This window comes from Dipodomys spectabilis, unplaced genomic scaffold (genome assembly GCF_019054845.1).
Source record: "Dipodomys spectabilis isolate Male_0828 unplaced genomic scaffold, ASM1905484v1 ptg000760l, whole genome shotgun sequence".
In the NCBI taxonomy this organism is placed as follows: Eukaryota; Metazoa; Chordata; class Mammalia; order Rodentia; family Heteromyidae; genus Dipodomys; species Dipodomys spectabilis.
This window is the reverse complement of record NW_024871437.1, coordinates 234555-302325: the sequence shown is the minus strand read 5'-3', so window position 1 is coordinate 302325 and position 67771 is coordinate 234555. Positions and strand designations below refer to the sequence as shown.

At 63.4% G+C, this 67771-nt stretch overlaps 2 protein-coding genes across 2 annotated transcripts in view; both read right to left on the bottom strand.

Moving 5' to 3' along the window:
• Nucleotides 1–18839, bottom strand: part of Htra3 (HtrA serine peptidase 3) — a 20444-nt gene extending 1605 nt beyond the window's left edge. The window contains exons 1-8 of the mRNA XM_042672698.1: nucleotides 18461–18839; nucleotides 11723–11822; nucleotides 9484–9706; nucleotides 8016–8210; nucleotides 7450–7482; nucleotides 6291–6405; nucleotides 1370–1418; nucleotides 153–248 (exon numbers count right to left, since the gene is read on the bottom strand). Of these exons, the coding sequence (XP_042528632.1) occupies nucleotides 153–248; nucleotides 1370–1418; nucleotides 6291–6405; nucleotides 7450–7482; nucleotides 8016–8210; nucleotides 9484–9706; nucleotides 11723–11822; nucleotides 18461–18839 (1190 nt within the window). The remainder of the gene's footprint in view (nucleotides 1–152; nucleotides 249–1369; nucleotides 1419–6290; nucleotides 6406–7449; nucleotides 7483–8015; nucleotides 8211–9483; nucleotides 9707–11722; nucleotides 11823–18460) is intronic.
• Nucleotides 18840–30219: 11380 nt separating this feature from the next.
• Nucleotides 30220–60076, bottom strand: Sh3tc1 (SH3 domain and tetratricopeptide repeats 1). The gene is made up of 18 exons (XM_042672693.1): nucleotides 60018–60076; nucleotides 55430–55616; nucleotides 53707–53808; nucleotides 51767–51894; nucleotides 50866–50971; nucleotides 49415–49564; nucleotides 49107–49281; nucleotides 47210–47286; nucleotides 46410–46605; nucleotides 45535–45668; nucleotides 45035–45073; nucleotides 42274–43959; nucleotides 38756–38936; nucleotides 36072–36222; nucleotides 33766–33888; nucleotides 33044–33194; nucleotides 31861–32057; nucleotides 30220–30507 (listed from the first exon to the last, which is right to left on the bottom strand). Exons 2-18 carry the CDS (start codon nucleotides 55578–55580, stop codon nucleotides 30220–30222), a joined length of 4035 nt encoding a protein of 1344 aa, XP_042528627.1. The 5' UTR covers nucleotides 55581–55616; nucleotides 60018–60076.
• Nucleotides 60077–67771: the final 7695 nt, after the last annotated feature.

Sequence of the window (67771 nt, the reverse complement as noted above, 5' to 3'; positions counted from 1 at the left end):
TCCACCTGCCCTATCCACATCTCTCTGCCAGGAGTCTCAAGACCGTGTAAGGTCAATGGGGGAGCCCCAGCTCAGCCCCCACCCCCACCCCGACACGCCCTCTAGAATGTCTGATCTACTGCCCCCCTGCCATGCCGGCCCCACCTGCTCACCTCTGAGAAGGTGAGTTTGGGGCCACCTCTTGCACATAAATGCCGCTGCTGACGGATGGGAAGTCGGGGTTGCTGGCCTTCAGCTCTTCCACCAAACTGAGGAGATACACTTGTGTAAGGCCTCTGAGCCTCCAAACCCGCTCTGGGCACACAGCCTCAATCTTCTGCCACCACCAGACAGGCCAGCAGCCGAGAGCAGGCTCCATGCCGCCCGCTCGCCTGGCTCTGAACAACCTGGCGCACTAGACAGGCAAAGGGTGGCGATGGCTGACCAGAGGGGGCGGGGATGGGAGGCGGCAGGAAGAGGGAAGGCAGGGAGGAAAGGTGGTGAATGCATGGACAAGTAAAGGCTAAGGAGGTAGATGGAGGAAAGCGGGGCGGACAGACAGACAACGGGCCAGGCAGGGATGAGGAGGAGCAGACATGGAGTGGAGGAAAGGAGGAGAACACAATGAGAAGACAGGCGGGTAGACTCTGCTTTAACTGCTCTCCAGTAGGGTCCTCGCTCCCAGGAGTCCTGGCCAAGCTGGCAGGCAGGGCCCGAGGCCCCACCGCCGGGCCAGGTCAGCCTCGGAGAGAGGCCAGTGCTGGGCAGAGATGGGGCAGCTCCTCCCACGTGGGGAGCCCAGAGGGGCAGGGCAGTGCCCGCCCAAGGTCACCGGGGCCTCCGAATGCTCGAGACTTGTCTGGAATTAACATCTTCATAGGCATCTTAAGAGAATCCAGACTTCAGGGTGAGCCCCGAATCCCATGCCAATGAGATTCTCTCCCATGAGAAGTGGGAGGGAGATAGACGCGGAGGAGGTCATGGGAGCTGGGCGGGGAGGAGGGATGGATGCACACGGTGGGAGGGGGGACTTGTGTACAGCCAGGAGGCTGCAGGCTCGGAGGCTGGAAGCGGGAAGGCTCCTCCCAGAGCCTCCACCACCGCGTGGCCCCAACAGCCCACGCTCAGTCTTCTGAACCCACAACCCTCAACCTATATGTCTGGGTTGTTTTCAGCCGCCAAGCTGTGGTAACTTGTGTGGCAGCCCCAGGAAATTAACCCAGAAGACTTCCTGGAGGAGGAGGTGGTGCATGAATGGACTCTGGAAGATGCCAGAGGACTCCATCAGACAGAGCAGACAGGGGCATCCGAGAGGAGGGTCCAGCACGGGAGGCGGGCAGGCCCAGCGGGGCCAGGAAGGAGGGGCTGTGGGGGGATGGGGGGCCCTCACCTCGGAGTGATGGTTCTCATCCGCAGGCCGATGAAGCGCTTCTTCCAGTCTGGAAAGGAAACCCACAGGACTCGGTTAAGGCAGCCTCGAGACCACAGCCAGTGCTGCCCTCTCCCACGAGCTGGGGGAGCCCTGCGGGAGCCGAGCACCTCACTCCCCCAGAGGCCTCACGTCTGTTCTGCCCTCAGCCCGTGGCTCAGCTTTGACACTCCGCACCCACCCAGGGGCCAGCAGGCTCTCCTCCGAGTCCCCAACGCCCTGGCTCAGAAATGAGCTCATACCCCTCCTGGCCCTCCCTGTAAATCACAGCAAGGCCAGAGCGCAGCAGCGGGCCAGAGTGCCATGTAACCACCTCACCCGAGGGCACAGCTCACCAGGTAACCACCCGAGGGCGCAGGCCCCCACGGAGCCCCACCCCACCCCACCCATGCACTCAGCAGGTGTCTGCAACCCAGAAATCACAGTCACGGATTCTGAGTCACTAAACAAGCCTCAGGAAAGTTAAAGTCATTCCCTTTCGCTTTGCTTTTCTCTCTCTTTTTTCTTTTCTTTGGTACAGGAGCAGTACTCAGCACTTGGTTTTTACAAGGTAAGATCTCTACACTTGAGCCATGCCCTCAGCTTAATTTTTTTCTCATTTCATGAAATTTTCTGATGACAATGGGATTAAAGTAGAAAGTAATAATAGAAAATTATCTAGAAAATTTCCAACTACTCAGAAACTAAAGAACACTCCTAAACAGCCTATCTTCAAACATGAAATCAAAGTGAGCGTTAGAAAGTATTTCAGCTGCTTAAAATATGACATGCCAAATTTTGTAGAACACAAAGGTAGCACTTAAGAGGAAAATCGATGCAATAACTAGAATATGCCTGAGACAAGCAGAAAAGGTCAGATAAGTTGATGTTAGGTGAAATGAACCCCAAGGTAAGTAAAGTTTTTTCTTTCATGCGATTGTTTCTAACATATTTATAAGATGATTTCTTTGTTGCTTTGTATGTCCCTCCCCCACGGTATAACCCCTGCTTTCACTGTATTTGATGTTGGTATAATTTGTGGAGGGGAAGGGAAAAAACAAATCGCTTAAATAGGGATACAGGTGGACCCACTGCAACAATGAGATGTACAAGTCGTTATGTCAAAACACGAACTTTACAACTTTGGCCGGGGGTAGGGAGTAGGAGATGGGAAGGGATGGGAAGGGGAAACAAAGGAGGAGGCAACAATGCTTGATAAGAATTGTACTCGTTATCTTGCCCATGTAACTGTAACCCCTCTATACGGTATTTTCACAATAAAATTAAATAAAAAGAAAAACAGGGAAATCAACAGCACTATAATGACTATTAGAAAAGCACCTGGTTTCAACCTTAAAAACAAAAAAAGAAGTAAATAAAAGGAAGATAGAACAACAAGGGTAAGAATGTAATTGATGAAATGGACAATAGAAACACAAGAGAAAATAAGTGAAAACTAAAAGCTGACGCTTTGAGATCAGTAACATTGCTAAATCTCTACCTAGCACATTCGTGAAAAAATAAAGACGCCAAGAATGAGAGCCATTCCCCCCACAGCCCCACACACCCAAAAACAGAAACATTGCCTGCTATTTCCACACTATTGAAAATCATTCAAGAGAAGTCAGCCACTCAAACAGCCCTGTATCTATTAAAGGAGTTTTATTTGCGTTAAAAATTGTCCTATGAGGGCTAGGAAGGTGGCTCAGTGGTAGAGCACTTGCCTTGCATGCATGAGGCCCTGGGTTCGATTCCTCAGCACCACATAAGCAAAGAGAAAAAAAAGCCGGAAGTGGCGCTGTGGCTCAAGTGGTAGAGCGCTAGCCTTGAGCTGAAGAGCTGAGGGACAGCGCCCAAGCCCAGAGTTCAGGCCCCACGACCAGACCAAAAAAAACTGTCCTATGATGAACATCTCAGACCCATTGACTAAGTCTATAATTTAAGATAGAACCAGCCCAGAGTCTGCTGACCCCTCTAGGTGCTGAAAATGAGTGACTAACTATCCAATCCATTTTCCCCAGACCAAAACCAGGAAAGAAAAGCAAACCAATGTATCTAATAGAGACGGAAAAGTCTTTAAATACTTTCAGCAAATCAAATCCAACAATCTACAAAAGGATAACACATTACAAGTGTGTGAGATCTACCCCAGGAATTCAAGGTTGGTTTAACACTTAAATCAATCAACGTGCAGTGGCCTGGTATGCACACCTGGAATCCTAGCTGTTTGTGTGGCAGAGATCGGGGGACCGAGATTCAAGGCAAGCCTAGGCAGAAGGCATTTGTAGGACCCTACTTCGACCAGTGGCTGGGTGTAGTGCTGGGTGAGGTGGGGAGGTCACCGAGTAGGACAGAAGTCCAGGCAGACTCAGGCATCATCAAGGACACCCCCTCCAAAACAACCAGTGCCAAAAGAGCTGGAGGAGTCACTCAAGTGATGGAGTGTCTACCAATAAGCACAAGCCCCTGACTTCAATCTGAGCACAGCAATCAATCAATGAGAACTCAACCAATGCAACTTATTATAATAGCAGGTGTTAAGATGCTGAGCACAGTGACAGGAGACCTAGATGAAGAGAGAGACACTGTGTGATCACCGCTCTGGAGATGGGACCTTAAAAATGCCCATTTTTCCCAAGTTCACCTATAGACCTAAAGCAATAACAATGTCAGCAGGATTTCCTTTCTGTAAATCCAATTGATAAGGATGTGCAAAAGGACCTAGAAGAGGCAGAACAGATGGAGAGTGGAAGAAGGAAGCTAGAGGGTTTACTCCACCTAATTAAGAACAATTGTCACCTAAGCATTCCGACATGCTACACCAACAGACATTGGACAATCTAGGGTGTCCTTGCAGACCCAAAATCAGAGAGGTTTTCTCCCACAACTTTTACTGCCTGAGGTTTTAGGAGCAGAGCTAGACTGCATGCTGTATTTCTTCAGTAAAGTACAGCTCAAAGGTTTTGTGTTGTGTTTGTGCTCATGCTATGCACTAAAAAGTCCACACCCTTTCTCCACCAAAGTGGCTTTTCAACTTAGTGAATAAGTAAGTAACTTTATAGCCAGGTGCTGGTAGCTCACGCCTGTCATCCTAGCTAGTCAAGCATAAGGAAGCCCTGCTCTCAATGGTGTGCTGGTGAGGAGGGGGGAGACAGGAGAAGACGGAAGGGCAGTAGGGTGGGGACAGCATGAGAGCAATGAAGGAAGGAAGATGCGCACTGAGAACAGAAGGCAGGCCCACCAGGGGGGCCCTGAGTCAGGGCCTCCTCTAAAAGAGGCCATGATCACCAACGAGCGGGGGCTGGCATGCCCTCTCCTGGGGAGTCACTGTGTCTCAGTGAGACCTCTGGGAGGGGGGAGGCTCGTGGCCTCTAGAATGGTCAGGGTGACCTCTCCCAGGGTGGGGGGGGGGCTCGTGGCCTCTAGGATGGTCAGGGTGACCTCTCCCAGGGTGGGGGAGGGGCTCATGGTCTCTAGAATGGTCAGGGTGACCTCTCCCAGGGTGGGGGAGGGGCTCATGGTCTCTAGAGCAGGCAGGGTGGACAGACACCCTCATCTGGATGGGAGTGAGGAGTGGAGGCTGGCAGGAGGGGTGCTCCCAAGGATCAGTCTTGGGGTCTGCTCCTCTGGAGGAAAGAATACCTGCCAAGTGGACCACGGGCTGAAAGGGTGAGTGGATGGTGGAAGGAGGGAGAAAAGGAAGGGTAGGAAGGAAGAAACATGGATAAGAGATGGCTGGGTAGACAGATGAGTGATGAATGGATGGATAGATGGATGAGGGAAAATGAGTGGACAGACGGATGCACACATGGGTGATGGAAAGGGTGGACAAACTGGATGGGTGGATGGATGAATGGATGGTGGATGGATGGATGAGAGGAGCAGAGGTGGATGGATATGTGGGTGGTGGAAGAGTTGGGTGGATGGTGGATGGATGGATGAGAGGAGCAGAGATGGATGGATATGTGGGTGGTGGAAGAGTTGGGTGGATGGTGGATGGATGGATGAAAGGAGCAGAGATGGATGGATATGTGGGTGGTGGAAGAGTTGGGTGGAAGAGGTGGATGGATGGATGAGAGGAGCAGAGGTGGATGGATATGTGGGTGATGGATGGGTTGGGTAGATGGTGCATGGATGGATGAGAGGAGCAGAGGTGGATGGATATGTGGGTGATGGATGGGTTGGGTGGATGGTGGATGGATGGATGAGAGGAGCAGAGGTGGATGGATATGTGGGTGATGGATGGGTTGGGTGAATGGCTGGCTGGCTGGCTGAATAGATGGTGGATGGATGGATGAGAGGAGCAGAGATGGATGGATATGTGGGTGGTGGATGAGTTGGGTGGATGGTGGATGGATGGATGAGAGGAGCAGAGATGGATGGATATGTGGGTGGTGGATGAGTTGGGTGGATGGTGGATGGATGGATGAGAGGAGCAGAGATGGATGGATATGTGGGTGATGGATGGGTTGGGTGAATGGCTGGCTGGCTGGCTGAATAGATGGTGGATGGATGGATGAGAGGAGCAGAGGTGGGTGGATATATGGGTGGTGGATGGGTGGATGAGTTGGGTGGGTAGATGGGTAGATGGATGACAGGTGCATGGGTGGATGGATGGATGGACGATGGCTGCATAGATGGAGATGTGGGTGTGCGGATGGAGACAGCTGAGCAGACAGACAGGAAGGTGGCAGGGAGAAGGGGGGCAGCATGAACCTCAGCTCGGAGAAAACAGCCTGGAGTGGGAGGGGTGAAGGCGGCCATGACCTAGGAGTGGGGAAGACGAAGGGTCAGGAGTGAGCACCTGGCATGGGCCCCGGCCCACCCTGGGAGCTGGGGGCGGCCTTGGCCAGGGAGCCTGCTTCCCTCAGCCGGGTGGGGGTGGGGGGGGGGAGCTCTGTACCTTTGGCGCTCTTGTCCTGGAACTCTTCAAGGAAGCGCGCGATGCGGTCGGAGGGGATGGCGAAGGAGATGCCGGCTGTGACCTTGAGCGTATTGATGCCGATGACCTCGCCGTCCTGGCACGGGGTGAGCAGAGTGGGGTGGTCACCCAGGGGACCCTGCACATGGCTGCCCTCAAAGCATGGTGTCCACAGCCCTTTCCTGGGCCTGCGCCTGGCGGGCGGTGACGGGAGACGGGGAGCAGGCCCCATCCTCCTGAGCAGACGCCTCTCAGGGTCTCCTCAAGCAGTGACTCCTTTCCCACTGTGCCTTCACAACCCTGGAGGCCTCCTGCTCCATTCTGGGTACACTCACGTACGCATCCTGGGGAGGACGCGACCAGCTCACAGGGGACTCCTGACCCCTGGAGCTCGTGAGTGGAGAGTTCCGGGAACTGTCGTCCGCCCCGCTCCCACCCTGCCCAGCCTTCCTCTGCCTGTCCTCACCACTGGATGGCCAGCGACACAGAGCTCTCCAGGCCAGGCTTCCTGGCCTCCAGCCTACACTCCACCCATAGGAGCTCCATCCAAGCTGAGGCCCATCTGGCCAGGGCCAAGCACTCTCCCTTAGCCCCATCCCTGACCCCCTCCATCCTGGCTTCTGTGGCCTCCTCCTGGGGTCCCTGTGTGCCCGACCCTGCTCTGTGCCCTCCTGTCCCCCCGAGCACAGGCCTGCAGCCCCTCTGGAGAGCTCATGTGCTTGTGTGGCACTCAGCGTGGCCATGCCTGGCCACCTCCTGTTCAGAGCCCCTCTTTGTTCTGGGGGCCTCCCAGCCCAGATGGGAGGAGCCTGACTTTAGGGCTCAGGACAGCAGCGAAAAAAGGACAGAAGGGAACAGGTCATCCTTCTGCCGCCCTGGTCACCGAGGACAGGGAGGCCCAGGGCAGTGGTGGCCCAGAGCTGTGCCTGCCGTGTCCAGTGACATCACAGGGCCCGGCTCCGGCCGCTGTCCTTGGGTGAGTCCTCATAATGAGGCTGGTGTCCATCATTCCCCAGGCCCAGGATGACACCCTGTGGAGCTGGGAGAGGAGCACTGGGGGCCTGGCCTGGCGGCTGTGCCAGGCCCCCCGCAATGTAAACAGAACCACTGAAAAGCAGAGACTCTGCTTGGGGACACTCACCAGGTTCACCAGCGGTCCCCCGGAGTTCCCGTACTGCAAGGGAGGAAAGAGAACGTTGGCCAGGCGGGGAACCCACAGCTCCACCACGTTTTCTCTGTAGCTGGCCGTGACGCAGGTACTGGGAACTGGGTGGGATTGTGCTGGGGGGGGGGGGGGGGGGGAACCTGGCCTGCCCTCTAGCGCCCTCTGCAGGCCTAAGGCCTCCGTGTGGCAGCTCTGCCCCCTACCCCCACCCCCTTTGCACCCACTGGGGCCAGCACCCGTCTCCACACTGCAGGTGCCAGCAGCTCCAGAAGACAGCAAAGGGCTTCATCCAAACCACCTCGACCCCAGTAAAGAGCCGTGCCGGCGGCTGGGGGGGGCAGGCATGCTGCCCGGCATGGCCAGGCTGCCATATCTGAAGGCCATCTCGATCTGGACAGCAGTGGAGCCCAGGCTGCCTGTGCGCCCGGGCAGCAGCCGCAGGGCTCCGCGCCTCTGAGATCTTACCAGCTAGCGATGTGAGTGGCCAGGCCCTGGGGACGGGAGGCAGCCGGGCGGAGGCAGAGCCACTCCCGGGGACTCACGTTGATGATGGCGTCCGTCTGGATGTAGTCCATGTCGGAGTGGTGGAGCCCCAGCTGCTTGCCGTCGCGCTGCGTGGTGCTCACGATGCCGGTGGTCACGGTGTTCTGCAGGGCGAAGGGGCTGCCGATGGCCACCACGAACTCTCCAGGCCGCAGGTCGGCCGAGCGCCCCAGCAGCAACACGGGCAGCTTTTTCTGGGGAGGAGGAGAGAGGGGCCCGGGGAGCAAGGCTCCGTTTGGGACGGCTCCAAACAGCGCAACCTCCCAGCGTAGACACAGACGATGACATGAGGCAAGGCGGTGGCCCCTCTGCTTCTGCACGGAGCCCGCGGAGCCCAGCTGGCTCTCAGCGCCCGGCTGCCGGGCACCTCTCCACGGTGGGACTCGCCCAGGGGTCGGGAGAGCGGCCCTGTCTAGCTTCCTGTGCGGTCCGGCTGCTGCGGAGGGCATGCTGGGAGCAGCAGTGCTCTGGAGAGGCATCCAAAGGCTCGGAGGTGCACACGGGTGCCTGTGGCCGGGGGAGCGGCCAGGCAAGCTCTGACCTCAGGGCTCAGGGACGTGGCCACTCCCAGTCACTCCCGGTCAGGTGACCTGAGGTGGTCTCTTGGAGCAGCAGAGTGATGTGGCCTTGACGCTAGCTCCTGTACTTCTACTTCTATCTGTCTTGCCCAGCCTTAGGTTCCCCGTCTGTAAAAATGAGGCCACGTGCCCAGACCCAGCCTCTGTGATGGGGCAGCAAAGCTACCTGGGCCCCTCAGGGCCCCTCGGCTGCGGCCAGGACCCCGCACAAGACACATCAGGTGTGCACACGCTCCGGAGATGGGCCAGATGCAAGTCCCACCTCCAGGAGGTGGCGGTGGTCCCAAGCACCCCCTCTGCCATACATTGTGAACCCCGACCCTGGACTCAACACAAACCAGCCCACTGCAGACCTGCATCCTGCCTGAGCAGCCCACCCTGCCCTGGCCGTGATCATGGGTGAACCCTGACTGCACACTGCGATTGCAGGCGATGGAGTATAGGGGGGCTTCCTCAGGGCTGTGGGGCATGGGGTGCAGAGGGGAATGCTGGGCGCTGGCTTCCAGGAGCCTCTGGGTCTGTGTGGGAGCTGGTGGGGGACCCGGCGCAGAGGTGACAGGATGGGGCACAGGTCCTAAGGGCTCTCCTACTTGTGTCTGCTGCCCAGTGGGGACATCCGCACATCTGCCAGTGGCCCGGGGGGGTCAGTGGAGACCCTCGCGAAGGGGGGGGCCCTCGTGGGGAGGGGGGCGGCCCGAGGCCTCCCCTACCGTGGCCCAGGCTTGCGGGGTCTCCCACCTGGTGCTTGGACACACAGGAGGTGTGTGCTCCCAGCCTCAGTTCCGGGACTGACTCGGTCGGTGTCGGTGGGCCAGCTTGGGTGGCCCTGGCCTCCCGGTGAGGAGGCAGGGCTGGAGTGGGCCGCTCGCCCGCCCGCCCACACCCCTACCTTGGGGTGGATCTGAATGGTGGCGATGTCAGACGTCGTATCGATGTCCTTGATGCTAGCCTCGTACGAGTCCCCGCTCTGCAGCTGCACCTTGAGCTGCTGCCGGCCCGAGACAGTGTTGGCGCTGGACACCACGTGGGCGTTGGTGACGATCAAGCCGGCCTCGGACATGATGAAGCCCGAGCCGCTGCTCAGTGGCGCGTTATTGCCAAACAGCGGGTGTCTGCCAAGCGGAAGGCAGCGGCATGGGGCCATCAGACAGCGAGGGGCGGGTGGGCGGCATGGGGCGGGCGGGCTGGGGAGCTGGGCGCAGTGGGGACAGTGGGGGGGAGAGACACGAGCAGGGGCCTGAGTGTGAACCGTGCCCTGCCACATGCTTCCTGGCCATAAAGAGATGTCTGTCTCTGAGCGCAGCCCCGTCCCACAGCAGGCCCCAACGGCCAGGGAGTCCAGACAGACAGACAGACCACATTCCAATCCAACCCCTCTGGGACCTGCCTGTGCTCTGGCCGCCCTCTGAGCCTGCTTCCCCTCCTGAGAAGGGCCACCAGGGCTTGGTGTGGCAGAAAGGCTGGTCAGCTCGAGCCCCTTGGCGGGGGCGCTGGGTCTCCAGCTCGGATGGGGGAATTAGGGAAAGACTTCTTGGGGTTCCCATGAATGTGCCTGGAGCCGGGGGACGGGGGTGGGAGGCCCAGGCCCCAGGCCAGGGAGCCACCAGTCATGCTGGGGTCCCACACAGCTTGGCCCCCCAGGAGGTAGACACCCTACTGACCTCCAGAGCTGCGCTGCAGGCTCGCTGCGGGCTCTGGAGGAGCCTGGCCGCCCCCCATCCCTGCCAGTCCAGGCCCCACCCACAGACACCCACCTCCGGGGCCCCAGCACCAGGAGCCAATGGACTTGCGTAAGAGCTCAGGACCGCTGGACTGGGGAAAGTAGCTCAGGGCCGGATGTGAGCGCCGGTGAGCACACCACACACATGTGCACACATCAGTGCACACACACCAGCCCTGGGAAGGGGGGTGAGCTCGGAGCAGGAGGGAGACAGGCCACACACCACAACTGCTTCCTCCCAGGGGGAGGGGGGGAGCCTTGGCAGCTCCCTGGTCCTTCCTTGGCCTCTCCCGGGTCTGCTCAGCCACCCATCTGGCTGCCTCCTTCCAGCCCCAGCCACGCAGCCTTGCCGGGCCAGGCCCTCCCCTTACCCCTGGCTCCCCGCACCCCAGCCCCCTGGTCCCCCCTGCCCCGTGCGGTCCTCTCCTGGGGTGTCCCCCCGTGCTGTCCTCTCCCGTGCTGTCCTCTCCTGGGGTGTCCTCTCCCGTGCTGTCCCCCCCCGTGCTGTCCTCTCCCGTGCTGTCCCCCCCCGTGCTGTCCCCCCCCGTGCTGTCCCCCCCCGTGCTGTCCTCTCCCGTGCTGTCCTCTCCCGTGCTGTCCCCCCCCGTGCTGTCCTCTCCCGTGCTGTCCTCTCCCGTGCTGTCCTCTCCCGTGCTGTCCCCCCCCGTGCTGTCCTCTCCCGTGCTGTCCCCCCCCCGTGCTGTCCTCTCCCGTGCTGTCCCCCCCCGTGCTGTCCTCTCCCGTGCTGTCCTCTCCCGTGCTGTCCCCCCCGTGCTGTCCTCTCCCGTGCTGTCCTCTCCCGTGCTGTCCTCTCCCGTGCTGTCCTCTCCCGTGCTGTCCCCCCCCCGTGCTGTCCTCTCCCGTGCTGTCCCCCCCGTGCTGTCCTCTCCCGTGCTGTCCTCTCCCGTGCTGTCCTCTCCCGTGCTGTCCCCCCCCGTGCTGTCCTCTCCCGTGCTGTCCCCCCCCGTGCTGTCCCCCCCCCGTGCTGTCCTCTCCCGTGCTGTCCCCCCCCGTGCTGTCCTCTCCCGTGCTGTCCCCCCCCGTGCTGTCCTCTCCCGGGGTGTCTCCCGTGCTGTCCTCTCCCGGGGTGTCCCCCGTGCTGTCCTCTCCCGGGGTGTCCCCCGTGCTGTCCTCTCCCGGGGTGTCCCCCCCGTGCTGTCCTCTCCCGGGGTGTCCCCCCCGTGCTGTCCTCTCCCGGGGTGTCCCCCCCGTGCTGTCCTCTCCCGGGGTGTCCCCCCCGTGCTGTCCTCAGCTTAGCCTTGGCGAGTGAGGTCTCTGGGTCCCACCGCCGCCCCCCACCCCCTGGCTGCCCTCTGCCTGGCCACTAACATTGAGGTGGGTCCCAGTGGTCTGTGGGTGCATGGGCAGGAGGGCACGTGGCGTGGGAAGCCGGGGGGCAGCCACGCACCTGAGGAAGAGGTCGATGTGGACCACGGCCGGGGCAATCTTCTCCACGACGTCGGCGATGAAGTTGAACTTGAACCTGGGGCTGGTCGGCTGGTGGAGTCCTACACTGGCAGGAAAAACGAAGGGCGTCAGAGACATGCTGGCTTCCAGAAGACTCTGCCCATGTGCATAGGGAAAGGCGCCCAGCTGGCATCGGAGTCAACAGGATTGCAAGCTGAGCTTCCCCTCCCCCGCCCACATCACCTCACGGAACCCCACGGAACTGGCTCAGAGAGGAGAGGGTCCTTGCCCTGGGCCACACAGCATCGATACCAGGGCTGGACCAGCAACCCTGGGCTCATGCCTGCCCTGCCTAACATCCAAGGCAGGGGGCTCCTGGGCCCTGGTCCTCTGTGTTCAAGTTTCATTCCCAAATGCTGCAGGCAGGCACGAGCCCAGGACACGGACTGCAACGTCCGCTGCTCGCAACGTCCGCTGCTCACAGACACTGCGTCCCCGCGGCGATCGGCCCTACGATTCCCATGAGCCGAATCCGGAGGACTGGCCTCCATTTGGAGAAAGAACCCCCTATGGTGCTGCGGGACACATGGGGGCCCGGGCTCCGGCGCAACACACGGGAAGAGGCGCCCCGAGTCGCCCAGCCTGGAGGCCAGCGTCACCCCTGCCCTGCCCAGCACCCCACGTCCACCACGGCCCCGGGGTGAGCCCCGCTCCTCCAGGCGGCCCTGGCGCCTGGTGTTCCTGCGGCCTTTGCCCTCCAGCTGTGTGGACAGCAGTGTGACCAGAGGTGGGCCCCAGGCGCTGACCGGGCCTGGAAGGGCACCCCAGGGGGCGGAATGGCCTGTGCAGGGCCACCTGCTGACCGCAGGCCCGGCAGAGGCGGGCACGAACACTGCGTCATGGCGCCACGAGGGCTGGGCCACACGAGAGGGGGAGCAGGGGGCTGCCTGCGGCTCCTTTCCGGACCCCAGGGCTCTGGCACAGGCTGCACCCTGCCCCGCTGTCCCGGCCAGGCGCACAGCAGGGCACAGCAGAGCCGGGGCCAAATCCAAGTCCCCTCCCACCCACCCCAACCTCGCCGAGGGCCACGTGGGTTCTGAGCCCGGCTGCCCGCCCCATCTGTGCCCAGGAGCGTGCCAGCTCGGTGGGGTGGCCTCGTGCGGGGGGGGGGGGGCTCCTCAGAACAGCCCCCTGCACTCGGGGTGATCATTAGAGACAGGTAAAGTGAGGACTGAGTGTTCTCTACTGCAGGCAAGTCCTCTTTAGAACTCTCTGGAAAGAATGAAAGGAGCCAGGGAAGAGCAGTGAGGCTTCTGAGAGGCCTGGGGGGGGGGGGCCAGGCCGGCCGGGGGGGGGGTGGTATCCAGGAGGCTGGGGTCCTGTTTCCCACCCCCCACCCCATTCCGTGCACAGGGCAACAGTCCTCACCCTGGCATGGGTGCCCGGAATGGAGCTGCTGAGCCCCACCTGCTTGTGTGACCCCTGACCCGCGCCCCGTGTGCTGGGCAGTGCGGGGTGGGGCGGAGGCAGGCGCGGGGAGGACAGGAGGCGGCCCGCTCCCCTCTGCCCCGCCGAGGAGCGTTCTCAGCCCGGCAGGCGCATTCTGGGAACGGAGCCCAGGGTCCTGGAAGCTGGCCTGGCCCTGGGGTGAGTCAGCCTGAGTCAGGAAGCCCTTCCTCCCTACCCCCCCCCCACCGCAGCCGGCCAGGAAGCAGCTGCTCATGTGAGGTTGACAACCCCACACTCACGGCCGCCTGGAGCCAGCGCCTGCAGGCCATGGCCGCTCCAGGCCACAGCTGCTCCAGGCCATGGCCACTCCACAGGCCACGGCCGCTCCAGGCCACGGCTGCGCCACAGTCCATGGCAGCTCCAGGCCACGGCTGCTCCACAGACCACGGCCGCTCCAGGCCATGGCCACTCCACAGGCCACGGCCGCTCCAGGCCACAGCCGCTCCACAGGCCACGGCTGCTCCAGGCTATGGCTGCTCCACAGTCCACGGCCACCGCAGACTCTGCAGCTGGCTCTTGAATTTATTTTCTTTCAGAATGAATTAAACTGACATGGGGAGGCTCCAGAGTCTCTGGTTTGCAGGATCTCGACACCGATAAAAGCAGCTACAGCCAGGTGTCTCCCCCTCCCCTGCCCGACACCCCAAGAGAGGAGAGGGCACGGCTGGGACACAGAAAGAGGACAGAGCCAGTAGGGACCTTTCCCGTCCAGCTGGACTTCCCGGAGCTCTGACCGGGGGCCGGGCACTGGCTCTGGGCGCTTTCCTCAAACTCAGGTCCGAGCGGGAGAGCGAGTGACCCCGAGCCGCGCTGGGCACCTCAGACTGCTACAGAGGGTGCAGACTGCCGAGTGCCGGGTCCCTCCTTGCCAAGAGCAGCCCACCACCCTTCGAGTCGTAGGGTGTGCACCGCAGGCACCTGGCTGCTCAGGGTCCCCAGGCCTCGCCGAGCTCCTGTCCTTTGGGCCTCAGTTTCCTTCTCAGGGCACAGGGACTCCAGCGGCACCCTCCTCGCCTGACGCCTGACCACTGGCGAGACAATGCACTTGCGCGCCTTGTAGGCTGGAGGAGGAGGGTGAGGACAAACATACGTGCCGGCTAGAGGTGGGCACTGCATGCGTGGACAGCAAGGGTTGCAGAGACAGACGGCAGTGCTCACAGAACGGCTGCCGCCTGCCAGCCCTCATAATGGCGTCTGTGGGTCCTGGTAGGTAGTCCATCCAGGAGGAACTGGCTGGAGGGTTCCTGCAGGAGGAGGGCAGGACTGTGGGGCCTGGGCGGCCTGTGGCTGCCACAAAGGCCCTGTGAGGGAACCTCACTGGGACGGGCACGGCAGGTGGGCCTCGGGCCGGGCCTGGAAGTTCAGAGCCAGAGGAGCCAGTGCGGCCCAGGCCAGGCTGAGCCTGAACCCTCCCGGAGCCTGCTGGCCAAGGACTGGCCCCAGTGCATGTTCCTAAGGCCCCAGGTGGAAGGGATCTGGCTGCACCGGGGTTGGGAATCTTGACCTCAGTCCTTCCTGCAAGACGGACGGGCAGTGCCTGCCTTAGAGGATCTATGGGAGACTCCAGCAGAAGCTCAGCATCCGGGAGTCGAAGCCGGCATCGGGGCTGGGCCTGGCCGCCTGCCCGCTGAGCTGCAGGGGTGACAGGGTCTCTGCCCCAGGCCTGGGGCGGGTCCCACCTTGAGCTTCCTGGCAGGGGCGGGGTGGGGGGGGGCACTGCAGCCAGCAGAAAGGGCGCTGCAGGAGCCACAGCTGGCTGGGAGGCTGGTGCTCTTGGCTAGGGGGACGGGGGTCACACGGGGACATGCAGGCTTAAGAGAGAAGGAAAAACAGGGAGCTGTCCCGGGGACGGAGCCTGGGAGGGACGCCTCTGGGGGCCCCGGGACAGTGGCGGGGACGCAGGGTGCCACCAGCTCTCCTGTCTGGGCAGTCCCTCACGCTCCCCGTGTGGTGGCAGGGCCAGTCCTTCCAGGCCAGGGGGGCGCGTGGGTTTAGAGGGGACAGAACGGTCCCAGGACGGGCCTGCAAAGCCGGGGTGGGCGGAGGATGAGGTAGGGAGGACGGCAGGTGAGGTGCGGGTGGTGGCATGTTCCTCTACTGGGGGCTCCTCCAAGGCCCCACAAATGCAGCTTCCTTCGTTTTTTTTTTTTTTGGTTGGTTGTGGGGCCTGAACTCTGGGCTTGGGCGCTGTCCCTCAGCTCTTCAGCTCAAGGCGAACGCTCTACCCCTTGAGCCACAGCGCCACTTCCAGCCTTTTCTGCTTATGTGGTGCTGAGGAGTCGTTCCCAGGGCCTCATGCATGTGAGGCGAGCGCTCCACCACTGAGCCCCTTCCCAGCCCCTCAATTTCATTCTTTGGCTGGTGTCACACTCCAAAATAGGAGAGGCCTCCTGGCTGCAAAGAGGGTAGTACCTGGAAGTGGCGCTGTAGCTCAAGTGGTAGAGCGCTCGCCTTGAGCTGAAGAGCTGAGGGACAGCGCCCAGGCCCAGAGTTCAAGCCCCACGACCGACAAAAAAAAAAAAAAAAAAAAAAAATCTCACTACTTTGGGGCTGGGAAGGTGGCTCAGTGGTAGAGCGCTTGCCTTGCATGCTTGAGGCCCTGGGTTTGATTCCCCAGCACCACATAAGCAAAAAGAAAAAAGCCGGAAGTGGCGCTGTGGCTCAGGTGGTAGAGCGCTAGCCTTGAGCTGAAGAGCTGAGGGACAGCGCTAAGGCCCAGAGTTCAGGCCCACTACCGGACCCAAAAACAAAAACAAAAACAAACAAAAAAAAAAGAGGGTAGTACCCGCATCAGGTTAAGGAAGATGGGTACAGGGCCCCTGTGTCAGGAGAGCTCCAGCAAGTCCACCTGGCTGCCAGGTGGAGAGCGATGGGGGATGGACACAGTGGAGGCCGGCAGTGGCCTGGCCTGCCGTAGCTAGCTGTCAGTGCTGACAGCTCAATACCAGTGAGGTGCCCTGTCTCAGCCACCACCCTCGCTGGGGGACCCATCAGCTGCCCAAAGGGGTGCAGGGACCCCTGTGTCCTGGGCTGAGCCGTGGCCACACTCGAGGTGGGCGGGCAGTGGACTGGAGGTGAGGGGAGGCGGGAAGGAGGATCAGAGGGGAGACGGGGGGGACGGGGTGAGAGAAGCCGGCCCGCCAGCCTCTGACACCCTGGCTCTAGGCCCTGGGTCACGGTGGGCGCAGCATGGAGCTGCTGGCAAAGGCAACAGTGACGGGTTGGACTGGATCCCGGGGCCTGTCCAGCCCCTCCCTCCCCCCCACCCCCCGCGTGCGGCAGCAGGTGTCCCCGGATCCCTGGCCTCGGCTCCGGCTGTGTACGGACCCCTCGGGGCTCTCCCCACTCACCTGGGATCTCTGTCCATGGTTCCCGCTCAGAACCAAGGCAGCCCCCTGCCTCGGCACCCTCCACCCCTTTCCCCCACCTCCGGGACATCACACACATGGCCAGGGTTTGCCCACGCAGACCCCTCTTCACAGACACCTTTCCCCATGGCACCCTGCATGCCTGGGTGGGTGCCAAGGGCGCCTCCCTGGAGCTGACCGCAGGCGGCCGGAGCCCAGGGCCGAGCTGGGTGCGGGGACAGCCATCCAGGCAGGAGCAGAGCAGAGCTCCAAACAAGGAAAGGGACGGCATTGCTTTCTAGCATCTTCCTCCAAGCCTGAGGGGGGGGGAGGCAAGAGCAGTCTAGAACCACCTCACCTGCAGATCAGGGGGAGGGCAGTCTAGAACCACCTCACCTGCAGGTGGGGGGGGGGGACAGAACAGTCTAGAACCACCTCGCCTGCAGACCAGGGGGAGGGCAGTCTAGAACCACTTCACATGCAGGTCAAGGGGAAGGGGCAGTCTGGAACCACATCACCTGCAGCTCAGAAGGGGGAGGACAGTCTAGAACCACCTCACCTGCAAGCGGGGGGGGGCAGAGCAGTATAGAACTACCTCAACCTGCAGGTCAGGAAGGGAAGAGCAGTCTAGAACCGCCTCAACCTGCAAGTTGGTAGGGGGAGCACGGTCTAGAACCACCTTGCCTGCAGGTCGGGGAGAGCAGAGCAGTCTAGAACCGCCTCACCTGCAGATCAGGAGGGGGCAGTCTAGAACCACCTTGCCTGCAGATTAGGGGGGAGACAGAGTAGTCTAGAATCACCTCACTTTAGGATCAGGAGAGGGAGAGCAGTCTAGCACCACCTCATCTGCAGGTCAGGGGAAGAACAGTCTAGAACCACCTTACCTTCAGCTCAGGAGAAGGGGGCAGAGCAGTCTAGAACTACCTCACCTGTAGATTAGGAGGGGGGAAAACAAAGCAGTCTAGAACCACCTTGCCTGCAGGTCGGGGAAGAACAGTCTAGAAGCACCTCACCTGAAAAGGTGGAGAGCAGTCTAGAACCAGCTCACCTGCAGATGGGGGGGGGGCAGAGCAGTCTAGAATCACCTCGCTTGAAGATCAGGAAGGGGGAGCAGTCTAGAACCACCTCACCTGCAGGTCAGGGAGAGCAGTCTAGAACCAGCTCGCCTGAAGACCAGGAGGGGGAGCAGTCTAGAACCAGCTCGCCTGCAGGTCAGGGAGAGCAGTCTAGAACCAGCTCGCCTGAAGATCAGGAGGGGGGAGCAGTCTAGAACCAGCTCGCCTGCAGATGGGGGGGGACAGAGCAGTCTAGAATCGCCTCGCCTGAAGATCAGGAGGAGGGAGCAGTCTAGAACCACCTCGCCTGCAGGTCAGGGAGAGCAGTCTAGAACCAGCTCGCCTGCAGGTCAGGGAGAACAGTCCAGAACCAGCTCGCCTTAAGATCAGGAAGGGGAGAGCAGTCTAGAACCACCACACCTGCAGGTCAGGGGAGAACAGTCTAGAACCATCTCGCCTGCAGGTTGGGGGGGGGGGGGACAGAGCAGTCTAGAAGCATCTCGCCTGCAGGTCGGGGCGGGGAAGAACAGTCTAGAAGCACCTCGCCTGCAGGTCGGGGGCCGGGTGCTGCCCGGGGACCGAGGGTTCCCGGCCCCAGACCTCACCGGGACCACGTCTCGCCCTCCGCCCCGGGGCCGGACGCTGGTGCTGCCCATGAGCCGCCCCCCCCGACCCCCCGTCCAGCAGCGCGCGGGGTGGGGACGCGGTGGGGACCGACCGGGGAGGTGGGCGCTCGGCCCAGGGCGCCCGTCCCTCCCCACCCACGCCCACGCGGCGCCCACGGTCAGCCTGTGCGCAGGCGCGGCCCCGCCCCCCGCCCCCGCTTACCCGCGGGGCAGACGCCCTCGTGCCGCAGGCGCACGGGCGCGGCCGGGGCGCGCGCGCGGCCGGCGGCCCTCAGCGCGCAGGCGCTGGCGTAGGTGCGGCCGTCGGCGCCGCACACGGGCCGCGCGCGGGGGCAGCGGCAGGCGCCGCGCACGCACTCCAGGCCGTCCCCGCACGGCGCGCGGCCGCACGGCTCGCCCTCGCCCGCCGCGCACACCAGGCAGCAGCCGCACGGGTCGGGCGCGTAGCCGCCGGGGCAGCGCGGGCGCGGGCAGCGCGAGGCGTCGCAGCGCGCGGGGCACGGCGCGGCCGGGGGCTCCGGGGCGAGCGCCAGCGCGGCCAGCGCGGCCAGCGCGGCGGGGAGCAGCGAGCGAGCCGGCATGGCGGTGCGGGGGCGCCGGGGGACGCGGCCGGGGCGTCAGGCGGGCGCACGCCCCGAGCGCGGGGACATGACGCGGAGCGGCGGCGGCAGCTCCCGGGCCTGGGGCCCGCGGCGGCGCCCGGCCACATTTATAGGCGCCCGCTGGACCCGCCCACAATGCGGACCCGCCCCCATAGGCCACGCCCTCCCCGGGAGGGGAGGCCACGCCCCTCCCTGATAGCCCCGCCCGTGACACGGCCATGCCCTCCTCCCGGGTAGCTCCGCCCACGAGCCGCCCCCTCCCCGCGGCCCCGCCCCCGCGGCCCCGCCCCCCGCGGCCCCGCCCGCTGCCCTGGCCGGGCCCCACCCCCAGGGCCAGGGGCTCTGGCCGGCCTGGTTTCTGGGAACCTGTGTGGTCAGCATGCAGGAATCCGAGGGCAGCGCCTCCAGGGAGCACCCCAGCCCAGGTCCCAGCACCTGCCTCTCCTCCCTCAGGAAGGTTTCCAGGGTCCCCACCCGGGGCCCCCTAGCCTGCTTCCAGCTCCAATCCAGAGCTTCTCCAATCCACGGCCACTCCTGGTGACAACCGTGAACTTCGGGAAGTTCAACTTTAGGGTTCCAGTCTTGGCTCCATGACTCCAGAGTTGTGCCTCAGTTTCCTCTCCAGGAAGGGAGACTTCACAGTGTCTTGACGGGCATGGCCAGCACACTGGGCTGGCCAACTGCAGTGGGGGACGGAAGCCCGTTCCTCCCACCGCCCCTCCTTCCCTCCCCAAAGAGCCGCTGGCACCCAAGGCCTGGTACCAGGGGCTCCCGCTGGTAAGAGGGACTTCAACCACCCAGAGGGGACCGCCACGAGTCGGGAGAGCAGGACCCCCTTCACAGGTCAACTTCTGGGTGCGTAGGGCTTGAACATGCAACCCTGGTGGCCCAGGGCAAACGGACCAGCCATGCCACACGACCCAGCCACCCAGCTCCGACTAGGGTGCAGGCGTGCCCCCAGGTGGCCCTCCGGGGAGATGCAGCCCTCTTAGTCCACAGATTGCAGGGCAGCCTCTGCACCCACCAGTGTGTGTGTGGGGGCATTGGTCTGGCCCAGTCCCCAGCGATGGTGGGCACTTGCTGACCATTGAAGACCACCCTTCTCCCCTGTCTACCTCCTCTCCTTCCCCTCCCAGCACCTGTGCCCTCTGCAGACCAGACCCAGCGGAGTCGCCCGCTACTGGTGGCCGCCATGGGTCCTATGCCTGGCGGGGTCCCCACCCGAGACCCCCGCCCAGCTTCACACTATGAAGTCACCGCTTACACGGCTCTGGGGACCTCAGACTGCCCTGGCCTTGCGTGGTCTGAGATAAGGCTCCTTGGCCCACGTTACTGGGTGATTCAGAGGGCGTCCCCTGCTCAGGGCTGCGACGCCATCGGCCACTGTCTGCAAGGCCTGCCTCATCACGCCCATGTTCCCTGGTGGAGCCGCTCCCAGCCCCCCCATCCTCCTCCCCTCCCCATGGCGTCTGGGCCTCTCATCCAGCAGTCTCTGATCATCCAGGCTGGGCCCACCAGGCCCCCCCCCCTTGGGGCAGCGGGGCTCAGGGCGCGGCCAGCCTTGGTCACTGCTCCAGGAACCCTGCGGCCACGGCTTGCAGGGGAGGCAGCCCAGACACAGAGAGGCAGAGTAATGTGCCAAAGGTCGCACAGCACTGTCTGCTCAGAAGCAGGATTCACACCTAAGAACCTGGCTCTGGCCACCTGCCCTGGGCCACCGCCAACCTGTCCCCATACTGAGCAGAAGGGAGCCGGGGCCTGAGGGGGGGCACTCAGGGCCACCAGGACAGCTGGGCTTCCCTCAGGAGGGGCAGTGGAGGGGAGTGCTGGCACCCTGGCCAGTTATATCGGGGGAACCCTTGAGGGGGGAGGAAGCCCACCACACCCCACATTCCCCCTGCCAGGACTCTCTTGGCTGCTTTGTCTCTGAGCCCGGATGGGGGCAGCCCCAGCACCCACCCTGTGCAGTATTGAGCTTCCAGATGTGTGGGTGCGGATCCTGGAGCCCCTCAGCACCTACCCTTCTCCCCTCCCCCAGACTCCACGGGACTCAGGTGGGCCTGAGCCAGTTCCAGCCAGGGCTAGCTCTGATTGGTTGAGCCGACAGCCTATCCCACCCACCTCCCGCAGCAATTGGCACAGGGATGGCTCCTTTAATAATGACAGCCAGCTCCACTAAGGCTTTGGTTAGACCCACCCACACACATACACCCCACCTCCCACCCCTACCCCTGCACCCCCAGCCTGAGAGCCAGGAGAAGCTGGGGCCCAGCCACAGCCTTCCATGACCTGGAAGAGAAAGGCTGTCTTGGAATGGAGCCCCTGGAGTCAGGAGAGGAGGGGAACACCAGTCCTGACAGCCCTGATCCTGGGTAGTGGACTCCCTGGAGGGGGGGGACGGCGGCTGGTCCTTCGGTGGCGGGCAGTACAGCCAGCAAGCCCCTGGTGAGTGAGAGTCTGCCGGAGCACTCCGGGTCCTGCGGTCGGTTGCGTCTTAGATGGTACAGAGGGGCATGCCCAGCCGGACCCTGACCACAAGCAGAGTCACAAGGGAGGACTCGGGCAGGAGTGGTAAGAGGAGCCCACTGTTCTTTGGGCTTGATCGGCCTTGTGCTGCTGCTACCTGGCAGGCTGTATAATTCATCGCAGAATTTACTTCTTGGAGGCTGGAGGCTGGGACTCCGGAGGGGGCTGCGGGTGAGAGGCTTCCTGCTGTGATGCTGTGGCAGAGGGTGATGATACTGGAGGGTGGGATCTCATGGCACCCAAACCGTCGAAGGAGATCGCGTCACAGCTTGTGGACAAGACTCCAGCTCAAGCCAAAGGTTGTAACAGTGGTGGGAGGCAGGGGGAAGCCTGGTTGCTCATTGAACAAAGGCAACAGCAGCTCTTACAGCCTTTCTGGCTGTGGACAGTGGAGGCAAATGCTGGTGCTTGTCCCTTCTCCGTGGGCCTGGCTTCAACCCACGGACACCCTGGGCTGCTCCCCGGTGGACCGGGGACAGACATGGTCACTCAGGAACTGCTCAGGAACTGCAGAGAAGACGGGACTGTGGACGTCCTCTGTGCACGCATCCTCCGTGGACATCTTCCGTGTGCATCCTCCGTGGACATCCTCCCTCCACCGGAAGCAGAGCCCTGAGCCCCTCACCAGCCCCGTGGGCCTCCTGTCTCTCCTCCTCCCGCACACCTCCACCAGGCCTTCTCAGGGCATGAGCCTGGCCAGCTTCCCGCTCTCCCAGACCACCCATGTCAGAGCTGTGGGAGAGGTCGACACAGAACGGGCCCCGCCCCACAGGCGCTTCCCCAGGGCACTCAGGCGGCGCTGTGCGCTGCCAACACAATACCCTCCTCGCCTGCACTGCCACCTGTGGACGGGGTGGGAGGAAGGAGGGGGCCTGGCGGGGGGGGGGGGGAGGAGAGCAGAAGGGGACTGCAGCCCATGCTGGGCCCCAGGCTGCCGAGCCTCCTCCTGCCCCTGACCCCGGGGGAGACTTGGCAGGGAAGGCACAGGTGGGAGCTGGGTGGGTGGAGGTGGAAGCAAGTCCTCCCCTGAGCTGTCTAGAGGCTGGACGGGCCCGGGGTCTTGAGAGGAAGGGCTTCTGGCTGGAGGTCCACAAGGGGCCCCACAAGACTCAGGATGGACGTGCCACTGGTCACCCCTGCTCTTGCCTGGGCCGGCCAAGCGTGCAGGCTGGGCCAGGCCTCCGCTGCCAGGGAGCTCGGGACCCAGGGAACCAAAGGTCACGGGGGGGGGGGGGGGGGAGGGAGGGGGGGGAGGAGGGCTGGGCCGAGGGCATCCGCGGCACCTCTTCAGACGCCTCCAGAAGTGAGCCTTCGTGCAGATGTGTCTTGACTGAGACGGCCTGTGCGTGGTGTGGGAGTGCGTGTACATGCGCGATGTGTGTGCCAGCATGTGTGTGTGCTGCAGGCGTGTGTCCACGTGTACATTGTATGTGGTGCATGCGTGCACGTGTGAGCATAAGTATGTTCACAAGCGGGCATGAGTGTGCCTGAGCGGTCATCTGTGTGTGTACTAGTGAATGTGCCTTTGCGTGTGCATTAGCGTATGTGTGCACACGAGAGCGTATAGTGCACCTGAGTGTGCATGCGCTTGTGTGTGCGTGCCTTGTGTGTGCATGCTTGAGTGTGCTGTGGCGGCCAGGGCCCCGGTCCCCGCAGCCCCTCTAGGCCACGTCCAGCCGGAGACCGGAGGGGGAGGGAAGGCGGCTGGGTCCGGGGCTCCCGCAGGGCACTGTGGCTGGTGAGTTCAGTCTTCTGAGAGCTCCACACAGACGCTGCCTAGAAAGTTCTCTCCTGTTTATTCTGCCCAGGCCAGGCTGTCTGCCCGCCTGTCTGCCGCGGGCAACGTGACCTTTAGAAGTGGTTTTTTGTGCCGCTGCACCGTGCCTGCGGTGCAGAAGCGTCTGGACAGCTAACTGAGGCCCAGCGCAGCCGCCTCAGCCCTCCCGCCGCGCCGCCCTGGCCTGGCACCGCCCCCAGCCCTCCCGCCGCACCGCCCTGGCCTGGCACGGGCTGCTCACACTCCCATCCACCCCTCCCTGCAGCCTGAGCACTGTCACACCTACACTCCTGACCCCCGAGAGGCTCACTTGAGCTGGCTCTGTCTGGATTCCCTTCACCGCCCCCCCCTTTGGTCTCAACACTCCGCCACCACCCCATCAATCCTGGGGATACGGTGACAATGCCTGAGGAGCCAAGGGGAGCTGGGGGTGTGAGCAGTGAAGAATCACTTTTTTTTTTCTTTAAACTCAGGGCCTGGGTGCTGTCCCTCACTCAGCTTTTGTGCGAAAGGCTAGAGCTGTACCCCCTGAGCCGCAGCTCCACTTTGGGCTTTTTGATGGTTCATTGGCCAGAAGAGTCCCATGGACTTCCCTGCCTGGGCTGGCTTCCAGTCGGGATCCCCAGATCTCAGCCTCCTGAGTAGCTGGGCGGACAGGCGTGAGCCTCCTCCCAGCCCAGGCTCTGCTGCGGTGTCGTGGAGCGGAAAGGGGCGCCAGGCGCCAGGCGCCCATTGCCACCGCTGGACACCCCTTGCGGTGGACAGCCGCTCCCGAGCGCTGTGTGCAGTTGTGCAGTGCACGCACACCTGCTGTGGTGCTGTGGGCACGGCGGAAGGGGGCACTGCCTGTGTCACAGTGGAGCTGTTGGGGCGCTGGAGTCTAAGCGACAAGCCTGGCGTCCGGTCTCTAGGTCCCCGGAGTCGTCTTTAGAGGGGCAGCGAGGGCGGGGCCCTCTTTCTTTCTCACGTTCAAGTTCTGTCCACGAGGCCTTGGAGAGCAGGGCCAGCCCGCGGTGGACCGAAGCCCACGGCAGCTGCCCCGGTCCAGGGTCAGGAACTTGAACTCGGGGTCTGTGAGTGGGGCTCGGAGCTGGCCCACGCTGGCGGGGAGCTCCCCCGCCCGCCCCCGCTGCCGGGGCTTCCCACACGCATTCAGAAGCAGCTCTGATCTTCCCGTACGTGCCGGTGCTGGGAAGGTGTTTCCTTGTTTACTGTTTCTGTTGTTGTCATACAGATGATGTGCAGCGGTGACAGTTACATGAGGATTAGAGAGTCCGTTTCTTTTTGGGCAGTGTCGCCCTTCCCCTCGCTCTCTGCCTGGGTGTTTATACGGCTCGAAGCTGCGCAGACTTGAGGGGGGCTGGCGTCTGCAGCAGCCCGAGGGTTCATGAGCACAATTGACATTCGGCACAGACACCTAGGCGTCCTGTAGATTTTCTGGACATTCTAAATTGTGTGATTTCTTTGTGTGTGTGTGTGTGGGGGGGGAGAGTGTTTGTGTGCTGGTACTGGATTTGAACTAAAGCCCTGAGCACTGTCTCTGAGTTTTTGTTGTGTTTTGTTCTGTTTGTGTCAGTCCTGGGCTTGAACTCAGGGCCTGGGCACTAGCCCTGAGCTTCTTTTGCTCAAAGCTAGCACTCTACCACTGGAGCCCACAGCACCACTTCTGGCTTTTTCTGTGTGTGTGGTGCTGAGGAATGGAACCCAGGGCTTCATGCATGCTAGGCAAGCACTCAACCACTGAGCCACCTTCCCAGCCTGTCCCTGAGGTGTTTTTTTTTTTTTTGGCCCTAAGCTGGTGCTCTACCTCTTGAGCCACAGCACCATTCTGGCCTTTTGGTAGTTAATTGGAGATAAGAGTCTCATGGGATTTCCTGCCTGGGCTGGCTTGGAACTGCGACGCCCCCATCTTAGCCTCTTGCGTTGCTAGGACTGCAGGTGTGAGCTGCGGGTCCCTGGCTACTTGGGTGAGTTTTAAGTACCTCCCAGCACCCTCGGCTTCTTGCGAACCCTGGGATTTGTTTGGCTTTCCCGTGTGCCGGCGGCATCTGTGCGCGGCCCTTCGCGTCTGTCGCAGACCTTCCGTTGGCCTCTTCTTCCTTCTGCTGCAGGGCCTGGGCGGGCGGCTGGGCAGCGGTCAGGGCGCGTGGGGCACCGATGCCCTCGGCTCTGGCGGGAGTGTGTGATGCCCATCCTTAAACACGTGTGGAGGAATCTCATCTGCTCAGGCTTGCGCACTGCCATTCCAGGCACAGCTGTGGTGGGTGCACGGGAGCCTGTCCACCCGGGGCCTGCCCACCCGGGGCCTGCACCGGGCTTTCCTCGCCTCTGTCCATGTGGCACTGGCTGGAACTGGGTAGCACTCACCAGGGGTGGCTGAGATGGTGGGGGCCAGGCCTCCGGCCTCTCCGGCTCTTCCCCAGGAGCAGGGCTGTCCCCAGAGGTCAGGGCAGACGTGGGGAGATCTCGGCCCTCCTCCCGGCCCTGAGTCCGTCCAGAGCTCTGGACACAGCTTCGGTCAGCCTCACGCGGCCTCCTTGGCAGGGATGTGGACGTGCCGGGAAGGGCGTGCCCGCCTCCCCGCTCCGTGACCCACTCTGCGGGGCCTCCCTGCTGGCCCTGACTGGAGGCAGCTGTCCAGCGTGAGGCAGTGGCTCATGGGGCCGTCCACAGACACAGATGCGATGGCAGGTGTGATGGCAGAGGTCCTGAGGCGGGGTGTGGGGGGGGAAGGGGGGGCCTCCCGAGTCCCTGAGGCTCTGGGGGCAGGCAAGGAGACTGCACCCCCTCCTCCTGCCCAGCAGCCCCTGGACGGATGGGTCCCGGTGACCTCAGCCTACAGGCGAGCTCACAGGAGAGGAGCCGCCTGCTGGCTGTGGGGACACTGACCCCGCACTGGCCTGCAGCCCCAGGTGGCAGAGGCTGTGAACTGTGGCGCCCGGCCAGGGACAGGACTCTCAGAGACACAGCAGCGCAGGCACAGGCCAGGCCAGGCCGGGGCCGGCAGCGCCTGAGGCCCACAGGCCCCGGCGCCCCTCACAGCAGCGCCCCAGGCCCACCCAGGCCCCGAGGCCAGGCTGGGTGATGCCTGGCCCCACACAGGGCAGCACACAGAGCCAGGCAGCTGAGCCCGTCCCCCCCAAAGCCCGCGCCGCAGGGAGGCGTCTCCCTGTGTCCTCCTCACTGCTAGACCAGCCCGCAGCCCGCAGCTCGCAGCCCGCAGCCCACAGCCCGCAGCCCGCAGCCCGCCACTGCTGCCGCCGCAGAGGGCACTGGGCGTGTGGTTGTGCTGCGTGCCCTGCCACAGCCTTCCCTCCACCCCCTCCGAGCCCAGGGATATGAGAGACCGGCTGACCATTTGTCCCTTGGATGAATCCAGGACAGAGAGTGACAAGGACTCCAGGGAGGGTGGAGAGACTGTGTCGGGTGCTGGGGGTGCTGGGGTGGAAGGGCCGTGTCGGGGTGCTGAGGTGGAGGGGGCCGCGTCGGGGTGCTGGGGTGGAGGGGGCCGCATCAGGGTGCTGGGGGTAGAGGGGCCGTGTCGGGGTGCTGGGGGTGCTGGGGTGGAGGGGGCCGTGTTGGGGTGCTGGGGTAGAGGGGGCCGTGTTGGGGTGCTGGGTTGGAGGGGGCTGCGTCGGGGTACTGGGGTGGAGGGGGCCGTGTTGGGGTGCTGGCGGTGGAGGGTTGGAGGGGGCCGTGTCGGGGTGCTGGGTGGAGGGGGCTGCGTCGGGGTACTAGGGTGGAGGGGGCCGTGTTGGGGTGCTGGGGGTGGAGGGGGCTGCGTCGGGGTGCTGGGGTGGACTGGGTTGCGTGCCTGGGTTCAGCAGGGAACCCCAGAGGAGTGGATTCACCCCAGGCGCCCTTGGCTGGGCCCGTGTCTGGTGCGGCAAGCCACGGGCACTGTGTGCTGCAGACCTGCTGCCCATGAGCGCAGGGGGGCGGCTGGATGGGCGTGGGGAGCCGGGCGCCTCCCTCTACAGCCCCTGCTCTGGGCTCTGGGCAGCCAGCCCGCTCGCCGCAGGGCTGCACCCCATCCATCACCCCACACCCGCCCCGCTGGAAGAGCCGAGCAGGACCCAGATCCCCGCTGCAGCCTGCCGGCCCCGCCCGCCCCTCGCGGGGCTGGTGGGAAGCCGCCCACCACAGCCTGCGTGACCCATGGGGGCAGCCTCAGCCCCTTCAAAGGCCTGGAGCTCAGAGCCATCCCTCCCCAGCGTCCTGCATTTCACGTTCCAATGCACCCCAAGCCAAGCCCAGGCTGAGAACCTCAGCATCGGAGCCCCCCTCCCCCCTCCCCGCCCCTGGCACCCCTTCCCCGCCCCTGGCGCCCCCCCCCCCCCAAACCCCACTGTGCAACACCAGGCCCATCCATTTGCAGACAGACTGCTTCCACACTCAGGCCAGGCTGCTTCTAGAAAACTCTCTGCTGCTCCCTGCTGGGGAGGCTGGCCCCCTCTGCATGGTCACAGGGCACTGAACCTCAGGGCAAGGCTCTCCACCCGGCCCCCTCTGTTAAAGGGGTGCAGAGGAGGAGACGAGGAGGAGTCTGGAGGCCCCCAGTGTGAACCCACCGACACCACGAGATGGCCTTTGTTTGTGTGCCTGGGCTGGAGCTTGAACTGGGGGCCAAGATGCTGTCCCTGAGCTTTTGTGCTCAAGGCTCAGGCTCTACCACTCGAGCCACAGCTCTGCTTGTGGCTATTTTGGTGCTTCGTTAGAAATGAGAGTCTCATGGCCTTTCCTGCCCAGGCTGGCTTTGAACTGTGATCCTCTGATCTCAGCCTCCTAGGATTCCAGGCGTGAGCTCCCGGCCGGCTCCCGGACAAGTGTGGTGCCCACTACATAGTTGTAGCTGCGGCGGGTCTCGCCGTATTTAACATGTCAGTCAGAGGAGCGGGGCAGCACAGTGGGCCCGAACCGTGTGCTGCAGCCTCCCTCCTCTCCCAGGGGCACGTCTGGCGGTTGGTAAGGAGACATGGGACCCAGCGTTCTAGGGCAGGACATGCTGGAAATGCTGGCTGGCGGGGTTGCAGGGGAATGATGGCTGGGCAGAGCAGGGCGAGGCTGGCCTTCACACCCCTGGGCAGCAGGCCACCCCTGGCTTCCTGCGGGCCGTCCCGGGTAGCAGGTGGACCAGCCAAGCCCTGCGCTGGAGGACAGAGCGGGCAGCTCTCGGTTCCCTGGCCAGCGGGCCGGAGGGTACAGAAGCTGAAGAAACTTTTTTTCTTTTTGCCAGTCCTGGGCTTGAACTCAGGGCCTGAGCACTGTCCATGAGCTTCTTTTGCTCAAGGTTAGCGCTCTACTACTTGAGCCACAGTGCCACTTCTGGCTTTTTCTGTGTACGTGGTACTGAGGAATTGAACCAGGGCTTTATGCATGCCAGGCAAGCACGCTACCACTCAGCCACCTTCCCAGCCCTGAAGATACACTCTTGAGGCCTTATGGTAACAGCTGACATGTCCCCCAGGACAGCTGTGGGGTTGGGGGTCCCCCAGGTGGGCGGTGGGGTTGGGGATCCCCCCAGGTGGGCGATGGGGTTGGAGGTCCCCCAGGTGGGCGGTGGGGTTGGGGGTCCCCCAGGTGGGCGGTGGGGTTGGGGGTCCCCCAGGTGGGCGATGGGGTTGGGGGTCCCCCAGGTGGGCGGTGGGGTTGGGGGTCCCCCAGGTGGGCGGTGGGGTTGGGGGCCCCCAGGTAGGCAATGGGGTTGGGGGTCCCCCAGGACAGCTGTGGGGTTAGGGGTCCCCCAGGTGGGCGGTGGGGTTGGGGTCTCCCCCCAGGTGGGCGATGGGGTTGGGGGTCCCCCAGGTGGGCAATGGGGTTGGGGGTCCCCCAGGTGGGCGATGGGGTTGGGTCCCTCCAGGGGGGCGGTGGGGTTGGGGGTCCCTCCAGGGGGGCGGTGGGGTTGGGGGTCCCCCAGGTGGGCAGTGGGGTTGGGGGCCCCCAGGTAGGCAATGGGGTTGGGGGTCCCCCAGGACAGCTGTGGGGTTGGGGGTCCCCCAGGTGGGCGGTGGGGTTGGGGGTCCCCCAGGTGGGCGGTGGGGTTGGGGGTCCCCCAGGCAGGCTGACGGGGGTGGAGGGGCCACTGCACTGGGTTTGGAGCTTCATCCCTGAGTGCCAGCCGTCAGGACACTGAGCTGTGACTGAGGCTGCTCTCTGGTCTTCTACTACAGATGGGCGCTAAGGGTCCCGGCCTCCTCTCACCAGGGTGTTCAAAGAGGAAAGGCAAGAACAGTGCTAGACAGGAGAGAGGGGTGAGGGGCCAAAGCCCCTGCAGACCTGCCCGGAGGCCACCTCCATCTCCCACGGCGGTGTGTCCAAGCGTACCCCAGAAATAAAAGGCCGGGGACAGGGACCTGGGCCAGGCCTGTGAGCTCAGTCCTCCCCTGAGTCCTCGGCAAGAGGCTGCTTCACCCAGGCAGGGGCTGGCCCTGGGCCCTGGGGTGCAGGGCTGGAGGGAGGGGGGCTGGCCCTGGGCCCTGGGGTGCAGGGCTGGAGGGAGGGGTGCTGGCCCTGAGGTACAGGGCTGGAGTGATGGGGTGCAGGCCCTGGGGTGCAGGGCTGGAGGGAGGGGTGCTGGCCCTGGGCCCTGGGGTGCAGGGCTGGAGGGAGGCGTGCTGGCCCTGGGCCCTGGGGTGCAGGGCTGGAGGGAGGCGTGCTGGCCCTGGGCCCTGGGGTGCAGGGCTGGAGGGAGGCGTGCTGGCCCTGGGCCCTGGGGTGCAGGGCTGGAGGGAGGGGGACTGGCCCTGGGCCCTGGGGTGTAGGGCTGGAGGGAGGGGTGCTGGCCCTGGGCCCTGGGGTGCAGAGCTAGGAAGGGTGCCTTGGAGACCCCCGCAGGTTGCTGAAACAAAACACTCTATTGCTCTCAGATGCTTCTTTTGTGCTTCTGGCTCCTCGAAGGGCTAGGCGCAGGGTCCAGGGGCTTGGGCCCCGGGTCAGGGTGGGGGCCGGGGGCTGGGGCCCGGGTCAGGGCAGGGGTCGGGGACTGGGGCACGGGTCAGGGCGGGGGCCGGGGGCTGGGGCCCGGGTCAGGGCGGAGGTCGGGGGCTGGGGCCCGGGTCAGGGCGGGGGTCGGGGGCTGGGGCACGGGTCAGGGCGTGGGTCGGGGACCAGCCAGGGGCAGCCGCTGTAGAGGCGCTGAGGCAGCAGGTGAGCCCTGCGCACGCTGAGCTCGGCGGCAAAGGCCCTGGCCTTCTGGTAGAAGAAGAGCGACTTCTCGCGGTCCACGAGGAAGTGGTGGTAGATGGTGGCCAGCCGCGTGTAGATCTTCAGCTGGGCCTTCTTGTGGCCCAGGTCCACAGCCGCAGCCAGGGCCAGCTGGTAGTACCCGGCCGCGTCAAACGGGTCCTGAGGGGGCGGAGGCCGCGTGAGCCCAGTGGGCTCTGGCTCACAGGGAGGAGAGGCCTGTCCCCAGGGGTGACTCCTGTGCCCAGGATCACTGGGTCCCTGTGCTGCGTGCGCGTTCACCGTGGCTTCCTGATGCCGTGCACAATGAGTCTCCTTGGTGTTGCGGTGTTGCTCATGCATTTTGGCAGTGTTGGCGACTCTCTTCCCACAGGTTCCCAGGCCCCGGGCCTCAGCCTTCCACACCAGCCTTCCCCCCACCCCCTCACCCCTCCCAGGGCTCGTGTGGCTTTCCTCAGGCTGAGGTCCATCCCCAGGCTACGGGCTGGGCGGACTGGCCAACCCCTGGCCCGGTGCTGCCAGGCAAGGGAGCCCCCCAGGGATCTGAATTAGCCCCAGCCCAGCCCTGGCCACACCCAGCACCAGGCAGCCGCCCGCCGCTTCCCAGACACCCGCCCCTCAGCCTTGTGTAGCTGGGCTGGGAACACCTGTAAACAGAGCTCACAGGATCAGGGGTGTATGTGTGTGTGCCTGTGTGTGTGTGTGTCTGTGTGTGTGTGTGTGTGTGTGTGCGTGCATGACGCAGGTCAGGACTTGCACTGAGCCTGGGCTGTGTGCAATGAAGAATGACCCCGTTAGAGGCCCTGGCTGCCCCCAGGCAGCATTCCAGGGCAAGGGGCATCTAAGGTCATGCTACAGGTATTGGGGGCACTGGGCTGCTGACAGTGGGTCAAGGCTAGGCCAGGCCAGGAGCAGGGGGGGGAAGTGAGCTCTCTTCCCCTTGACCCTGAGTCTGGCCCTGAACCTTGGCCTCTCCACGGCTGTCCAACCCTTTACGTCCTCTGCTGGGCGGGCAGGTGGGACGATGGAGGGAAGCAGGCCTCTTTCCTTGAGGCCCTGGCCCCAGCGTCACAGGGAGCCAGCCAGGGTGCTCACAGTGGGGGACAGCTGCAGGGACCACTTCTGACCACTAGGTGTCACCTGCAGTCCAGAGATGCCCAGGCAGGGTGAGGGGTAAGGGTGGGTGCCCCGCCACCCCTTCCTTCCAGCTCACAGTCTTTCAGGGGACCTGGGGTGCAGCCTCTGAACTGGGCACTTGGCCCCCCCAGCCAGCGGGAGCCCCGGCTGGGAGGTGCAGGGCGTCTGCTGGGGAAAGGGCCGGAGAGCAGCCCCGTCCACGTGCGTTCAGCTCTGAAGCCCCGGAGGGCTGGAGAGCAGGCAGATGGAGAAATCGGGATGGTAACAGTGCTGCCTGCCTGCCTGGCCGCCCCAGAATCCCTGGCACAGACGCCTCACCCTGGCAGGCCGGGCTCTGGGCCCTGGGCAACCCCCCGCCCCTGGGGTCCCCTCACCCACCTTCAGGTTGTAGAAGATGAGGTCGCCGAGCACCAGGTACACCTTCACGTAGTACAGCGTCTCCTCCTCGAACTCCAGGGGCGAGCTGCACAGCGACAGGGTCTTGAGGTAGAAGTGCTCTGCCAGCTCGCTGTGGCCCATCTGGTGGTGCAGGGCGGCCAGCCGGTGGTACGCCACGCGCTCGTTCAGCCGGTCACCTGGGGCGCGGACGGAGGGGCAGGTAGAGGACGCGGCCCCGTGGGCAGGCAGGGCATCACCAGCGGAGACCACGCACCGAGACGCACACGGTGCGGTCGTGGCTGTGGCTGTGGCCACTCCCCGTCCTGAGACCTGACTAGACATCTGTGCAATGGGTTTACACACCACTCTCCTCCACTGTGGGGTTTGGCAGTGGGGAATTTGGATTCCTCAGCCCCAGCCTGCATGGAGCCTCAGAGATGTGTGTGTGCATGCATGTGTATGTGTGTGTGCATGCATGTGTATGTGTGTGTGCATGCATGCATATTCGTGTGCATGCATATGTGTGTGCATGCACGTGCTCTAATACTCTAATTCCCAGGCATGGGGCTCAGATCAACCTGCAGGCCTGGTAGTGACCCCTACCTGGGCTTCTGGTCAGTATGGCCCCAGCCTTGGAGAGTTAAGTGTGTCAGAACCCCAGCAACTTCTCCTGCAGATGGGCAGCCGGCCTCTGTGACCTTGGGCAGCCTCTGTGACCTCCGGCAGCCTCCCCCTTCCCCCCCTCCCCCCCAGTACATGGATCCCGCACAGAACTCATGTGAACTTGGTCGTGCGCCTTCTGCTGGGCAGGGCTGGAACACCAGGCCCCATCACCCCACCCCATGCTGTCTATGCCGAGGATCAGGCCCCCCCCCCCCCCCCCCGTGCAGCACAGGCTTGGGACACAGGGACCCCTGGCACTAGGGACAGCCCTGAGGAGAGGGACAAGTATCTTCCCAGCTGGAGAACGCAGGGAAGGGACAGGGGAGAGAGTGGCCCATGGAGGCCAGCCTGGCGTGCAGGGCCCGAGGGGCGTGGTGGCCGGCATTCCAGTTGGTAAGGGGAGGAGGCTGAGGAGCTCTGCTTCCCCCAGAGCGGGGCCCAGACTGTGGGAGGCTGGCAGGGCCAGCTGGGGCAGGCCGGCAGAGCTGTCCTGCAGCCTGGGATGGGCACAGGTACTCACCCAGGGCGATGCTGAGGGCCAGAGCCTCACGGGCAAACTGCAGGCCTTCCTGGGGGGTGCCCAGCGCGGCCAGCAGTGCAGCCAGCTTGTTACACAGCCGCAGCTCCGCCTCCCGTTTCCCCACCGCCACGGCCAGCGGCAGCGCCCGGTCCTGAGCACGCAGAGGGGGAGGGGTGAGGTCCCCACCCCAGGCCCCGCACGCCACGCCACGCCCCGTGAAGTCCCTCTAGACGCCATGCTCCAGGAGCTTTCCCCTTCTTCCTCCGTCCATGGGGCCTGTGTGCCCAGGAGAAAGGGCGGTCCAGGGGTCCCGGGGCGCATGTTGGAACCTGGGTGATGTCCACCCGTGAGCACACTGGAGGCCTCAGCCGCCCCTCCGCCACCCGGGTGCGCACTCATGTGCACCCGGGGCCCAGCAGCGCCTGGCCAGCTCGGGAGGAGAGAGGAGCAAGGTCCACTGTGTGTCCTTTGACTTGTCCCGCGCCCCTCTGCCCTCAGCTTGCTCATCTGCAGGATGGAGGCGGGACTTCCTTCTCAGGGAGCTTTAAATCCCCTGAGGGCAGTGTGAGGCGGTCAGGGGTCTCGGGTCCGCTCCCCTGAGGGGGGTCACGGAGTGGCGTGGCGGCCACCCCAAGAGATCAAGCCTCCCCCCGCCACCCTCATGCCTGGGTCCGCCGGGGGCAGCCGGCCTGGTCCCACGTGGTGGCCGCAGCGCCCCTCACCCTGTAGAAGGACACAGCTTTCTCTCGCTCCCAGCTGCCGTTGAAGAAGATGTCTCCGGCTGCCTCAAACAGCGCCAGCCCCAGGTGCGGGTCGCCCGTGTACAGGGCTGTGTTCTGTGCCACCTGCAAGGATCCAGAAGCTCTGGACAGAGCAGCCGAGGAGGGGGCTGCACCCAACCCTGTGTGCCTGCAGCGGGAGCCAGTGGAGGCCAGGGGCCAGCGGAGGCCGGGGACCAACGGAGGCTGGGGCCAGTGGAGGCCCAGGGGCCAGCGGAGGCTGGGGGCCAGTGGAGGCCAGGGGGCCAGCAAAGACCGGGGCCAGCGGATGCCGGGGCCAGCGGAGGCCGGAGACCAACAGAGGCTGGGGCCAGTGGAGGCCGGGGGACCAGCGGAGGCCGGGGCCAGTGGAGGCCAGGGCCAGCAGAGGCTGGGGGCCAGCAGAGGCCTGGAGCGCAGCAGGTGCAGGCTGCGGAGGTGAGCAGGGCAGAGCCCGGCCCTGCCCTCCTGTCATCCTCCAGGCCACCTCGTCCTGCTCCCACGCCCCTGTCCTGCCGTGTCCCGTGCAGTCGGTGCCCAGTAATGACTCAGTGACAAAAGCGGGGTCCTCTCAATGCTCGGCCAGACCAGACGTCCCACAGCTCCGAGGGGAGCTTCAGGCTGCCAACCCCTGGGCTTCTGCCCCTCAAGTCCTGGTGGCCAGACCCCTCCTCCCACAGCGGGCTCCAGCCCCTCGTCCTGACCCCCACAGCCCGGTCAGCCGCCGTGCCTGCTCTTTCCCCGGCCAGCCACCCCCGGCTGTGTCTGGCAGGGATGAAGTGGGCAGTGCTGCCCACACAAAACCTCCAGCGCCTCCATGTTTGCCCAAATCACTTTGTGTATAGAGAAGCATCTCAACGCTGCTTCTTGACTTGCGGATCTTTTCAAACAAACGCGCGATCCATCCCGTAATCCAAGCATATCGGGAGGCGGAAACCTGGAGGATCATGGTTTGAAGCCAGCCTGGACAAAAGTCAGTGAAACCCCCTCCCCCTGTCAAAAACCAGGTGACATGGTGCACACCTGAGAGCCCAGCGACACAGGAAACGTAAGTGCGGGGAATACAAGTTTACTCTAGTTCTGGCAAAAGGAAAGCAAGATCCTATCTGTAAAATAAGGTAGAAAGGGCTGGAGCATGATCTAAGAGGCGGAGCACCGGTCCGCGAAGTGCAAGGCCAAGTACAAAACCCGGCATCACAAAAAGGAATATATAAACATGAAATAAGTGTGCTGCGTGCTGATAACGCACGTGTCGGCTGAGTACTTGCTATGTGCCAGCGAGGACCCGGCCCTCTGCTCTCGGCAGCTGAGATGGCTCTTGGCAAAGCTGGGCACTGGGGTGAGACGGTGAGGGAGCTGGGCAGGAGGGAGGAAGAGGCGGCCCCTGGGATGCCATGGGTCATGGGGAGAGACCTCCCACCGCAGGCCACGTGAAATCATCTGTACACGACAGAATAGTCCTGCGTGCGTCCCACCTGCTGCCTCTATTATATACAATGTCATACACATCCAGAAGGCAGAAAAACGGTAACTTACCCCAGCTAGGTGCTTAAAAGTGGCTCTGGAATGTGAGTGTGTGTGTGTGTGTGTGTGAGAGTGTGTGAGAGTGTGTGTGAGTGTGTGTGTGTGTGTGTGTGTGCGCACGCACATACGTATGGGTGGTGGGTGGGGAGTGAGTGGATGGATGGGTAGATAGAAAAATGTGTGGAAGCTGAGCACCAGTGGCTCACGCCTGTCATCCTAGCTACTCAGGAGGCTGAGATCTGAGAACTGCAGTTCCAAGCCAGCCCAGGCAGGAAAGTCTGTGAAGCTCTTTATCTCCAATAAATGACTAGAAAACCAGAAGTGGTGCTGTGGCTCAAGTGGTAGAGTGCTAGCCCTGAGCTGAAGAGCTGAGGGACAGCACCCAGGCCCAGAGTTCAAACCCCACAAAAGACAAGAAAGAAAGAGAAAGGAAGAAAGAAAGAAAGGAAGAAAGGAAGAAAGAAAGAAAGAAGGAAGGAAAGGAAGGAAGGAAGGAAAGAAAGAAGGAAAGAAGGAAGGAAAGAAGGAAAGAAAAAAGAAAAAAAATGGGTGGATGAGATGGATGGATAAGTGGATGGATGGGTGGGGTGATGGATAGATAGATGCATAGACAATGGATGGATAATGATGATGGATAGATGGATGGATAAATGGATGGGTGAGTGGATGTTGGGTGTAGACCGATGGGCGGATGGGGGGAGGGTGGACTGACAGCAGGTGAGCCCCGCCCCCTGCCCATGCCGCACCTGGATGTACAGATCCACCAGCTCGCTCTGGCGTAGGATATAGTAGATCCTCCCCGCCTGCAGCCAGGCATACGCCTCCTTCTCCTTCCGCTGCAGGTCGATGAAGATCCCCAGGCTCCGCTTGGTGTAGTCCAGAGCTGACCTGTAGGCCCTGGAGTCAGATGCAGATGTGAGAGAGAGATCACTGAGACGGGCCTGGGTTCGTCCCACTGCGGCCAGCAGTGCATGGTGTGGCCTCTGCCGCATGCCGCGTGCTGCGTGCCGCGTGCCGCCCCATGCCGCGTGTCGCCCTCCGGGCTGCCGGAAGGCCAGGATGAAACCTGGGGCCCAGAACAGAAACACAAACAAAACTCTTCGGGGGAAATGCTGTCCACACCAGCCTCCCTGTGGGGGCCACTGTGTGCTCTCCTCCACCCTCCACTCCCCCCTCCCGCTGGCCCAAACACGGCCAGTGCCTCTCTGGACAGCAAGGACCGTACACATAGGACAGAAGCTCTCTGACTTGTCCATGCTGTAGAGCGGAACCCAGGTCGGCTCCTGGGGTGGGTCCAGGACAAGCGCCTGTCCTGCACCCTTGAGGACAGGCTGCGGTCCCTTCCTTCCCAGCAGGGTCCAATGCAGGGACACCACTTGGGGCTCAGCTGGCCAGGACACTGCTGTGGCTCACACCATGTGATGCAGACACATGGCCGGGGCAGGGTCTCTGCACCCTGTGCAGCCCTGGGGACACAGGGGGGCAGCAGCCTGTTTTCTGGGAACACAAAGCTTCAGAAACACATGGGGTCATGTCTGGGGACAACACAAGGCCAGATCACTCCAATCCTGAGTCTGGCCAGCAGCTGAAGACTCAGCAGGCCAATGTCTGCTCCCAGAAGCCACCATGGCAGAAACTGGCAGAAACTGGGGGGTGTGAGACACTCTAGGGTCAATGTGAGTGTGGAGTCAGGAAGGCTGGTCACCCAGCCAGAGGCCTGCCTTCCCTTCCAACTGTGTGTGTATCCACCTACCTAACCACCCCATCCAGCCAGCCAGCCAGCCAGCCACCCACCCACCTACCCACCCATCCATTCATCCATCCATCCATCCACCCACTCACCCACCCATCCATCCACCCATCTATCCATCTATCCACCCATCCATCCACCCACCCATCCATCCATCCACCCATCCACCTACCCACCAGTCCATCCACCCATCCACCCATCCATTCACCCATCCACCCCCCCCACACACACACCCATCCACCCACCCACCCAACCATCCACCCGTCCATCCGTCCATCCATCCACCCATCCATTCATCCATCCACCCACCCCCACACACACCCATCCATCCATCCATCTATCCACCCATCCGCCCATGCATCCATCCATCCATCTACCCACCTACTCACCCACTCACCCATCCTCCTATCTATCCATCTATCCATCCATCCATCCACCCATCTATCCATCCACCCATCCATCCACACATTCATCCATCCCCCATCCATATATCCATCCGCCCATCCATCCATCTACCCACCCACTCATCCATGAATCCATCCATATATCTACCCACCCACCCACCCACCCAACTATCCATCCACCTACCCACCCATCCTCCACCCATCCACCCATCCATCCATCTATCCATCTACCCACCCACTCACCCACCCACCCATCCATTCATCAACCCATCCATCCACCCATTCACCCATTACCCATCCATCCATCTGCCCATCCATCCATCTGCCCATCCATCCATCTATCTACCCATCCATCCACCCATCCACCCACCCATCTATCCATCCACCCATCCACCTAACTATCCAGTCATCTACCCACCCACCCATCCATCCATCCATCCACCCATTCACCCAACACCCATCCATCCATCCATCCACCCATCCATCCATCCACCCACCATCCACCCACCATCCACCCATCCATCCATCCACCCATCCATCCACCCATCCACTCATCCAACCATCCACCCATCTACCCATCCATCCACCCATCCATCCACACATTCACCCATCACCCATCCATACATCTATCCGCCCATCTATACATCTACCCACCCACTCATCCATACATCCATCCATCCATCTACCCACCCATCCACCCGTCCACCCACCCATCTATCCATCCATCCACCCACCCATCCACTCATCTATCCATCCACCCATCCATCCATCTACCCACCCACTTACCCAACCTTGCATGCATCCATCTATCCATCTACTCACCCACTCACCCACCCATCCATTCATCTATCCACCCATCCATCCACCCACCCATCCATCCATCCATCCAGTCATCCATCCACCCATCCATCCGTCCATCCATCTACCCATCCATCCATCCAACCATCCATCCACCCATCTACCCATCCATCCATCCACCCACCCATCCATCCATCCAGTCATCCATCCACCCATCCATCAGTCCATCCATTTACCCATCTATTCATCTATCTAACCATACTCCCTTCCTCTTACACATGCATTCATCCATCTGCCCATCTATTTGTCCACCCACCCACCATCTATCCCTCATCTACCCAGGTGAGCCAGGACTCATACATCTGGCAGGTCAGAACTCAGCTGATGTCATGAAACCCAACATCCCGAAGGGTCAGGACTGTCCACAGATAAGGCTGACTTCCATGCCACCTCCACCCCATGCAGGCAGTGCTCTTACCTCTCGGTTCCCAAAGACAGGTAGAGCTGGCTGATGGCCTCCAGGAGCTGACCCTCCAATGCCTTGTCGGCCACCCTGCGGGCCAGTGTGAGCTGGAACTCATGGTAGATGACACACTGGGCTTCGTTGGGCACCACCTTGCTGTAGAAGTGGCAGAGCTGCTGGACAGCCTGCAGCTGGCCTGGGAGGGAACAAAAGGAACACGCTGCTCTCCGGCTCTGCCATGCCAGAGAGGATCATGCCCCTTAAACCTCTGGGTGTTGGCTCTGTCCTGGCTTCCGTGAGCCAGGGCCTCTCCAGATGGGACCCTGAGCCCAGAGGCAGTATGTGTGTCTGTGGAGGGTGTGGAGGTGCTCAGGGCTGCCTGCTGCGGGGGTCACTGTTAACAATGGGGGGCTGCCCCCAACCATCCTATCTTCCTGTTTCCAGCCTGGCCACTGGAGCAGGTGGCCAGGCCCCAGCAGCTCAATGTGGATGGACACAGGGAGTGCCCAAAGCCAGGGCGTGTCCAGCCAGTGTCCTGCCTGAGACCCAAAGCACAGGGTGACTGTCACTCAACCTGGCTCCAGTATTCCAAAGTATGTCTCCATCTAGGATATCAGGCCCCAAGCCCAGCCTGACTGGACTCTCCTAGCTCCAGGCTCCTGGGAGCTGTGGGGTACCTCCAATGGTCAGAACCAATCCAGAGATCCACACAGAAGCAGCATGCAGACATAACCTCACCTCAATGCAGCCAGGACTAAGAGGCAGGAGCAAACACGCTGCCCACTGGCAGGCCCCGCCCACCAACAGCAGGGACCTGCCCACCAGCAGAAGAGCCCCGCCCACCAGGACTCTACCCACTGGAAGACCCCACAGGAATGTCCTCAAGACAGGCCACATTAAGCTGGGTGCCAGTGACTCACACCTGTAATCCTAGCTACTCAGGAGGCTGAGATCTGAGGATCTCAGTTCAAAGCCAGCCTGGGCAGGAAAGAGTGAGACTCTTATCTCCAATAAACACTAGAAAACTGGAAGAGGTGCCATAGCTCAAGTGGTAGAGCACTTGCCTTGAGCTGAAGAGTGCAAGGACAGCACCCAAGGCCAGAGTTCAAGCCTCATGACCTACCAAAAAAAAAAAAAAGACAGGCCACATGTCCCGTCAGAGAACAAGTCTTGTTGCACATCAGAGGCTTGAAATCTTGTGAAATGTACTTTCCCCCCTCTTGGGAAGGAATCAGAAACAGTAATAAAAAATAAATTGGGGAAGTCACAATTGTATGAAAAACCAAACTGCACCCTCCTAAAAACATATGGGGTCAGCAAAGAATTCACAGGGAAACAAAAAAGGACTTTGAGATGATTCAAAACAAAAGCACAAAAAACTGAAGGGATGCAGCCAAAGCAGTGCTAGAGGGAAATTCATAGCTATTGGATGCCTTCCTGTGAAAAGTGGGAAAAAAAACTTCAGACCATAAATCTAAACTTCCACCCAGAGAAACTAGAAAAAAGAAGAGCTAACTAGCATAAAGCCAGCAAAAAGAAAAATTTCAGAGCAGAAATAATTAAATAATAATAATGCAGGAAAAAAATAAAAGCAATAGAGAAAATCAATGAACTGAAAGTTGGTTACTTGAAAATGAATAATTTTTGTTGCATTACTGGGATTTGAACTTAAGGTCCTCAGCTAACACAGCTTCCTTGCTCAACTGATGCTTTGCCACTGAAGCCACACCTCTAGCCTGGCTTTGGCTAGTTATTTTAGAGATGGCATCCTACACAAACTTTTCTTCCTCAGGCTGCCTTGAACGACCATCCTTAGATCTCAGCCTCCTGAGTAGCTAGGATCACAGGCGTGACCCACCAGCATCCTGCTTAAAAAGATAAGCAAATCTGACTAATCTTTGCTGGCCAAAAGAGCAATCAGAACCAAAGAGGCACAGTGCTACCAACCTCAGAAACAAAAGAAGGTGAAAGAACTATGTGAAGAATTCATTGTACGTCACGATAGGAAGCCCCCACTTGGAGCTGCCCAAATCCTAGGAAAATGCCTACTGCACCAGAATGTCTGGTGACCCCAGATGACCCCAGAGGTCGGAGGACGCTGGCAGCTCTGGGGTCCTGCCCTGCTCCCCACCCTTGTCTGCGGGTCTCCATGCCCTGCCCTCCGGAAAGCCTTGAAGGAGAGGGGCAGCTGGCTGGTAGGGCCAGGACCTGGTGGTGGCCGTGGGTGTCGGGTCTTCCAGCTACAGGTTGCCCTATGGGAGCATTGTGTGCTGCTGAAGAAGCTCTTGTGTGGGCCTTCCTTCCTTCCTCCCTTCCTTCCTGCCTTCCTCTCTCCCTCCCTCCCTTCCTTCCTTCCTGCCTTCCTCTCTCCCTCCCTCCCTTCTTTTCTTCCTTCCTTCCTCCCTCCCTCCCTCCCTTCTTTCCTTCCTTCCTTCCTTCCTCCCTCCCTCCCTCCCTCCTTCCCTCCCTCCCTCCCTCCCTCCCTTCTTTCCTTCCTTCCTTCCTTCCTCTCTCCCTCCCTCCTTCCCTCCCTCCCTTCTTTCCTTCCTTCCTTCCTTCTTTCCTTCCTTCTTTCCTTCCTCCCTCCCTCCCTTCTTTCCTTCCTTCCTTCCTTCTTTCCTTCCTTCCTTCCTTCTTTCCTTCCTCCCTCCCTCCCTCCCTCCCTCCCTCCCTTCCTTCTTGCCGTAGGCCTCTTTGCGAGGTCAGTTCCATCAATGCCATGAGCCTGCTGGACCTGTGCTGGGGACCCAACCTTCGGACCCTTGGGGGACAGCAGAGTCTCCCAGAGCAGTCTTCTGTGAGGACAGGGTGTCCTGGGGGGTGAGCAGTGCCCAGGGCAGAGGGTGTGCCAATGCCCCAGGACGTGGCCTTCCCCGGGGACAGCCGCCTTCTCCACCAACGGCTCTCCCACACGCCACCTGCCGCCCGGCCACTGTCCACCCGTGCAGAGGGTGCCGCAGCCCTCACCAGCTCGCATGCTCACAGGCCTCGGCCACACCACAGCCGGCGGCACTGGGTGCTGCCCCGCCCCCTTCTAACCATCAACCATCCTATCCACCCACGTCAAGCTCTACGCCGACTCTGCTTACTCATCCCTGGGCCTTCGCAAGGCTGCCCTCTAGTCCATGCTGGAGAGGCTGCCCTCACCCACGCGGCAAGGCTGGATGCCCGGCAGACCCACCCGGCTGCTCTCCAAACAGTCCCAGGGGAGCCTGGCTTACATCCAGCAAACGCGAGACTTTGTTTTTTGTTTTTTGCTCACTTGAGCAGCTCGGAAGGTGGGAAGAGGAGGCCAGACTCTCATCGAGCTCAGCGAGGCCTGATCTCAGGTTATATCGGGGGCTAGGGGTGCACTGAGAGGCTCCTGGGGGCATTCCCAGCACGCAGACCCCCTCATGGCTGCCCCCAACACCAGAGGAACGCCTGCCAGCTCCCCCCACGCCGAGGGAGAGGAGGGAAGGCATGCTGTCTCTCCAGGGAGAGAGCGAGGGTGGGGCTGGAGGCAGACCCGGGCGGTGGGGGACCCCACTCACTCTCCAGGTGGCCGGTCTCCACAGCGACCAGGAAGGCCCACATGTAGTAGCACTTTCCACGCTGGGCCAGGGTCCCGCGGGTGCACAGACGGCCCATCCACAGGAGGACCTGGGTGAAGTCCCGGCCGCACGTCCGGCCGGGCAGCCGGGAGAAGAGGCCGATGGCCTCCCGGAGGTAGTGCTGGGCCAGCCGGCTGGCGCCCACCTGCGCACACAGGGTCCCGAAGTTGGCCAGCACCACGGCCTGGTTGTGCAGCTGTCCCAGGCTCCGGGCGGCCCGGAGGGCGCGGTAGTAGCCCTCGGCCGCCCGCCGGGTCCGGCCCGTCCTCCGCAGGGCGATGGCCAGCATGTTGGTGACCACGCCCTCCTGGTCCTCCCCGGCCACCGCCGCCTCCAAGATGGACTGGAGGATGCCCAGGGCCTCCGGGCTCTGCCCGTGCAGCAGGCATAACCAGGCCAGCGACACCAGGCGGTCCACGATGGGCCGGGCACCGCAGCCAGCGTCTGCCAGCACGGCCTGCGTCATGAGCGCGATGGCCTGGCCGTGCTGCCCGTGCTGGCTGTGGAGCTGAGCCAGGCTGGCGCAGAGGGGGCCGCGCGGGGCCCGCCCGGGGCCCGCGGCCGTGGTGGCCAGCGCCTGCCGGAGGTAGTGGGCGGCCTGGGCGGGGAGTCCGGAGTCCGCCCTCCTCGGGCCGGGCAGCCCGGGCGCGTTGTGGAGGACCAGCTGCGCACTCCGCAGACAGCCGGCCAGCGAGGCCCTGCTCCAGGGCGAGGCCGCCCGGACGCAGCTCAGCGCCAGGTGGGGCAAGCACTTGTGGCCGTAGATGTCCGCCAGCAGCAGGTGGCAGTCGGTGGGCCAGGAGGCGGCCCCGGGGGGCGGCGTGGGCAGCAGCAGCAGCAGCCTCTCCAGGTAGGGCAGGGCCTCGTGGGCCTGCTTGAGGCGGGCATGGTGCTTGGCCAGCAGGAAGCAGGCCCGGGCCTCGGCCTGCGGACTCCGGGTGCAGATGGCCCTGCGGAGGGCATACCGGAGGAGCTCGGCCTCCGCCTCCGTGCTGGCCGTGGGGCCGGGGGTCCCCAGGAGCAGGGCCGCGGCCTTGGGAACCACCTGGACACCCTTCTGCCTGTTCTTCTGCTTCAGGTAAATGGCGGCCAGGTGGGTGTACACGGCCACCGTCAGGGAGAGGTCTCCGAAGCTGTGTCCAAGGGCCCCCAGCGCCTCCTCGAAGTACACCCGGGCCTGGGACAGCTTGAGCCTCCGGGCACACAGCCGGCCCAGCAGGAAGCAGAGCCTGGCCAGGGCCATGCCCAGACCGGCTTTCTTGGCCGCCGCCCGGGCCCGCGCCAGGCGCTCAGCCAGCGCGTCCTCGTCTGCAGAGCCGCAGAGCGCCGCGCTGAGCCATGGAAGCGAGGCCTCGCACAGGCCGCGGGGGCACGCCCGGTGCCCAGGGGCATTCAGCACCCGCAGTGGGGAGCCCGGAGCGTCCGCGTCTTCCCAGTCGGCTCCTGCATCCAGGCAGAAGGGGGGCTCCTCGGGCTCCGGCGCGCTCACACCGCGGGGCCAGGCCTGGGGGTCCCACGAGGTTGGCTCCTCGGGACATGGCGGGCAGGATTTGCACTGTTCTAGAACATTCTTGATCGTCTGCAGAGTTTCGCACGGCTCTAGGTTCACGTGAGGAAGCTGTGTTTCTGAAAGTCACCAAAATGCTTAGTTAGACTCCCGTCTGTCTCTGGGCCCTAACTCCGGAGTATACGAGGCTAAAAGTGGGTCCTTGGTCATCCCACTGCCGGAGAGGATGCCCGGCACTGGCATTCACTCCTGCCATCCCGGCTACTCAGGAGGCGGGGAGCTGAGGATCACAGTTTGAAGTCAGCCTCGGTAGGGAAATCTGTGAGACTCTTATCTTCAATTCACTACCAAGAAAGCCAGAAGTGGAGCTGTGGCTCAAGTGGCAGAGTGCTCACCTTGAGAAAAACAGCTCAGAGACAGTGCCCAGGCCCTGGGTTCAAGCCCCAGGACTGGCACACACGCGTGCACACACGCACGTGCACACACACACACACACACACACACACCACAGTTGTTCAGTGTCACATTCACGACCCGATGGCACCAGGCCGGCTTTCTCCCGGGTCCTGCCAGACCGGCTGCCAGCTGCCTTCCCGCCTGGGCAGCTGGAAGAGACCGCAGGGCCTTTGCTCAGGGGCCTGGGCAGAGCCGGCCCCTACCCATCCTCCCCTAACCCTGGCTGCGGGGCTCCAAAGAGCCCTGGGGCCGACTCCCTGCAATCTCTAGAACCTTCCCTCCCCCCCCCGCCCCCCCCCCCCCCGGGCTGCATGGGCTCAGCCTGGATGGCTCCATTTGCAGGGAAACCCCGGGGCCCTGGGCTGCTCACATCCCCGGGGCATGGCCTGCAGATGCTCCGGGGCAGGGAGCAAGTGGGAGGCAGGGGTGAAGGAGGAGGGTCCCTGCCGGGAGAGGGGCCTCTTCTACAGCCACAGGCCCTGGCCACCACTGCCCGCAGATCTTGAGGCCCAGCCTGGACCGAGGCCCAGGAAGGGACCCTCAGCCGTGAGCCACGGGAGCTGGCCACTCATTGGGAGAGGTGGGGGTGTCTCAGACCCCCACAGATGCCACCCCCAGCCTCCCCCACACCCCACCCACCCAGCAGAGAAGAACGTCACCGTCCTCAGTCCACCATGCCCGGCGCGGCTGCCCTGCCCCGCCTCCGTCCCCAAAGCCTAGACGTGGGGCGGTGCCCACCTGCTGTCTCCGGCTGCTCCCACGTGGCGTCCAGCTGGTCTGAGGGGGGAGGGGAGAAAGCGGTCACCCTGAGGCCAGCAGCAGCGGCTCTCTGGTCAGCACCCATCAGGGGGAAGCGGCGTGGGGGCCAGAGAACCTGCGGCTTCCCGGTCTCCAGGCTGGGGCAGGGCACAGTGGTCTGCGGCCGCCCCCCCCCCCCCCCACAGGCCCCATCCTCCCCCCCGCACTCCAAGGCAGGGCCATGCTCTCCCGAGGGGCACCCCGGACCCCCACATCTCCAAGAGATCTGCATCAGGTGCCACAGACCTGGGATGAAGCCCTCCCCCCCACCCCCCCCCCACGCGCCCTCCTCCCTCCAGGGCTGGTATCTCTCCAGCCTTGGCTTCCACCTCCTTGAAATGACCACAAATCATCCCCAGAAAGCTGTCCTCGGTGGTCAGTGTGGGGTGCTCTCCCTGGGTCCTGGGGGGTGAAGGCCACCACGAGCCCTCGGCACCCACCCAGGCTGTACACGGTGCCCACGTCTGTGCCAGACATCCTGCTCAGCAGCTTCCGCGCGTCCTCCTCAGAAAAGTGGCTCTGGGTGCCGAAGAAGGCCCGGTCCTCCTCGCTCAGGAACACCGCGCTCTCCCACCTGGAGAAACAGCGGCTCTGCTCACAGCCCTCATTCGCAGCACCACACGCCTACAATCCCAGCTCCTCAGGAGGCTGAGATCGAGGATTGAGGCTTGAGGCCCGCGCGGGCAGACAAACCCTACAAACTGTCTTCACTAAACCAGCAAAAAGCTGGAAATGAAGCTGTGGCTCGAGTGGTAGACTGCCAACTGTGAGCAAAAAAAGCTATAGGACAGTGCCCAAACCCCGAGTTCAAGCCCCAGAGCCGGCACAAAAAGAGAAAGAGAATAACAAAAGAGGGCGGGAGGGAGGGAGAGGGACAGACACAGAGATGGAGACACAGGGACGCAGAGACAGAGAGACAGGGACGCGAAGACAGGGACACAGAGACGGGGACACAGGGACAGGGACTGTGGGCATGGGTGGGCAGCTGAGGAGCCTGAGCCAGCGGTGGCTGGCAGAGGCGGAGGGGCCTCGCACGATGCAGGGGGCCTGTGGTCAGCGGTCAGCGGTTACCGTGACCCTGACATCTGGCCCCAAGTATCAAGGAAGCGACGTGGGCGTGGCCAGCCCCCTGCGGCCCCCTGGAGGACATGGGGGTCCACATGGGGCAGAGCTGGGCACCAGGGACCAGGCAGGCAGCACAGGCTGCAGGGAAGGCAGCGAGGAGCCTCTTGGACAGCCTCCCGTGCGCCACCAGGCAGCTGGAGGGAGACGGGTCCCTGGAGGGGAAGGGGGACTGGGGAGGGGGCTCACTCACCCCGACGTGGGTTCCTGCATGCGCACCAGACCGGCTGGCACGAAGCCCACCTGGCCGCTGGCCACGTGCCGGCCCACGCACCAGGGCAGGCCAGGCACCCGGGCACCGAGGACTTCGATGACGTCGCCGCTGTGGAAGGACACCTCCTCGGGGCCTGCGCCCTGGTGGTCGGCCACGGCGGAGGCCAGGCCAAGCCCTGGGGAAGGAGGCTCGCGTCGGCCATGAGGCCCGCCCGGGGACAACCAGACGGCTCCATTTTGGCCAGTAGCGGACAGAGGGGCTGGCCCGCTGTGTGGTCCCCAGAGACCCATGGGTGTTTGTAAGCATAGGCTAACGACGGGAAACTGAGGTAACTCAACTCTGGTGGCATGCAGCTCCAGGCCCAAATGCCCCTGCCTCTGGCAGGGCTCTGAGTCCGGCCGTAGACCCCAGGAGGCCAGAAAAGACAAAGGGTGGGGTCGCCGTGGGGCTGGCCTCCGGCCTCCCGCCTCCACCGGAGGCTAGGCACAGGGCGGGCCGGAGCCTCTACCCGCGCCCAGCAGTTTCCAACAGAGCCCAGTCCCGCTGGCCAGGGCCTCCGGGTGGGGGGAGGGGGTGAGCAAGGGGCGGGAGGGTGCCGTCCACCCCAGAGTAGTGACCAGAGCTCCGTCTGGCTTCCTGAGTGTTGGGTGCAGGGCCTCTTGGCCTCCATGCTCACCCCTGAGCCCGGAGCAGACCCCAGCCTTCCCCTCTGCCTCTAGGAAGGGTCAGCTAGCCAGACACCTCCCACACCCCCGGGGAAGGAAGGCCAAGACACGTACCCGCGCACGGGACGCTGGGCGCCGGGGGGCCACAGTCAGCATCATCGGCGGGGTCCCAGGGGACCCGCAGAGCCCACCTGGGGAGACAGAGGCCTGCGCTGCGGGGGTCAGGTCCGGGCAGGGGGCCGCTGGGCAGGGGCTGGCCTTCACGGGGCCAGCACCGCCCCACACACGCGTGTGCACCACACACACCCCCCACCCAGGTGTGCGGCCTCCACACCAGAGTGCCAGCCTCTGCCTCACACACGCTCCTCTCCCTCTCCTTAACCCACGCCCCCATGTGTCTGCAGAGTGTCTGTCCCTACTTCCTTCTGGAAAGTTCTCAGCCCAGCAGGATTTGTGAGACTTGAGGCAGTGGGGCCCAGGAGCCCTGATTCTAATCCTGGTCCTGCTGTTTTCTCGGTGCCGTGGGACCGTCATTGCTCCAGGCCTCCGCTGCCTCAAGTAAAAAACAAGATGGCTGGGCTGGGAAGGTGGCTCAGTGGTAGAGCACTTGCCTTGCATGCCTGAGGCCCTGGGTTCGATTCCTCAGCACCACATAAGCAGGAAAAAAAAGCCAGAAGTGGTGCTGTGGCTCAAGTGGTAGAGCGCTGGCCTTGAGCTGAAGAGCTGAGGGACAGCGCCCAGGCCCAGAGTTCAGGCCCCACGACCAGACACAAAACAAAAAAAAGAAAAAGAAAAAGAAAACAAGATGGCCGGATGGGGCGCTGGACAGCCCCGGACTCAGGGCCTGCCGGATGGGGCACTGGACAGCCCCCGGCCTCAGGGCTGGGTGAAGGGAGGGTGCTGCCTGCTCCGGGCTGGAGCGTCCAGGACAACCTCCGCCCCGAGCGGAGCCTCAGCGGCTGTGGGTTCCCTCTTTGCCTTGGCTTCCAGGAAGCTAACTCCCCGGCGGTTTACACTCCACGCTCAGCCAGCGAACGGAGCGCGTGTTAGCCTTTGGTTCCTGTACCTAGGCTTCATTCCTGGCTGTGAGGACGGAGGCCACGGGGCAGCATGACAAAACCGCTCGCCGAGCCCTCCCATGCCCTGCAAACCCAGCACGGCCCTGCCCGCCCGATGCCCCAGGCCCCCAGGCAGGAGTCTGCGAGGCAGAGAGGAGGACTGACCGCAAAGGCCACACAGCAAGGAAGCAGCAGAAGGGACCCGAGCCTCCACCAGCTCTAGGCAAACAGGACCTGGGGCAAAACTGAGAGGCCTGTGGGGACGGGTGTGGAGGCCGGCCATGGGGACGGGCGGCAAGGCCGGCTGTGGGGACAGGTGTGGAGGCCGGCTGTGGGGATGGGTGTGGAGGCTGGCCGTGGGGATGGGTGGGGAGGCCGGCTGTGGGGATGGGTGTGGAGGCCGGCCGTGGGGATGGGTGGGGAGGCCGGCTGTGGGGATGGGTGGGGAGGCCGGCCATGGGGACGGGGTGGCAAGGCCAGCTGTGGGGACAGGTGGGGAGGCCGGCTGTGGGGATGGGTGTGGAGGCTGGCCGTGGGGATGGGTGTGGAGGCCGGCTGTGGGGATGGGTGGGGAGGCTGGCCGTGGGGAGGCCGGCTGTGGGGATGGGTGTGGAGGCCGGCTGTGGGGATGGGTGTGGAGGCCGGCTGTGGGGATGGGTGTGGAGGCCGGCTGTGGGGATGGGTGGGGAGGCCGGCTGTGGGGATGGGTGTGGAGGCCGGCTGTGGGGATGGGTGTGGAGGCCGGCTGTGGGGATGGGTGGGGAGGCCGGCTGTGGGGATGGGTGTGGAGGCCGGCTGTGGGGATGGGTGTGGAGGCCGGCTGTGGGGATGGGTGGGGAGGCCGGCTGTGGGGATGGGTGGGGAGGCCGGCCGTGGGGACAGGTGTGGAGGCCGGCCGTGAGGACAGGGCAGGGAGGCCGGCCGTGGGGATGGGTGGCCCGCTCGGTACCTACTGGTGAAAGGGCTCCAGGGGCGCTGGCGCTGGCGCGGTGGCCGGCTCCTGGGAGGACACGCTGGAGCTGGAGGGCGGGAGGTCTCCCCCCGACGCGCGCCCGCGGGGCTGGGGGTCCTTTCCTGAGCGTGTGGTTGCTCTCACCCGGTGGTCAGGACACAGGACAAAAAAGCGTCCTTCAGAGGGACAGAGGGTGGCCCGGGGTGACCAGACCCGGACGGCTGGCGCTCTGCCGGGCAGGGTCCCCGCCGCGGACCCCCCCCACCCCACCCCCGGGCAGAACCCCCAGCACAGTCACAGGGCGCCCACCTTCCTGGACCAGGAGGCTCTCGTGCATCTCCCTCAGGGCGTCCTGGTCCACCAGCACACGGATGGCCGTCTCCTCCTCCTCCTCGCGGGGCGGGAGCAGCCAGAAGGCCGGGCCCACCAGCAGGTTCTCCAGGCAGTGGTGCGTGAAGCCTGCAAGGCCAGGCCCGGTCACCGGGGGGAGCTCCGGAGAGGGCCGGAGGCCTGGGGGACCCGCCCTGAAGGGTTTCTGTGGACCGACACGGGCCTCCAGGGGCCGCCGGGCCTCTGCACCCCACCCGGGAACCTCTGTGCCCACCCAGGAGCTGCGGCGCCTCTGCACCCACCCTGCCGTCTACGGGTCTGGGGTCACGTCCAGCCCCATCCACACTACTGAGTGCATTTGTACATGCCAGGTGCAGAATACGAGGTCACAAAACACACTTGGCGGCCAGGCCGGTGGCCCACGCCTGTCATCCCAGCTACTCCGGAGGCTGAGATCTGAGGCTCGCATTTCAGAGACAGTCTAGGCATTAAGTCCCAGAGACTCTTTTTTTTTTTTTTTTAAATTGGTCGTGGGGCTTGAACTCTGGGCCTGGGCGCTGTCCCTCAGCTCTTCAGCTCAAGGTGAGCGCTCTACCACTTGAGCTACAGCGCCACTTCCAGCTTTCTGGTGGTTCATTGGAGATGAGTTTCAAAGACTTTCCTGCCTGGGCTGGCTTTGAACCGCAATCATCAGATCTTAGCCTCCTGAGTAGCTAGGATGATAGGCATGAGCCACCAGCGCCCACCTCTGAGAGACTCTTATCTCCAATTAACCACCAAAAGCCGGAAGTGGAGCTGTGGCTTGAGTGGTAGAGCATTAGCCTTGAATGAAAAAGCCAACAGACAGCACCTAGGCCCTGAGTTCAAGCCCCAGGGCTGGCATAAAAACAAAGCAACAATACAAAATGACCTGGAACCCTGGACTGGATTTCCCAAGCCTTTCTGTGGTGCTACTGTGTTGGTCCCCATTTGGGGGGAATCAAGCCTTTGTGAGCCACGGCCTCACCAGCCCGCATACTCGAGACAAATGGAGAGTGAGCTCTTCACACACACTAAACGCTGTACGTCCATCTGAGGACAGGGACAGGAAGGTGGCCTGGAGGGTGTGCTGAAGATCCCACCCGAGTGCAGTTAGACTCAAAAGGACTTTGACATGGAGGAGAACACACGGCAGCTGGGCCTGGCACACAGGCCTCCAGAGAGCAGCCTCCCTCTGCCCAGCCTCCAGAGGAGCGTGAGTGCTCACAGCACAGACAGAACCACCTGGGGCCCCCTAGCTCCACCAGAACAGACGCACCACCGACCCGGGGGTACACACGGCCCCTCGCCGGCCCTACGTTTGCGGTTTCTCTGGAGAGGCCACGGTGGGGCACGCACGGGAGCGGCCTCCGGGGGCCTGCGCTGGACTCTGGGGAAGGTGGCCGCTTTACCGAGAGCGTGGTAGGTAGAAAACTTCCAGATTTCCTCGAACGTCTTAAACGTCACCATGATCCGGTCCTGGTCACTGTGGATGGACAGCAGCCTGGCCGACAGCTCCTTAAGAGGAAGAAACAGGGATGAGAGGCGTTTCCAGCGGTTCCGAGAGCAGGCGCCGCACCCACACACCTTGCACACTCGGCCCGGGCTGGGGGCAGCAAGGGCAGGGCAGGTTCTGCCACGGCCAAGCCCGGTGCGGCCTGCCAGCCAGCCGAGGCTCTCCACTGCCTTCAGGAGGCAGTCCGCAGGAGGAGGCTCCGGGAGGCCAACTCCAGGAAAAACACAAGACGTGGTGGGAAAAAATAAATAAGGCCAAAGAAAAGGTTTTGGGGCAAGGCTCCAACAGAGAGCATCTGCTTAGCAAGCTCAAGCCCAAGTACCACCCAAAAAGAAAAGCAAAGCTGGGCATGGGCAGCTCATGCCTGTCATCCTAGCTACTCAGGAGGCTGAGATCTGAGGATCACGGTTCAAAGCCAGCCCAGGCAGAAAGTCCGTGAGACTCTTAGCTCCACGTAACCACCAGAAAACTGGAAGTGGCACTGTGGTGGCAGTGGCAGAGCACTCGCCTTGAGCTGAAGAGCTCAGGGACAGCGTGTGAGCTCCATGACCAGCCAAAAAAAAGAAAGAAAGAAAAGCCAGCCAGATCCCTCTGGGGCTCCTGGTGTTTACAGGCCGCTCGTGACCAGCTGGCAGTGCAGACAGGGTTCAAACCCCGGAGTCTGCGCACGTCGCCAGGCGGCCGCCCTCCCGCCCTGGGCCCAGCCCTGTCCTCCCCTGTCTGTGCCGGTGAAGGCCGGCCGGCCCCTCTCCCCCTCCCCGCTCCCCCCCGCCCCCCACCGCGCAGGCCATACTCACGCCCAGCACGCGGGCCACGTCCCGGCTGTCCCCCTCCAGCAGGCGCAGCCGTGCCCGCAGGGCCTCCTGCAGGCCTGGGGCCGGCAGCCCGCTCCTCCTCCGCACGGCCCGCAGCTGCAGGGCCAGGTCTGCAGAAGCAGATGGAAGGGGCGGTTTGCCCTGCCCTGGGGGGGGGCAGCGGGGAGCTCCCCACCCCCGCGGGCCCCCACCCACAGAGCTGACACCGAGGACCCGGGCCCAGGCCTCACAGGCAGCTCTAGACAGCCAGGCTCTACCCCGGCCATGTCCCGAGAGGCCTTGACTATTGTTTTTCTCTCTGGCCTCGGTTTCCCTAGCTGTGAGAGGCTGTCCCGCAGGGAACAGGGGCCTCTGGCCTCAAGGGCTCCAGCTGTGCCTGGCCTGGACAGGGAGACAGGGCCTTGGGCGCGGTCCCCACAGCAGGCCAACAGGAGCTCGTCCGCCGCAGCCACCTGTGTTGCCACCGCGGCTTCTGGTTCCCGGGCACAGACCGGGTCCATCTCCACAGACCCCTGGGTCGCAGCTCCTGCTTTCCTCCACCTCAGCTCCCTCGCCAGCTCCCTGTGTCCAGACGGCCCTTGCTGTGGGTCACACATCAGCTGCCCGGCCTCCGCCCCGCGCCCACCTCCAATGGCCCCGGCCTGGCCTCTGCCTGGCTTGGGCCTCTCAGGCTCGGCCCAGGTCCTGACTTGGGCTCCTGACTTGGCCCAGCTCCAAGCGCTCTGGGCAGGAGGACGGCCGCGTCCACCCTGCCAGCCTCCTGTCCACACGCTCCTCACTGCAGACCTCGGGAAGCTGGCAGTGCTCCAGGAGGTGGGATCTTCATACCTTCCTGGGGAACGTGACTGCAGGCAGCCCCACGTGGCCAGCGATGGCCTGTGGTGGCCGGTGGCACAGCACAGCTACAGTGCCCCCGCCCCCCCCCAGAATAAAGCCAAGCTCTGCACCTCACAGCCAAAGCCTGGTCCTCTCTGCTGTTCCAACATACCAAGGCACCAATCCTGCCCCAGGGCCTTTGCTCCTGCTTGCAAGCAGGATGACCAGCATGGCCACCTCCCCTCTACTCCCAGCCACCCTAGGGGACTCTGGTACACGTGCTCTTATGTGAGACAGGGGTCATCCCCCATGCCTTCAGGACAGGCTGGACACCTGCCTCCCAGCCTCTGTCCTGGAGGCCGAGAGTGGACACCAAGAATGGACACTACTCTCAAGCAGGGAGGGGCCCAGGGTGGGGCAGGGTGGAGCTTCTGGAACCTGGGGTGGACCCCACACGAGGGGGACCGCCCGGCATGTCACGGAAATCCCAGCTGCGAGCCCACGAGACCCTGAGGGCCGACACGCACTCCACCCACGGGGCGGACCTCGCATCTCCCAGCCCAGAGCAGTCTGTGCAACTGCCCAGCGCGGCCTAGCCAACCCAAGCGACCGCGCTGGCCGCCCCAAAGAGAGGGTATGGGGTGCCATGGTGACGGCGAATGTCGAACCGCAGAGCGGGCACTCAGCTTCCCCCACAGGCGGTGTCCGGGGTCGGGGGGACTTCACAAGCCTGGAGCTTTCTGTCGCCTCCCCCTCCCCCCGCCCTGTGCTGCCTCCGGCGGCCGGGGATGAGGGTCTTTGGAACCCCTCTCTAGAAAGCCTGCCCCGACACCCCTCCCCGGGGCTCCCGCCGTCCTGGGCTCACCCCGTGACAGAGCGGGTCCCTTGTGTCACCGTGCAGCCCCCAGGGGACACTTGTAGGCCTCACGTCACCCGCGCAGTCCCCAGCCCACTTGGCCGGGGAGAGAGCAGGCTGCCGGCTTCCGCATGGCCCGCCGGAGTCGCCGGTGCCCTCCCAGCCCGCGGCCGCCGGTGTTTCACGACGGACACAGAGGGCCGGCTGGCACAGCACTGGGCCACGCGCCCAGGCCGCGCAGGACACCCACCTGTGGGATACGCTGCCGTCTGGCCAGGCGGCGGAGCTTCGTCGGTGACACAGCAACTCCCTGGGCTTCCGGCACAGGCACCTCGCAGACACCCAAGTGTCTCTGGAAGAAGAGGAGGCTCAGCGCCCGCCCAGCCTCCTTTCCCATCGGTCGCTCACCGAAGCCCAGCCGAAGGAAGCCGTGCGCCCCCACGGGACAGCGAGACACGTCTCCGCACCCAGGAGACGGCGCAGCACGGGTGCTAGCGTGTCTTTCTGGACTCTGACGTGGCCGAATGAAGGCGGGTAGCTCTGAGCGGGAAGGGCTGGGTGGCCCGGGCCGACCCCGCTGCAGGAGGCTGCCTGCCTTCCGGCCCCCAGGCTGGCCTCCACTCGGCTCTCTGATTGGCTCCTAACCCTCACAGTTCCATCTCCTCCCCGCCCCACATAAAGACCCCGTGACAGCGTCCAGGCCCTCTCGGATGGCCCAGGATAATGCCTTCCCAAGATGCCAAACCTGGTAGAGCACCGGCCTCGAGCAAAAAAGCGAAGCACAGGAGCTTTGCTAGGAAGCAGACCCGAGGCCGTTACATGCCCGAGACACTGCACGGAACAATCCCTACGGGACCAGAAAGAAGCATCATGGAATCCAAACAGGGGCCAATCAGGGTGGCTGGACTATGTTCCAGAAGCAACTTCTGGGTAGAAAGGAGCTGTCAGAGGCAGGGAGCAGACTTCTGGAATTTCAGAGGCTCCGGGAACACAGTCGGGACAACCAGCAAGCTTTGCCCGAGAACAGCATTAGGAAAACCAGGGGCCCACTGTTAAATCACTGCCCTGGGGTCCCTAGAGCAGGTTCCTGGGAATGGGGAAACACAAGCCTCTGTCAGAGGAAGGGTTTCACGTCTGCGGTCTGCTCTCAAACCACTCAGAAACAGTCAGTCACGTGTGGAGACCGAGCGAGAACACACCAGGGTGTGAATCGCGCACGTTGGCAGAGTCTGCTTGGGGAGAATGGGTGCTATTCCCTGACACGCAGAGGAAATCGGCAGGTGGGAGGCAGACACGGGGTCCTGTCCATACACAGGGGCCTCTGGTGGCGGGGAGCCCCTGACACATGCTCACGGCAGGACAACAGAGGTGAAGCCTCCTCAGGTCGGCGGAGGCTGTACCTCCCTTCCGCCGGGGTCATTCGGGGCTGAGCGTCGGCAGGGCCCAGCCCTGGACAGCCAGGCGGGATGAGGGAGGAGTCAGGCCTCTCCACCCAGGGCTCCTCTCTCCTCTATCCCAGAGTCTGAGGGCATGCAGGGAGGGGTCCTGGAGTTCACGGAGGTTGCCAGTCAAGCAGTGGCCCGCCGACACCCAGGATTAGAACCCAGGTCCCTTCCTGTGCCCACCTGTGGTTGGGTAGGAAGTACTGCCTGGCACCTTAGGGGCACTAGGCCTGATCTGGTCATCAGTTGTGGAGGGTAGACCAGCCCTGTGGCCTCCCAGGCCTCGGTGGGCCTCCTGGGGAGCAAAGCCTTCCCTGGGACATCCAGGGGGTGTGAGGAACAAGCAGGATTGCAGGAGAACTTCTAGAAGTCTCCAGATAAATGGCCATCACCCTGCAGGCCCTTCCCGATATACCACCTACATCGGGAAAAGCACCAGTCAGCACGTGACTCTCAACGCACGGGAAAGGAGAAGCCCCGGGCCGATGGCAGGTCCTGGGAGAGGGAGGCCGGGCCTCCGTCTGCACTCACCGCCTCTGAGCTCGGCCTTGGCCTCCCCCGGCCCCGCTTGCTGGCAGCCAGTCGGTGAGTGCATGGCCAGGTGCTGGGCCTTCGCTCTGCGGCTGTGGCTTCCAGAGGGTCCCGCTGGCCCCCTCCCCATGGTCTCCGGGGGCCCCTTCATGATCCACGGTGGCCTCTGGACGGAGGGCTGGACATGCTAGAAAGGAAACGGGTGTTTGGCCAAGTCCCCCTCTAGGGGGCAGGCTGTGGAGCTGCAGAGTCGAGCAGAGAAGGCCTGTGGAGTCCCCAGCACCTGAGAATCAGAGCAGGTGTCGGGCCGGCACAGGGAGGGGCAGAGTGGGAGGCCCGCCTCCTGCCCCCCCCCCCCCGCAGGCTACCTCCTCAGCCTCTCTTTGGTCCCTGGACCCTGCTGTGCCCCCAGCACCCCAGGGCCTTTGCTGAGCCGTTAGCCATCTCCACTCGGATGACTCCTCCCTCGTAAGCCACTGTCTCTGCAACTTGGTCGAGCCTTCTGGGAGAGGCTCCATCCGGGCCCTGCGCCCAGGCGGGCCCCAAAGCCGGAGCCCGGGCACAGGCTGGAAGTCCTCGGGCCGGGCTTCCCCGGCTTGCACGCTACCAGGGCCTTCGGCCTTGGCTGCTCAGATAGACCACAGAGGACTGCCTACGTGTGTCAACGTGTGTAAAAACAATAGCACGTGTTGCCACCGGACACCTGTGGAACGTGGCTTCCAGCCAGGCCCCCACGGGCCGGGGCAGCACAGGTCTGCTCCGCTGGAGATGCTCTCCCCAGGAGGCTCTGCTGGGGATTATAAAGGGTGCCCCACACAGCCTGGTCTCCCTCCACAGTCTGTGCAAATGCTTCTAGAAGGCTCCTTGGAGCCCATCCAGGGCCCCGACAGCCCAGACCCCTGGGCACCCCAGGAAGGAAGGAAGTGGAGGAAGCAGAAAGGTGAAGGGTCAAGGTGAAACCGGATGGGAGGTAGTCACTCTGCCTCAGCCTTTCCTGGGGTCAGAGGTCAGCAAGGGGGTGAAGCCAAGGGGCAGACACCCTGGCTTTATCCCTGGCACCCCCTCCAAAAATAAAATGAACGAGGGCCTTGTATAGCCTGGCAGGCCGACCTCTGGGTTCAGCGGCCTTGTCACTATGGGGGCCACAGCATGGACAACATGGCGCCCCTTTCAGGACGCAAACACCAGCGCAGGAGCCGCACACGGACACAGAGCGCGGGCAGGCCATGGAGCACAGGGCGATGCCTGCGTCAGCCGCCCGCCTGGCCTCCAGGGCAGAGGGCAGACCACCGCCGGCTCTCGGTGCGCAGACCTCACCGGGTCCACGTGACCGTGAGCTGGGAAATCTCGGCCTTGCCCTCGGAGCAGACACAGATTCTCTCCACGCACGCACCGGGAATGAAAGGGCAGGGCTGGCCTCCCCTGACTGAGCCCTTGCTTGGAACAGGGCGGTCAACAGCAGGCTCAGAGAACACGCGGCCCACAGTGGTGGATGGCACTTGTGCCACCAGATCGTCTGCCAGGACCCGACGTCCAGGACCTGCAGAGACAGCCAAGGAGGCCACTGGGGCAGAGGACGAGGGGCCAGACCTGGGGTCCGGGATGCAGGACCCCCAAGAGCCCTGCAGGCCAAAGAGGTGCCACGAGCCCTCCCCAGGGCCGCGCGGTGGCGCTGCCAGCCTGGGCGTGGGTCTGTTTGGGGCAGAGTGAGCTGGGGAGCCTGTCTCTCCCCACTTCAAGTGTTCTCCAAAAGGGGGCCACCGAGCCCTTCTTGGGCACTGCGTGGATGATTTCTCCCACACATGGGGGCAACGGTCTCAGCCCCCTCCCCTTCTTAGCTCCTGTCCCAAGGCAGCCCGGGCCCGTGGTGCTGGCTGAGCCAGACAGCACTGACCCCAGGAGGTCCCGAGATGGCACAGCCCGGGACCCACAGACAGTGCCAGGCCTTCTCGGCCTGGATCCTGACCCAGGAGCCCCGGGGCAGCTGGCACTGGAGCAGCTGTCCATCGTGGGTCCCAGGATCACACACCAGTCATGCCACAGGCCTCTGCCCTCTGCCCCCGGCCCCGGGGGGCCGTGCCCACCCGGTCACACCTGACCCCCTCCTCGGCATCCTCCAGGCCGGTGCCCTCCCCAGCCTTGAGTTCAGCCTGAGCCTTGGACTTTGAGTCTGCCCCTTCCTTGTTTTGCCAAATTGCCCTTCTGGCTCCTACCAGACAGCCCTGGGCCAGGCCTGCAACACCAGGCGTCTCCTGCCTTTGTAGCTGGAGTTCACGGAAGCATCGTAACAGAGCCCTGGTTCCCATCTCCTGACCTTGCAGGCCCTGGCTTAGGAGAGCCTCGGCCTGCCCACTACCGGGCCGTACTGCTGGCCTTCCCATCTCTGTACTTTCAAGAGCCAGCCTGGCCCAGCACGGGTGGCTCACGCCTGTAATTCCTGCTACTCAGGAAGCTGAGATCTGAGGATCTTAGTTTAAAGCCAACCCAGGCAAGATCCTCATCTCCAATTAACCACTGAAAAGAAAAAAGAAAAAGCCGGAAGTGGTAGAATGCTAGCCTAAGAACAAAAGCTCAGGGACAGTTCCCAGACCCTGAGTTCAAACCCCAGGACTGGCACGCACACACACACACACACAGGAGCCAGGTTGACACTGCACCCACACGCACTCTGCTGGCGTCAGCTGGCAATGACCTGGAGATTGGCCCCCTTCCTGCCCACCTCCCTGGGGTCAGGGACAGGGACAGGCCCTCCGAGAAGTCCAGGTCCCTGGGGCTGGCGCACAGTGGTGCTTGCAGAGACCTGAGAAGCTGTGTCACACGTGGGCTCAGGCCCACGCAGGACGCCCGCCCCCCAGGCCTCAGGCTCCCCCCTGCTTCCTGGGAGTGGGCCAGACGCAGCCCTGGGCAGCAGGCCGCCCCCAAGCCCCGGCGACCGGAGCGGCCTCGTCTCCCTTCTCGCCTGCCCTCTTTGCCCAGCTCATCACGGTATCCAGACCCCAGCATAACACCAGCAATCACAGTGGTTGGGAGGGGACCAAGAGAACCCCAGGCAGCCAGCACCACTCCCCTGGAGGCTGGGCGCAGGGTCCTGGGGGTCAGGGACAGCCTTTCATCAATGCGGGCAGCAGGCCGGGGGGCCTGGCTGGAGCTGTCGCCCGCCTCCTACTGAACACAGTAGGGACCAGTGAGACCGTGTCCACATCACCCACAAGAACCTCTGGAGGGCCGTCCTGCCTCCCACGCTGAGGGGAACGCTGCCCCGCGGGTGTCCGCCGGGGACACTGCGGGGAAGTGGGGTTTGTGCAGCCGACACCAGCCTCAGCTGAGGCTGAGTCACGCTGGGGTCGGGTGGACTCGGCCCGGTGGGAATCACAGTGGTGACTGCCACAAGCCCCGCTCCTGGGACCCCAGAAACTGGAAGAGGCGGGAAGGAATCCGCTCACGCCCCGGAAGGAGCCTTGCCTTGCCCACAGCTTGTCTCTGACTCACGGCACCCCGAGCTCTGAGGACAAGTTCTGTCTCTGTTGGGACAGCAGTGTGTCGTTGCTGGTAAGGGCAGCCATGGGGCTGGCACGCCATCCCACTTTCTCTGCTCTGTAGCGGGGCTGATGGTACCCCGTGCCTTGGCACCCGAATTCGAGGACTGCACACCCACAAATGACTGGCGCGGGCCCAACACAGGGAACCCCGCGTCCACAGATGCTGATGGCTGAGTGATGGCCCCCTCTCAGGGAGCTCTGCCCTCCCCTTTAACCTTTAATCCCTGCCCCAGAGGATGGAGCCTCTGCGGTGCCCACCTCACAGATGTGCAGACCGAGGTCTGGCCCAGTCCAGGTCCCACCAGGGGACAGGTAAGATTCTGGTGGTGGTGATGGTGCTGGTGGTGCTGGGTTTGAACTTAAGGCCTTGCATTTGCTGGACTTAACCCACATCCCCAGCCCTGGACTGGTGGGATTCTGGTTCCGGTTGGCTGGAATCTGGTGCTACCCTCCTTCAGCCAACCTGTGCCCCTGCCCCTGGGCCAGAGGCGAGGGGGCACATTCATGAGGCCAGGCCTGAGTAGGGCTGCCCTGGCTCTGATGTCTGGCCCGACATTGCTTTCTCCGGGCAGGGCAAGGGTCCAGGCTCCTGGAGGAGCCACCCCAGGCCCGGCGAGACCCAGAGAGACCTCAGGGAGGCTGGGTAGTGTCCGCACGGTGGGTGGTGGTGGCCAAAGCAGGGTCACCACCTTTGGGACCCACCAGCCCAGAACCCCTCACACCGCCCGTCACCGCCCACACCCCATCCAGACAGGAGTGCTTGCAGGGAGAGGCCCGGAGCCCGCAAGGCCACACGGCAACTCTGAAAAATCCAGTCCTGAGCAGCCCCTGGGGACGCAGAGAGACAGCGCCCAGCAGCTGCCCGGGGCCTCTGCTCCCTGGACCTCAAGCAAGTCAGAAAAGCCTTCCTAAAAGAGGAAGGCAGGAAGCCGATCCGAGAGTCCATTGAAGGCAAGACCCAGCTCTGCCCTCCTCCCCACAGCCATCACCCCCTCCTACCTGGACACCCCCCCCAGACCCTGTGCCTGAGGGCTCTGCTCCTCAGATACCTCCTTGAAGACACCGGAGACGCAAGGACACAGGCGCCAGCTGGCCGCCCGGGTACGGGCGGGCTCCACAGTCAGGCAGGCTCTGGGCCCTGCCACCGCCCCCCCCCCCCCCTGCTTCCTGCCCTACTTCCTCACCATGGCCGGGCCGAGCTTGCTGGCTGGTTGATCATTAGCTCCTTCCTGGATGGAGGCCAGGCCGTGTCCTGTCTGCAGAGGCCGGGAACACCCAGGCTCCGGCCTGCACCGAGATTGGGGAAGTCGAGCAGCTGCTGCCCGCCCGTCCCAGCAACCTCAGCTTGGTTCCCTCTTCCTCTTCTACTTCTGTGTGCATGCACACGCATGCATGCACACACACATGTGTACGGCGCCCAGACACAAGCATCCATGTATACACATGTGCGTGCACGTGCACACACACACAGGGGCAAGCCCCTCTCTTGGCCCGTGGGGCTGTCCTAGTTTGCTGGCCCATGGATGGAAGATTGGGGGGGAAGAGAAGTTCTACCTCCTCCTTGGCTCTGAAGCGTTCCTACCTTGTAGCCTGGCTGGCAGGCGCTGCGACCAAAGCCTAGCCGGATCTGGGAGCAGCAACCTTCCTCCAGGCCCAGGGACGGGCTGGACAGGGAATCTCGGCCCTGCTCGCAGAGAGAGCCCAGACTGGGCCTCACAAGGCCCACGCGAGACGTGGGTGCCCCTCTGCCTCCTCCCCACAGGATGTAGACCCCAGAGGTGCCCGCCCTTCCCGACCTCTGTGGAAGCTGAGCGGAGAGGTTCCGGAGGGTCTGGAGGCGTTTCCGTTCCCGGCCATTGTCCCCGGCTATCAGCGGAGACCCCGCATCCTGTTTTGCCTCTGCAGCTGTGTTCTTGGCCTGAGGCCGGGGTATTTTCTGAGAGCCCCCTTGCTTCGTGCAGGCCTCCCCGCTGCCCACCAGCAGCATCCTCTGTGACTTTCCAGAGGCTTCTAGGCCCGGTGGAGAGAATCACACAGCCCTGCTTGGCAGAGGGCTACTGAACCCCAGCCCCAGGCTCCAGCTTCCCTGTTGCTTCCCCTCGCCTCAGTTTCCCTCTCCGTAAACGCGGGAGTGGGGCTTGGAGACCTCTAAGACCCTTCCATGTTAAGCAATTCTGACCCCAGATAAAATGGTCACTCATAGGTCACCAACTTGTGGGGCTTAGGATGCCCCTGAGAGCCCGTCCCCCATCCCCACCCCCGCAGCTGGTGGACAAACTGGGGTCATGAAGCTCGGCCCCCCCCTCCCCACCACACCAGAGCCAGCGCATCCGCCCTCCCTCCCAGCCCGCCCTCCCACCCGAGGCTCCGCCATCCCCGTCTCCGGGGCCGCCAGGAGCGACTCAGCTCCGCGGGGCCTGGAAGAAGCAAAGGTCCAGGTAGATAAGGCCGAGGAACACGCTGTCTAGTCAAGACCAGGCTGTGGGCCCAGCACCAGCCAGCACGGGGCACAGAGCTGCTGCTGGACGCTGCATGGCCAGTCTACTCGGGGCTGAGGCTCCACGGCTGGCGGACCTCCTTGAGGGGCATAGGCTGGGAGCAGGGGGACCCAAGGGACTTGTGGCAGCACACACACTGCACCCCTCAATCCCACTCCTGGTGCCCAGGAGCACGGAACGGCTCCAGGGCTGCCGTGGGGACAACCACGCCTGCCCGTCTGTGCTTCAGTGCCCGCCCCCGCCCCGCCCCCGCCCCCGCCCCGCCCCGCCCCCCGCCCTGCCCCCGCCCCGCCCCCCCCGCCCTGCCCCCGCCACCCCCCCCCCCCCCCCCCCCCGCCCTGCCCCTGCCTCGCCCCCACCCCACCCTGCCCCGCCCTGCCCCTGCCCTCCTCCCCCCCTGCTCTCCTCCCCCCCTGCTGTACACCCTGCCCTGCCCCCCCCACCCTGCCCCCCCACCCTGCCCCCACCCCCCCTGCCCCCCCACCCCCGCCCCACCCCGCCCCACCCCGCCCCCGCCCCCCCGCCCCGCCCCCCCGCCCCCCCCGCCCCCCCGCCCCCCCCCGCCATGTCCCCGCCCCCACCCCCCGCCCTGCCCCCCGCCCCCCGCCCCTGCTCTGCCCCCCCCCGCCCTGCTGTGCACCCTGCCCTGCTCCCCCCACCCCACCCTGCCCCCCCTGCCCCCTCCCACCCTGCCCCCCCTGCCCCCCCCGTCCTGCCCCCCCACCCCCCCGCCCCGCCCCCGCCCCTGCCCTGCCCCCTGCCCTGCTGTGCACCCTCTCGTCCACCTCCCCGGTGTGTGGAGCTCTCATTTTGTGTCCTTCGGTCTCACAGGACAAACGGAGACTGTCATCATATTATAGAGATAAAAGCTGGCCTCTAATGTCATCGTTGTAAGACATTTTCAGCTCTCAGAGATGGTGACAAGCTACATCTGTGTGGCATCCGGGGCTGGACAACACGCCCCTCCCCACCCCTGCACGGCACAGCTCACCCCATCGATGCCTGCCTCCACTGTGGACTCTGCTCTACTTCAGCTCTGTGGGGTCAGCCTCCCATGGGGGGGGTCCCCCTCTCTGCCTCCTGAGGCCCACCTTCCAGTGCTTCAGACACATGCAGGAAACAAAACAGGTGCTAAAACTGGGGATAACAACAGAGGGAAGCCCAGGAGGAGAGGAAGACAAAATCCAGGAATACTTCCTGGAAGTGGAGGCCCCTCGGCCAAATCTTGGAGGAAGAGAAATGAGACGGAGAAGGTCTGAAGCGAGGAGACCACAGGACACTGGAGGCCAGCCTTCCACAGTGTCTTCCAGGACACACGGAAGGCCGAACCTCACTCAGCCAGTCAGGCCCAGGCCACGGGCAGCTAAGACCGCGTCGCAGTGAGCTCATCCTGACCTATGCTGTGCCGGGAATGGAGAGGCCTGGCTACATGACACCAGCAGGATCCTAGCTCTCACCACCAGCCTGTGCCCCAGGAATAACCGATCAACCTAAGGCACCGGGACAGCCCTTGTTGGGTGTGGCTCACAGACCTCAGGGCTGGTTTAGTCTGGGGCAAGCGTGTCGTCTGTGGTCTACAGAGCCGGGAGGCCCACCTGGGTCGCAGTGAGTCTCATGGAGAGGTCTCTGTGGCACTGGTGTGGAGCACTGAAGGCACACAGGCCTGGGAGGGCACTGGTCTCTGGAGAAGCTTTATGGTGGGCTTCGTAACCAAGGCAGGGGCTGGTCTAAGCTGGGACACGGAGACCACCACCAGCGAGCCCGGCCCTGCTCCGACACTCCCCCGTCTCTGAAGCAGCCACTCAGACAGCACATCCATCAAGTCACCAGCCCCTCATGGCCGACGGCAAAGCTCGGCACGGCCTCACACACCTGTAATCCTAGCTGCTTGGGAAGCTGAGATCTGAGGATCACAGTTCACAGCTAGCCCAGGCAGGAAAGTCTGTCAGACTTGTAACTCCAATGAACTAACTACCAAAAAGCTGCAAGAGGAGGTGTGGCTCCAATCTGGAGTGAAGAAGCCAGGGGATGGTGGATCAGGCCCTGTGCGCAAGCCCAGGCGCATACAGTAAGGGAACGGCCAGGTAAGGGGGACACTGGCCTCCTTCCTTCTCTGGGAAAGAGGCCAACGCCACCTGCGTGCCTGGGGGTGGGGAGGAAGCTGGGGGCATGGCTTCTCATCTCAGGGAGGTGCAGACATTGGCTCCGCCCCAGCAGAGCCGAGCCGATGAACCCCATCCCTCACAGAGCACCTCAGTCCTCCCTCCTGGACCCACCCCTCCTCCATAACACACAGCAGCATCGTGGCTGAGGCAGTGTTTCCCAGGGTGACAAGGAGGCCACTTCACTCCTAAGCCCCCGACCCCACCGAAGGGCAGCCAGGGCCGGGATGCACCTGAGATTCCTTCCCACCCAGCGCACCCCTCTGGGACGTAGTCTTTGGGGGTCTGGTACTCCAAGGCTCTCGCTGGAGCCATATGTGCCTGTGCCCTGTACCAACACGTGGAAAGTACTAGAAGAGGTCTGTTTGTTATTTCTGGCCTTGGCTATGGGAACAGACCAAAGATATGCAGAGCCCCAGGCCCAGACACTGTGCTTGTAAAACAAGGCCAGCAGGCTAGCTGGCCAGCAGTTCCCCAGCCTCCGAGGGCTGAAGAGCCTTCGGGTCCACCCTCCGGCGTCAGGGCCTGGACCAACATCACGTGCCACAGCTGTCAGGTCAGACATTCGAGCAGGGACAGTGTTGACTGTGAGCCCAGTAGGCATGCCCTCCCTGCCCTGGGGGCCTTCCCCGCCCCAAGCCCCATCCCCCTCCCCGCCCCGCCCCTGTCCTCAGCCGTGGTGGAGTGACCGGTTCTGTGGGACAGTTCCCACCAGCAGCTCATTTGGAAGAGGGACACCAGCTTTCTATAAACCAGATAGTTGAACTCAGGTCCACACACGTCTTTCTTTGCTCAAGACTGGTGCTCTACCCCTTAGCTACATCTCTGCTCTGGCTTTTGGCCAGCTAATGAAAGGTCCGAGTCTCTAGGATGTGTCTGCCTGAGCTTCTAACCAGGGTCCTCAAATCTTACCCTCCAGCATAGCTGAGATTCCGGGCGTAGTCACTGGCACCAGCTGTACCCACAGACAATTTGACGAGGCTACTAGAACCCAAGGCATGGCTGCACCCCAGGGCTGTGCACCCTGGGAGCCCTCCTCCAACACAGAGACACGTGGAGGCTGTGAGGGCCTGGGCCCGGAGCAGCCCATGGGGCCCGGGTGCCCCGAGGAGCAACACGGCAGAGCCTGCAGTGGGTGACGGCAGGAGCTTTGTGGCTGCTTCCTCCCAGAGCCTGGCGAAGCTTGACCCCGGCCCGCAGGTGAGCCCAGAGGACAGCCCACCCATAGCACAGTATTCCTGAGACGCTGTCACACTGTCATTTCGGGCCGGGCAAACCCACAGGCCCACGCTGCCCAGAGGCCTCCCTGGAGCGAAGGCCTCAAGACCCTGGGGACGGGGGGAGGGGGGCTCGGGAGCTGGGGGGCTCCCGGGGATCACCCCTCACCACGCCAGGGGAGGATGGCCACGGCGGCACCTGCATCTGTGTGGGGCCCCGCTCCACTCCTCTCACGCGGACACTCTCCGTCTCTCCGCCCCCCACCAGCAAAACGCCCAGTGCTGTCCTCTCAGGGCCGCGGGACCGGTCATGGGCCTGCGGGGCTGCTGAAGCCCCGGGTCCCCTTCCAATCCTGCCCTGGCCCCGCCCAGCGGGCCACACCCACCCTGGACACTTCCTCCTCTCAGCCGCCCTCTGACCTCCGTTCACCTCTCTCCTAAGCCTCACCCTCCTGGGGAGTGAGGCTGGAAACTTCTAGAGCCACCTGCCTTCCCTGAGGATACTTGGAGGGTGGAAGCTCTGCCCTTATGCCCGGCCGGCTGGGGGCCTGGGGTGGCACGCTCCACCTCCTCGGGAGAGGTGTACAGAGCCCTCTGACAGGGAGACGGGAAGGCTAGGGACCGCCGCCGTTCCTGTCAGCAGGGCCTCCCTGCCGGGACCGCCAGGGGAGGGGTCCCCCTGCGCCCCACCCAGGCCTGGCGCGCAGCGCTGTTATGGGCATGCTCCCAGCTGTGAGGTCAGGTCAGGCGCACGCTCACCCACAGTGGGTACACCCTCCACACCCAGCCTACACCCGGCTGCCCAGCCCGCGTGAGTGTGACCCCATAACGAAGAGAAGATTCCCGAGCCACTGCCCCGGTTGGAAGCCCTGGGTTGGGGCTGTGCTGCTCTTCCTTGGCTGTCTGCCCAGCCCAGCATGGAGAAGGGATTCGGCAAAGGAACACAGCTGCCAGTTCGGGCGCCGATAGGGCCAGGCCTGACAGTGGCACTGCTGAGCGTGGGCCAGTGACCGTGGGCAGGTGACATGGGCAGGTGGCGGTGGGCAGGTGGACGTGGGCAGGTGGCGGTGGACAGGTGGACGTGAGCAGGTGGCGGTGGGCAGGTGGCGGTGGGCAGGTGGACGTGGGCAGGTGGCGGTGGGCAGGTGGACGTAGGCAGGTGGCGGTGGGCAGGTGGACGTGGGCAGGTGGAGGTGGGCAGGTGGACGTGGGCAGGTGGCGGTGGGCAGGTGGCCATGGGCAGGTGGACGTGGGCAGGTGGCGGTGGGCAGGTGGACGTAGGCAGGTGGCGGTGGGCAGGTGGACGTGGGCAGGTGGACGTGGGCAGGTGGCAGTGGGCAGATGGACGTAGGCAGGTGGACGTAGGCAGGTGGCGGTGGGCAGGTGGACGTGGGCAGGTGGACATGGGCAGGTGGACGTGGGCAGGTGGCGGTGGGCAGGTGGCCGTGGGCAGGTGGCGGTGGGCAGGTGGACGTGGGCAGGTGGACGTGGGCAGGTGGACGTGGGCAGGTGGCGGTGGGCAGGTGGACGTGGGCAGGTGGCGGTGGGCAGGTGGCGGTGGGCAGGTGGACGTGGGCAGGTGGCGGTGGGCAGGTGGACGTGGGCAGGTGGACATGGGCAGGTGGCGGTGGGCAGGTGGCGGTGGGCAGGTGGACGTGGGCAGGTGGCGGTGGGCAGGTGGACGTAGGCAGGTGGCGGTGGGCAGGTGGACGTGGGCAGGTGGACGTGGGCAGGTGGCGGTGGGCAGGTGGCGGTGGGCAGGTGGACGTGGGCAGGTGGACGTGGGCAGGTGGCGGTGGGCAGGTGGACGTGGGCAGGTGGACGTGGGCAGGTGGACGTGGGCAGGTGGACGTGGGCAGGTGGCAGTCTCTGTGCCTCCCCCTAACTCTCAGCAGAGGGACAAAGACAGTCGTGGCAGCACACAGCTGGGCCATGTGGCTGTGACAGAGGTCGTGAAGAGGTCAGGGTGCCAGACAACCTCCACTCCTGCCTGGAGTCAGCCAGGAAGATTGCCTGGAGGTGGAGCTCTGAACTGGCCTAGGCACGTCAAATATTTGTTAAATACAGTCCCTGACAGAGCAGGCAGCATACATGCACTGGAGACCTGGAGCACTTGTGGTGCTAGGAACTAAGAAGTGACACAGAGAGGTAGGCAGATGATAGATAGCTACATGGATGGATGGATGGATGGGTGGATGGATGATGGATGGATGGATGGATGGATGATGGGATGGATGGATGGATGGGTAGATGGGATGGATGGGTGGATGGATGGATCGATGGATGGATGGATGGGTAGATGGATGGGTAGGTAGATGGGTGAATGATGGATGGACAAGGACAGACAGTGAGATGGAGAGAGGGTGATGGATGGATAAATAGGCCCTAAATGATGGTACTATGACAAAGAAACCCAGGAGTTAGGGCTGGGAAGGTGGCTCAGTGGTAGAGCGCTTGCTTTGCATGCATGAGGCCCTAGGTTCCCTTCCTCAGCACCACATACGCTGACAAAACCAGAAGTGGCGCTGTGGCTCAAGTGGTAGAGCGCTAGCCTTGAGCTGAAGAGCGGAGGGACAGCGCCCAGGCCCTGAGTTCAGGCCCCACGACAATTTGAGCGATGAAATAAAGTAGCTTTAGATTGTAAGCCAAGAACACAGCAAATACTGACAAACAAGCGATGGGATCCTGGAATGGATGTGGCGAGGAGACAGGCTTTCCACAAAGGACCCTCCTCGCATGGGTGACCACTGCCTTGGATCCCAAGGGGTGGGTGGCATCGCTCCCACAGCAACGTAACTCGCAGCCGAGTCCTGGCCGGCCACACCTTCGCCAGGCGATCCACCGGCCAGCGAGACCCACCTGCCAGCTGTGGGCAGGAGGCAGGGCGACACGTGAGGGAGGGAGGCCCCCTAGAGGCAGTGACAGT

Excerpts from the sequence above, each read along its gene's own strand:
- Sh3tc1 (XM_042672693.1), bottom strand. The coding sequence starts at position 55,580 with ATGAAGGGGCCCCCGGAGACCATGGGGAGGGGGCCAGCGGGACCCTCT. Across the intron at positions 49,282-49,414 it reads GAGCCTCCTGGTCCAGGAAG|GACGCTTTTTTGTCCTGTGT; the intron begins GTGGGCGCCCTG and ends GTCCCTCTGAAG. Across the intron at positions 38,937-42,273 it reads GGAGACCGGCCACCTGGAGA|GCCAGCTGCAGGCTGTCCAG; the intron begins GTGAGTGGGGTC and ends GTTCCCTCCCAG.